Consider the following 71,929-nt stretch of genomic DNA (forward strand, 5'->3'; position numbering starts at 1 on the left):
AAATATTGCTATGTAGTATTTTAGTATTTGTGTCACTAAAATAGAGTACCTTTATTTTTGTAACACTGAGTATTTTTTTTCATGTGTGTAAGTACCGTGTGACTACAGTGGTATTGCATGAGCTTCGCATGTCTCCTTACCTCTAGAGAGCCTGGCTTCTAGACACTGCCTACACCTCACTACTAGGGGATACCTGGTATAAAGTGATAATACCATAGGTACTCACCACACACCAGGCCAGCTCCCTACAAGCAGTTTGTGGATATGTCAGGTATCTAATGACCGGTTTCTTGTGTCCAGTCTGTTTTTCCCAGGTCTGTTGCACCGTACATGGAATCTCTTCCATTTGTTGCAGTAACACTGGCTTATTGTTGGTCAGTTTGCTTCCTTTAGAGTCTCCATCGCCAATATGAGGTGCCCGAATTGTAAGTCATCAGGTGCCACGCTGCCCGGCTGAGGGTGCCTGGTTCCAGGTCCCACATTTGCCCCTCCTGTATCGTTAAGAGGTTTTTGTATGCTGGGAGTGGGATGTACTGCCCTTGGGATACTCCCATGAGATCTGAAAACTATCTGCACAATCCACTGAGGGGCTATCAGGATTGGGTTGATCTGTTCCTGTCTACAATTTTGAATTCCCTTTGTTATCACTGTCACATGCAGAGCTACGTCCAGGCTATGCCGGCCACACACAGGGCAGATATCAGGCATGTGTTCGCAAGTGTCTTGCCCTCCTGCTGTACTGCATCTTCTCTCATGTTTTATCAGCGCATCCACTTCGTCCCACTGCTGCTGGGCATACCTGGTTAGTAAAGCTGGAGTTCACTCCCTGCATTGCGGCTGACCTTTCCATGTTCCTCCCCATCATGCCAATTCTCCTGCTCTTCTTGTCGGGAGGTGGCTCTGTGGCCGTTCTGGCTCTTTTCTGTGCTGTAGCCACAATGAGCGAGACTTCTGGCATCTTTCCCGAGGCAAGGTGGGGGCCTTGATGAGAACCAGTACTTCTCTGCCCTTGGGGTTTACTACCTTAGCTGCAGCTGGCTCTTTTTAAAAGGATCTCTGCCCTGGTCTAGCATGCTTAGGGGGTACTGGCAGAAAGTGGTTTCTCTTCTGCTCTGGTAACAGTGTCTCCAGGGGGGGGGGAACATGCTTCCTCCAGTTGCACTCCGTAGCTGTCTGCAGCCTCTACTGTGTTGCATGCACTGATGTCATTTGGTGTGATGGATAAGTCTCGCCTTCTTCACCTGGTGAGTCTGCATGGATGTCTTGCCAGTCAGCTGTTTCGCTTAGGTGCAAGAAGCCTTCTGGTTTTAATTCTGAGGAACTTTAACTCTTCCTGCAGCTCTGGGGTAGCGGGGGCAGTGGGCTGTTCCAGCACCTCCGTTACCTCTACTTACACCTGCCCTTTCAGTGGGGTTCTGTAACCATGCAGGAGTAAGTCCATTTCCCCTTTTTAATTAGGGCTTTGAGACACTTTTTTTTTTTTTTTTTGTCTCTACCCCAAGCAATTTTCTTTCTTTGTTGAGCTCTGCTTCGACGCCGACAAACCTTTTGGTGTCTATGTCAGGTGCTTCAATGTTGATACAGTGTTTGACACCATCTTGTCTCCAATCTTTGCGGCCGGCATTAAGCTGACTTTTGCAGTCTCCCTCTCACACCTTTCTCAAAAGCCAGTTTTGAGGGTTGGCCTCTATCAATGTTCCTGGTCTTGGACCTGTGTAGCCTTGAGTTTCACATCTCCCTCTAGCATTGAAGATCTTGGCGCCATTGCTGGTTTCTTCAAGTCCAAGGTCTTTGGCCAAACTGTTTCATGGCTCGGAGGAGTAACTTTTGGTCTCTGTTCCTCCCTTGTTACTTTCCTGTGCCTCTTGTTGGTTTGCCTCTCCACAATATTCTTAAGCTCCAGCTCTTTTCCTTTGGCCTTCTCCATTTACAGGACGCCTTCATAGACCAAGACGTTAAGGAGACTTTTCCAGACCCCGACCAATAGATGATGCACTAATGCACAGTATGTGAATCCAGAAAAGACTTGAGCTGCAAAAACCACTGTCACGCAGGAGGGCCAGAAGCGTGCAGCAGATTGTACCAGCATCTTGTGCATGGATTAACCTCTAAAGGGGTGTGAGGATTACTTTCACGTGCTGCGTGTACAAACCAGCGTGACATAGTCAGAGTCAATTTGTTCTGGATTTAGGAAACAAGGGGGCATATTTATACTCCGTTTGCGCCGAATTTGCGTCGCTTTTTCGACGCAAATTCGACGAAAACTAACTCCATATTTATACTTTGGCGTTAGACGCGTCTAGCGCCAAGTTCATGGAGTTAGCGTCATTTTTTGGCGTGAACACCTTCCTTGCGTTAATGAGATGCAAGGTAGGCGTTCCCGTCTAAAAAAAATGACTCCCAGGCATGTGCGTGGTATTTATACTCCTGGGCAAAAATGACGCCCGGGAGTGGGCGGGGCAAAAAACCCTGCATTTGCGCCTGAATTTAACGCCTGGGTCAGGGCAGGTGTTAAGGGACCTGTGGGCTCAGAATGAGCCCAGAGGTGCCCTCCCCTGCCCCCAGGGACACCCCCTGCCACCCTTGCCCACCCCAGGAGGACACCCAAGGATGGAGGGACCCACCCCAGGGACATTAAGGTAAGTATTTTTTTTTTTTTTTGTGGCATAGGGGGGCCTGATTTGTGCCCCCCTACATGCCACTATGCCCAATGACCATGCCCAGCGGACAGAAGTCCCCTGGGCATGGCCATTGGGCAAGGGGGCATGACTCCTGTCTTTGCTAAGACAGGAGTCATGTTAATGGGGGATGGGCGTCGTAAAATAAATGGCGCAAATCGGGTTAAGGCGATTTTTTGGACTCAACCTGACTTGCCCCATTTTGAGACGCCCATACGCCATTTTCCCCTACGCCGGCGCTGCCTGGTGTACGTGGTTTTTTTTCACGCACACCAGGCAGCGCCGGTCGGCTAACGCCATTCTATAAATACGGCGCCCGCATGGCGCTTCAGAATGGCGTTAGACGGCGCTAATTTTTTTACGCTAAACTGCGTTAGCGCAGTTTAGCGTCAAAAAGTATAAATACGGGCCAAGGTCTTTATTGCTTTCCTGAAATTTCATGGCCACCTACTGGCCTTATTCTTAGGGGACATGTTTTCGAAGGCCAGAGCTGCCACCAAGGTAGAATCTTTGTGAAGAGGAACCATTCTGAATCTCACTGTAGGACCACTGGTCTAAGGAGCTGAAAATTGAAGAGTGCAAAAGGAAAAATAAAGTAATACCTCAACCACTGTCTCACCTTCTAGGTACCAAACAGCTGTATCCATTCCTCCCAGCTCACCCTTACAGCTGCCCCAAGAGCCAGAAAAGTGCAGCTCCTTCTCCTACCTAGCAGCCTGAACATTGAACACGCTACCTCTCAAGCTCAGGCAGACAGCATCACTGAAGCAGTTCAGGAAGGACCTCAAAACCTGGCTCTTCGACTGAGCTGCACGCCTACATGCAACGCCTTGAGACCTTATGGGTGATTAGCCGCTCTCTACAAATCTGTGATTGATTGACTGCTGCTTTGATTAGTCACGCCTCTGCATATATCCATTCAAGGTGAACGCCTACCATATCTGTGAAGGTACCAGTACCACACCCCTTCTCAGTTTTCTTTGTTTAGTGAAGAATATGTACCAAAGAAAGAAAGTCTCATCCATAGCAGCAAGTGGGTGAGTGCCAAGGGTGGGCAGAGAGTAGTGTAAGAGACAAGCCTGATGGCACGTCGCATTGGGCTCTCTTACACTTTTAGCCCCACTTCAAGGACAATTAGTCATTCAGCACCATAAATATTCTGATATTCAGCCCACGTGTTGCATAGCTGCCAAAGTTTCAGATTGCTTATGAGTAATGCTATGTGCGTTTAACCACTGACTCCATTTTGATCCCCGCTTCAGTTGCCGTCACAGCAGCCCAGGGTTTTTCCACATACGTGTTTTTGCTTTTCTCACCAGAACAGGGTTATACCGTGCTGGAACATATTACGGGGGGATGCATATGAGATACAAGTGTACAAGGCTGAGAATGTTCTCATCAGAGGAAGGTAAGCTCTGTCTCTGGAATGCGCAATGGGGCCTGGCCATGTCTTTTGCGTGTTTGACACAGACCAAGTACAGACGGCATTTGATTTCATAACAGAAGGGGGGGTGTTCTAGAAAGCTCTCCTAGCTAGAGGTATAAAAGACGGGGAGACTTGGTGCTAAGATAGGAACTCACCTGTGGAGTGGACGCGCTGCCCAGGAGACTTGATCCCATGTATTCTCCTGCCTTGGCTATTTCAGGATTTTTCAGTCGTTGTGCTGGCAAGGATGATGCATTTAAAACCCATGGTGATGCATTTAAACTTTTAATCACACACATATATATATATATATATATATATATATATATATATATATATATATATATGGAAAATGTCACTTACCCAGTGTACATCTGTTTGTGGAATGAGACGCTGCAGATTCACATGCTTTGCACATCCCGCCATCTAGTGTTGGGCTCGGAGTGTTACAAGTTGTTTTTCTTTGAAGAAGTCTTTCGAGTCACGAGATCGAGGGACTCCTCCCCTTTCGGCTCCATTGCGCATGGGCGTTGACTCCATCTTAGATTGTTTTCCCCGCAGAGGGTGAGGTAGGAGTTGTTTATCATAGTAATAGTGCCTATGCAATGGAGTAAACATGTATGTACATAATGTAGTTTAAAGTGATATATTTACAAATTTACAAATGTTCAAGATCAACTTCGAAACGGCTACAGGCTCCCGGGGAGGCGGGTGGGCGCATGTGAATCTGCAGCGACTAATGCCACAAACAGATGTACACTGGGTAAGTGACATTTTCCGTTCGATGGCATGTGTAGCTGCAGATACACATGCTGTGCATAGACTAGTAAGCAGTTATCTCCCCAAAAGCGGTGGCTCAGCCTGTAGGAGTTGAAGTTGTTTGAAACAAAGTTCGTAATACTGCTTGTCCTACTGTGGCTTGTTGTGTTAACACATCCACGCAGTAGTGCTTGGTAAACGTATGAGGTGCAGACCATGTGGCTGCCTTACATATTTCAGTCATTGGAATGTTTCCTAGAAAGGCCATGGTAGCACCTTTCTTTCTGGTTGATTGTGCCTTTGGTGTAATAGGCAGTTCTCTTTTTGCTTTGAGATAACCGGTTTGAATGCATTTAACTATCCATCTAGCAATGCCTTGTTTGGAAATTGGATTTCCTGCATGAGGTTTTTGGAAAGCAACCAATAATAGTTTTGTTTTCCGAATTTGTTTTGTTCCGTCAATGTAGTACATTAACGCTCTTTTGATGTCTAATGTATGTAGTGCTCTCTCAGCTACAGAATCTGGCTGTGGGAAGAACACTGGTAGTTCTACCGTTTGATTCAAGTGGAACGGTGATATGACTTTTGGTAAAAATGTTGGATTTGTCCGTAGAACTACTTTATGCTTGTGTATTTGAATAAATGGTTCTTGTATGGTAAATGCTTGGATTTCACTGACTCTTCTCAGTGATATGATGGCAATTAGAAATGCAACTTTCCATGTTAAATATTGCATTTCACATGCGTGCATGGGCTCAAAAGGTGGCCCCATGAGTCATGTTAAGACAATGTTGAGGTTCCATGAAGGAACTGGTGGTGTTCTTGGTGGTATAATTCTTTTTAGGCCTTCCATAAAGGCTTTTATGACTGGTATCCTATACAGTGAAGTTGAGTGGGTAATTTGCAGGTAAGCTGAAATTGCGGTAAGATGTATCTTAATGGATGAATAAGCTAGTTTGGACCTTTGCAAATGTAGCAAGTAGCTTACGATGTCCTTAGCAGATGCATGTAAGGGTTGAATTTGATTATTTATGGCAATAATAAACAAACCTTTTCCACCTATTTGCATAGCAATGTCTAGTGGTTGGTTTTCTAGCTTGTTTTAGGACTTCCATACATTCCTGTGTAAGGTCTAAGTGTCCGTACTCTAAGACTTCAGGAGCCAAATTGCTAGATTCAGCGATGCTGGATTGGGGTGTCTGATCTGTTGATTGTGTTGAGTTAACAGATCTGGTCCATTTGGTAGTTTGATATGAGACACTACTGAGAGGTCTAGTAGTGTTGTGTACCAAGGTTGTCTTGCCCAAGTTGGTGCTATGAGTATGAGTTTGAGTTTGTTTTGACTCAACTTGTTTACTAGATATGGAAGGAGTGGGAGAGGGGTAAAAGCTAATTCAAATATCCCTGACCAACTCATCCATAACGCATTGCCCAGAGACTGATCTTGTGGGTACCTGGATGCGAAGTTTTGGCATTTTGCGTTTTCTTTTGTTGCAAACAGGTCTATTTGTGGTGTTCCCCAATTTTGGAAGTAAGTGTGTAGTACTTGGTGGTGAATCTCCCATTCGTGGATCTGTTGGTGATCCCGAGAGAGATTGTCTGCTAATTGATTCTGTATCCCTGGAATGAACTGTGCTATTAGGCGAATGTGGTTGTGTATCGCCCAATGCCATATTTTCTGTGTCAGGAGACACAACTGTGTTGAGTGTGTTCCTCCCTGTTTGTTTAGGTAATACATTGTTGTCGTGTTGTCTGTTTTGACAAGAATGTGTTTATGGCTTATTATTGGTTGAAATGCTTTTAACGCTAGAAATACTGCCAATAGTTCTAAGTGATTTATGTGAAACTGTTTTTGCCGAGAGTCCCATTGTCCCTGAATGCTGTGTTGATTGAGGTGTGCTCCCCACCCTATCATGGAGGCATCTGTAGTTATTACGTATTGAGGCACTGGGTCTTGAAAAGGCCGCCCTTGGTTTAAATTTATATTGTTCCACCATTGAAGCGAGGTGTCTGTTTGGCGGTGTATCAACACCAGATCTAGAAGTTGACCCTGTGCCTGTGACCATTGTGATGCTAGGCACTGTTGTAAGGGCCGCATGTGCAATCTTGCGTTTGGGACAATGGCTATGCATGAGGACATCATGCCTAGTAGTTTCATTACTATTTTGACTTGTATTCTTTGGTTTGGATACATGACCTGTATTACATTGTGAAATGCTTGTATTATTTGTGGACTTGGAGTGGCAATCCCTTTTGCTGTGTTGATTGTTGCTCCTAAGTATTGCTGTGTCTGACACGGCTGAAGGTGTGACTTTGTGTAGTTGATTGAGAAACCTAGTTTGTGTAGGGTTTCTATGACGTACTTTGTGTGTTGTAAACACCGTTCTAGTGTGTTGGTTTTGATTTACCAATCGTCTAGGTACGGGAACACATGTATTTGCTGCCTTCTGATATGCGCAGCTACTACTGCCAGGCATTTTGTAAAGACTCTTGGTGCAGTAGTTATTCCGAATGGCAACACCTTGAATTGGTAATGTACCCCTTGGAATACAAATCTTAGGTACTTCCTGTGTGAAGGATGTATTGGTATATGGAAATATGCATCCTTTAGATCCAGTGTTGTCATGTAGTCTTGTTGTTTGAGCAGTGGGATTACGTCTTGTAATGTCACCATGTGAAAGTGGTCTGATTTGATGTAGGTATTTAATGTTCTGAGATCTAATATAGGTCTCAGTGTTTTGTCCTTTTTGGGTATGAGAAAGTAGAGAGTAAACTCCTGTTCCTTTCTGTTGAATTGGTACTAATTCTATTGCTCCTTTTTGTAGCAATGCCTGGACCTCTAGTCCTAGAAGATCCATGTGTTGTTTTGACATAGTGTGTTTTCGGTGGAACGTTTGGAGGGAATCTGAGAAATTCTATGCATTAACCATGCTGGATAATTGCCAGTACCCAAGCGTCTGTTGTTATTTCCTCCCGATGTTTGTAAAAATTGCTTAGTCTCCCCCCCCACAGGTGTTATGTGTTGGGGATTTGTGACGTGGAAGTCACTGCTTGTTTTGAGGATCTTTGGGGCTTTGGAACTTCCCTCTATTCTTTTGGAATTGTCCCCCTCTATATTGTCCCCGAAAACTTCCCTGCTGATATGGACTTTTTATAAGTGGGCCTTGTTTGTGAGGTTGTGGGTTCTGTAGCTTGTCCTCGAAACACCCCACTAAACTGTATTTTGCTAAATGTGCCACTGCTCTGTGGGGAGTAGAGTGCGCCCATGGCTTTGGCCATATCAGTGTCTTTTTTAAGTTTTTCTATAGCAGTGTCCACCTCCGGCCCAAACAACTGCTGTCCATTAAAAGGCATATTCAGCACGGCTTGTATTTCCGGCTTGAATCCTGACGTACGCAACCATGCGTGTCTCCTTATTGTTACTGCAGTATTTATTGTCCTTGCAGCTGTATCTGCTGCATCCATTGCTGACCGTATCTGATTATTTGAGATACTTTGTTCTTCCTCCACCACTTGTTGTGCCCTTTTTTGGAACTCTTTGGGTAAGTGTTCTATGAAATGCTGCATTTCGTCCCAATGAGCCCTATCATATCTTGCCAGAAGTGCTTGTGAGTTGGCAATGCGCTTTTGGTTTGCTGCTTGTGCTGCAACCCTTTTCCCTGCAGCATCAAATTTGCGACTCCTTGTCTGGAGGTGGTGCATCTCCCGAGGTGTGAGTTTGCTCTCTTGCGAGCTGCCCCCACAACTACTGAGTCTGGTGTTAATTGCTGCGTGATATACACAGGGTCTGTAGGCGGCGGCTTGTACTTTTTCTCCACCCTTGGAGTTATGGCCCTGCCCTTCACAGGCTCCTGAAACACCTGTTTGGAGTGTTTTAGCATTCCAGGTAGCATAGGTAAGCTCTGGTATTGGCTATGAGTGGAGGATAGTGTATTAAACAAAAAGTCATCCTCAATCGGTTCTGCATGCAAGGTGACATTATGAAAAACCGCTGCCCTTGAGACCACCTGCGTGTAGGATGTACTGTCCTCAGGTGGTGACGGTCTCGCTGGGTAACAGTCTGGGCTGTTATCCGATACTGGCGCATCATAAAGGTCCCCCCATGCGTCAGGATCGTCCTGACTCATTGCAGTATGCGTTGGGGATTGCATCAGTGGTGGAGTGACTACCGGTGATGTGTGCATTGATGGTGGCAGAGTTGTCTGTCTTGCCACCTTTGCCTGTGGCTGCTTGTCCTTTTCTTGAAAGGCAAGTCTTCTTTTCATCTTAATTGGGGGAAGAGTGCTTATCTTCCCTGTGTCCTTTTGAATGTGGAGCCTCCTTTGAGTGTAGTCTGGCTCCATTGATTCTAGTTCTTGTCCGAACTTATGTCCTTGCATTTGGGAGGACAATCCCTGTTCCTCTGTGTAGGAACCTGATTTCGGTTCCGAGGCTGGATGTTTCGGAATGGAAACCTTTTTCGGTAGCCTTTTTCGGCTCCGACGACACTTTCTTTATTTTCGGCGTCGTGATCTCTCGGTGCTGAACTTGCTCGGAGCCGCTGTCTCTGGCTCAAGATTGCTGTGTGCCGGTATCTCGACCAGAGTCGGATGACTTCGACACAAGCGTGCCCTTTTTCGGTGCCGATGATCGGTCACCTATTTTACGGGTTAAGCATTGGCCTGTTGGCGGTGGCATCCCCTGGGCTTTTGTGGTCTTCTTGTGAGTTTTGTGTGTCAACGTCTTACTCACGGCTTTAGGCGTTTCTTCGGGATCAAGCTCGTCTGAGTCCGACTCCTGGATGGAGAAGCTTTCCTCTTCCTCCTCCAAATGCCTTTGTCCTGTCGGCGCCAACGCCATTTGCAGTCTTCTCGCTCTTCGGTCTCTTAATGTCTTCCTCGACCGAAACGCTCGACAGGCTTCACAAGTATCTTCTTTGTGTTCTGGAGACAAACACAAGTTACAGACCAGGTGCTGATCTGTATACGGATACTTGTTGTGACATTTTGGGCAGAAGCGGAATGGGGTCCGTTCCATCAGCCTTGAAGAGACACGTGGCCGGGCCGACCAGGCCCCGACGGGGAATCGAAAAAAACCCCAAAGGGCCGCCGGAGCTCTTCAAAGGTCCGTGTCGATCTGTAGTAACTAACCCGATACCGAACGCAAACAATACCATCAAATTTTCCGAGATTCTAACTAACCTTCCGAACCGAAACACGGAGCGAAAGGAAACACGTCCGAACCCGATGGCGGAAAAAAAAAAAAAAAACAATCTAAGATGAGTAGACGCCCATGCGCAATGGAGTCCCTCGATCTCGTGACTCGAAAGACTTCTTCGAAGAAAAACAACTTGTAACACTCCGAGCCCAACACTAGGTGGCGGGATGTGCAAAGCATGTGTATCATATATATATGGAAAATGTCCCTTACCCAGTGTACATATGTTCGTGATATGTTCTGCTGCAGAGTCAGATGTTGTGCATACATCTGCCATCTAGTGTTGGGCTCGAGTGTTACAAGTTGTTTTTCTTCAAAGAAGTGTTTGAGTCACAGGATCGAGTGACTCCTCCTCTTCGGCTCCATTCCACATGGGCATCGACTCCATGTTAGATTGTTTTCCCGCAGAGGGTAAGGTAGGAATGATAGAGTATAATGTATGTGGTGTTGACCAATTAGCTGCTTTACATATTTCAGCCATTGGTATATTTCCCAAGAAGGCCATTGTACCACCTTTCTTCCTTGTGGAATGTGCTTTAGGAACAACTAAGAGTTGTCTTTGAGCTTTAAGATAACATGTTTGGATGCATTTTACTACCCATCTTGCTAAACCTTGTTTTGAAATGGGGTTACTAGTATGAGGTTTTTGAAAAGCTACAAATAGTGGTTTAGTTTTTCTGAATGGTTTTGTTTTATCTATGTAGTACATGAGAGCTCTTTTATTATTTAATGTATGCAGGGCTCTTTCTGCCGCAGAATCTGGCTGTGGGAAGAAGAGTGGCAGTTCCACTGTTTGATATGAAACAGTGATACTACTTTAGGAAGAAATTTAGGGTTAGTTTGTAGTACGACTTTGTTTGTGTACCTGTATGAATGGTTCTTCAATTGTGAAAGCTTGAATTTCAATAACTTCGCAATGATGTAATTTCAACTAGAAAGGCAACTTTCCATGTTAAGAATTGCATTTGACGTGAGTGCATAGGTTCAAATGGTGGGCCTATAAGTTGCGTAAGCACTATGGTTAAATTCCACGAAGGAACTGGAGGTGTTCTGGGTGGAATGATGCGTTTTAAGCCTTCCATGAAGGCTTTGAACGGGTACTCTAAATAAAGACGTGCACTGTATTTTGCAAATATGCAGAAATTGCAGTGAGATGTATTTTTACGGAAGAGAATGCTAGATTTGATTTTTGCAAATAACATACAATATCTTGTACTGATGCTGAAATAGGGGCAATTTGTTTAGACTGACACTAATATACAAATCTTTTCCATCTGTTGGCACAGCACTGTCTGGTAGTGGGTTTTCTTGCCTGCTTAATTACTTCCATACATTCAGTTGGTAGTTGTAAATACCCAAATTCTATGATCTCAGGAGCCAAATCGCTAGATGGAGTGTGCTGGGATTTGGGTGCCAGATCTGCCTTTTGTTTTGGGTCAACAGATCTGGTCTGTTTGGGAGTTTGGTACTACTGACAGGTCTAGTAATGTGTGCCAGGGTTGAAGTGCCCACGTTGGCGCTATGAGTATCAGATTGAGCGTGTTTTGACGCAATTTGTTGACTAGAAATTAAATGAGCGGGAGAGGGGGATAAAAGCGTAAGCAAATATCCCTGACCAATTCATCCAGAGCATTGCCCTTGGATAGGGGATGTGGGTATCCGGATGCGGAGTTTTGGCATTCTTCGTTTTCGCTGGTGGCGAACAAATCTATGTCTGGTGTTCCCCATTGATGGAAGTATTTTTTAAGTACTTGAGGGTGAATCTCCCACTGGTGTGTCTGTTGATGATTTCTGCTGAGAACATCTGCTAATTGGTTGTGTATCCCTGGAATCTACTGTGCTACCAGGTGAATTTGGTTGTGTATTGCCCATTTCCAAAGTTTTTGAGTTAGGAGGGCGAGTTGGGACGAATGTGTCCCTCCTTGTTTGTTTAGTTATTACATGATGGTCATGTTATCTGTTTTGATCAGGACATTTTTGTGAATAAGAAGAGGCTGAAAAGCTTTGAGTGCTAGGAAGACAGCTAACAGCTCTAAGTGATTTATGTGTAGCTGTTTGTGTTGTGAATCCCATTGTCCTTGAATGTTGTGATTGTTGAGGTGAGCTCCCCAGCCAATCATTGATGCATCTGTTGTAACTATGGTCTGAGGAACAGGGTCTTGAAATGGCCGCCCTTTGTTTAGATTTGTGGAATTCCACCACTGAAGGGACATGCATGTTTGGCGGTCTATCAACTCTAGATCTGGAAGATGACCCTGTGCTTGTGACCATTGTTGTGCAAGGACCTGTTGCAATGGCTTCATGTTTAGTCTTGCATATGGAACAACTGCAACACATGATGCCATCATACCCAAGAGTCTCATGACAAATTTGAGTGTATTGTTGACCTGTCTGTATTTGTGCTAATATTGTGGAATGCTTGTATTCTCTGCGTATTTGGACTTGCAAGCGCTTTTTAAGTATTTAGTATTACCCCTTAGCATTTGCACAGGCTGTAGTTGTGACTTTTGGTAGTTTATTGAGAACCCTAGCGTGTGCAGGGTTTGTATTACATAACACGCATGGTTTTGACACTGCGTATGACTGTTTGATATTATTAGCCAATTGCCTAGAAATGGAAAGTCGTGTAAGTGCTGTCTTCTTAGGCTGCGACTACCGCTAGGCACTTTGTGAATACCCCTGGAGCTGTTGTTATTCCAAAGGGTAACACTTTGAACTGATAGTGCTTTCCTTGAATGACAAACCGGAGATATTTTCTGTGCGCAGGATGGATGGGTATGTGAAAATACGCATCTTTGAGGTCTAATGTGGCCATGAAATCGTGTTGCTGACGTAGTGGGATAACATCCTGTAGTGTTACCATGTGAAAGTGTTCTGACAGGATGTAAAGATTGAGGGTTCTGAGATCTAATATTGGCCTTATCGGTCCATCCTTTTTGAGAATGAGGAAATACAGTGAGTAAACTCCTGTCCCTACTTGATTTTGTGGCACGGCTTCTATTGCTTGAGTCCCCCACAGGGGAGGTGTGGATTGGAAAGGAATGGCAAAAGTCACTGTTTACCTTGAGAGGCTTGTTTTGATGTCTGATATTTTCCCCTGCCTCTGGGGTACTGGCCTCTATAACCTCTGAAGCTACCTCTTTGATATTGTGGTTGGTAGGGTGGTTTTGGCAGTGATGTGGATAGCTCTGTAGTCTTGGGCCAAAATCCACCTCTAAACTGTGGTTTCCAAAAAGATCCCCTGTATTGTGTGGTGTATAGCGCAATGGCCTTTGTGGCGTCTGAGCCTTTACACAATTTTTCAACTGCAGTGTCCACCTCTGGGCCGAAAAGTTGTTTTTTATTGAACAGCATATTCAACACCGCTTGTTGAATTTCAGGTTTGAACCCGGAGGACCTGAGCCATGCATGCCTCCCGATTGGGACAGCAGTGTTGACGCTCCTGGCAGCTTTGTCTGCTGAGACTAGGGCAGGCCTAATTTGGTTATTGGAGATGGCTTGCCCTTCCTCTACTATCTGCTGTGCCCTCTTTTGATGTTCCTTAGGGAAATTCTATCTTGCATCTCATCCCAATGGGCTCTGTCGTATCTAGCCAACAACTCCTGTGAGTTGGCTATTCTCCATTGGTTGGCTGCCCGGGATGCAACTCTTCCCTGCAGCATCAAACTCCTGCTCTCTGTCTGCACCTGACGACTGCGAGTTTGCCCTCTTCCTGGCAGCGCTTACTACTACTGAGTCTGGAGGGAGTTGCTGAGTTATATACACAGGATCGGAGGGATGTGGCTTGTATTTCATCTCTACCCTGGGAGTTCTTATTCTCGCTTTGACAGGCTCGCTAAAAATTTGATCAGCATGTTTTAGCATGTTTGGGAGCATAGGGAGCGACTGGTATGTTGTGTGCGTGGAGGAGAGTGTATTAAATAAAAAATCGTCCAACGGTTGGTTCAGTGTGCATGGTGACACTATGGTATGTTGCAGCCCTGGCTAATACTTGGTTGTACCCTGTACTATTTTCAGGTGGTGAAGGCTTTGAGGGATGATAGTCTGGGTCGTTATCGGGAATGGGGTTTGGATCATAAAGATCCCATGGATTTATATTGTCCTGCTGTGAATCAAATGAATGTGATGGTGACTGCATAGGTGTAGGGCTGGTAGGAGGAGAGAAGTGGAGAGTGAGGAGGAGGAGACAATTGAGGAGGTGGAGGTCTCTCCTTTGTTTTTGGCACTTTAGCTGGAGGCTGTGTAGTGTCCAATTCCTCCTGAAAGGCTAATTTCCTCTTTGGTTTTGGAGGAGGTGCAGTCAAAATTCTGCCAGTTTCTTTGCAGATATGAATCCTGGCTTGCCTTTTATCCATTTGTTCTATGATAGGCTGCATTTGTGAGTCCTCCTCAGTAGATTTTTGGCTTTCTCTAAGTACTTTTGAAAGTCCATGCTCCTCAGTGTAAGCCAGTTTTTTCGGCTCCGAAACTGGCTTTTTCGGGATCAAAAAAAGATGAGTCGAAGATGGTCTCGGTTCTGAAAAAAATTGATATTTCGACTCGGAAGAGCAGTGTTTGCTTGGTTCGGAAATGGAGCTTTGACTCGAGTCTCATGGCTTCGGAGGAGTAGCCTTTTTCGGTGCCAAACTTGTGGGTTGGTCACCGAATGTCTTTTTTTGGGTCGAGCCATGGCCTTCAGGCAGTGGCGTCCCCAAGGTCTTATGTTTTGGCTTGGATGGGACAGGGGCAGTCGTACTCATGTGCTGCCCTGCCGTGACTGGTCTGTCCTCCTCCGATTTCTGCTCGGAGTCGGATCCTCGAACGGAGACAGCAGTCTGCATGATCTCTTCCTCTTCGACGTTGAGATGTTAGGTGCTTTTGGTTGCCATCTCGAGTCTCCGTGCTCTTCTGTCTGTGAGCATCTTCTTGGATCTCAAGTATCTGCAGGCCTCGCAATTTTCTTCCCGATGGTCTGGGGAAAGGCAGAGATAACAGACGAGATGTTGGTCTGTATAAGGGAATTTAGCGGGCGCCCGAAGGGCGAGTAAAGATGTTTGATCCGACGGTACCGAAGTGTTGATAGAAGGTGTAACACGATCAAAACAATACCAATGAGAAATAAAGAGTTTTGAAGCTTTTCCGAATTGAACACATCCAAACTCAGAAAATTAAACAATATTAACAGATTAGGTCTCCAGCTTTCAGTAATGACTCAGTGTGGGGTAACCAGATACCAGTAATGATTCAGTGGAGGTCCCTGGGTTCAAGTAACGATAAAGTGGGGGTCCACAGAAGTGAAAAGGTTGGGAACTGCTGGCTTACAGCTTTCAATTGCTCAGTCAGTGTGGTGCTAAATAACAGCGCTGCAGTTGCTGAAGAGGCGCTATAAATGCGCAACAATGCATTTCAGTAGGGTGATGCAGACCATCACACTGAAATGCGTTAGCGTAACCCCTGCACGTCCTACCGCCCACAAGGGTCTTGAAATCCAACCAGAAACTCAGTTACGACGACACAAAGCCTTTTTACAAAATGAACCAGTTTTTACTGATTATATAAAAAAATTCATACAAAATATTTGGATTACAAAACAGGTAGAAAAGTGTACAAACAGTTGAGATGATCACAAAACTTCAAGCTTTTCCAGCACGGATAGATCAAGATATTATTATTGTTTGGCTTTTTATTGCAGGTTAAGGCACGGGGGTTGTGAGGTGATCCCACCCTCCTTTGCTGGTGCAGTCCTAGGCACCCCAATATTGTGGTCCATCAAACCTCTACACCCACACTCCCCCGCCGGCGTAATCCCTGAGACTCATGGGGGCAGCGCCTGCGGTTTGCAGCAAGCAGTCAGGAGTACCTTATTGCACGGCCATGCGCTGCGTCAGGGTCAGGCATGTCCTAGTCCTGGGGGTGGGCCAAGCTGCTGGAGTGTCGAGATTAAAATTCACAATGAATGGCTAACTGAACTTACATCAGCCTCAGAGGTAAGGAGGGGGCCTATTCCAACCCCCTCCCAAACTAGGAATAAAGTTACAAGACTCATCATTGGGTGAAAGGGGCAGATCTACGTAAATCTAGGACCCTCCACTGGGTACAAGGACGAAATCTATCAGAGCACGTCTCCAGGACCCTTCAGTGGGTGCAAGGAGCAGACCCATCAGAGCACAGCTCCAGGACCCTTCAGCAGGTGCAAGGAGCAGACCATCAGAGCACAGCTCCAGGACCCTTCAGCGGGTGTAAAGGGCAGACCCATCAGAGCACAGCTCCAGGACCCTTCAGTGGGTGCCAGGGGCAGACCCATCTGAGCACAGCTCCAGGACCCTTCAGTGGGTGCAAGGAGCAGACCCATCAGAGCACAGCTCCAGGACCCTTCAGTGGGTGCCAGGGGCAGACCCATCAGAGCACAGCTCCAGGACCCTTCAGTGGGTGCAAGGAGCAGACCCATCAGAGCACAGCTCCAGGACCCTTCAGTGGGTGCCAGGGGCAGACCCATCTGAGCACAGCTCCAGGACCCTTCAGCAGGTGCAAGGGGCAGACCCATCAGAGCACAGCTCCAGGACCCTTCAGCGGGTGCAAGGGGCAGACCCATCAGAGCACAGCTCCAGGACCCTTCAGCGGGTGTAAAGGGCAGACCCATCAGAGCACAGCTCCAGGACCCTTCAGCGCGTGCAAGGGGCAGACCCATCAGAGCACAGCTCCAGCACCCTTCAGCGGGTGCAAGGGGCAGACCCGTCAGAGCACAGCTCCAGCACCCTTCAGCGCGTGTAAAGGGCAGACCCATCTGAGCACAGCTCCAGGACCCTTCAGCGGGTGTAAAGGGCAGACCCATCTGAGCACAGCTCCAGGACCCTTCAGCGGGTGCCAGGGGCAGACCCATCTGAGCACAGCTCCAGGACCCTTCAGCGGGTGCCAGGGGCAGACCCATCAGAGCACAGCTCCAGGACCCTTCAGCGGGTGCAAGGGGCAGACCCATCAGAGCACAGCTCCAGGACCCTTCAGTGGGTGCCAGGGGCAGACCCATCAGAGCACAGCTCCAGGACCCTTCAGTGGGTGCAAGGAGCAGACCCATCAGAGCACAGCTCCAGGACCCTTCAGTGGGTGCAAGGAGCAGACCCATCAGAGCACAGCTCCAGGACCCTTCAGCAGGTGCAAGGGGCAGACCCATCAGAGCACAGCTCCAGGACCCTTCAGCGGGTGCAAGGGGCAGACCCATCAGAGCACAGCTCCAGGACCCTTCAGCGGGTGTAAAGGGCAGACCCATCAGAGCACAGCTCCAGGACCCTTCAGCGCGTGCAAGGGGCAGACCCATCAGAGCACAGCTCCAGCACCCTTCAGCGGGTGCAAGGGGCAGACCCATCAGAGCACAGCTCCAGCACCCTTCAGCGCGTGCAAGGGGTAGACCCATCAGAGCACAGCTCCAGGACCCTTCAGCGGGTGTAAAGGGCAGACCCATCTGAGCACAGCTCCAGGACCCTTCAGCGGGTGCCAGGGGCAGACCCATCTGAGCACAGCTCCAGGACCCTTCAGCGGGTGCCAGGGGCAGACCCATCAGAGCACAGCTCCAGGACCCTTCAGCGGGTGCAAGGGGCAGACCCATCTGTGCAAGGGGCAGACCCATCTGAGCATAGCTCCAGGACCCTTCAGCGGGTGCAAGGGGCAGACCCATCTGAGCACAGCTCCAGGACCCTTCAGCGGGTGCAAGGGGCAGACCCATCTGAGCACAGCTCCAGGACCCTTCAGCGGGTGCAAGGGGCAGACCCATCTGAGCACAGCTCCAGGACCCTTCAGCGGGTGCCAGGGGCAGACCCATCTGTGCAAGGGGCAGACCCATCTGAGCATAGCTCCAGGACCCTTCAGCGGGTGCAAGGGGCAGACCCATCTGAGCACAGCTCCAGGACCCTTCAGCGGGTGCAAGGGGCAGACCCATCAGAGCACAGCTCCAGGACCCTTCAGCGGGTGCCAGGGGCAGACCCATCAGAGCACAGCTCCAGGACCCTTCAGCGGGTGCAAGGGGCAGACCCATCTGTGCAAGGGGCAGACCCATCTGAGCACAGCTCCAGGACCCTTCAGCAGGTGCAAGGGGCAGACCCATCTGAGCACAGCTCCAGGACCCTTCAGCGGGTGCAAGGGGCAGACCCATCAGAGCACAGCTCCAGGACCCTTCAGCGGGTGCAAGGGGCAGACCCATCAGAGCACAGCTCCAGGACCCTTCAGCGGGTGTAAAGGGCAGACCCATCAGAGCAAGGGGCAGACCCATCTGAGCACAGCTCCAGGACCCTTCAGCGGGTGCAAGGGGCAGACCCATCAGAGCACAGCTCCAGGACCCTTCAGCGGGTGCAAGGGGCAGACCCATCAGAGCACAGCTCCAGGACCCTTCAGCAGGTGCAAGGGGCAGACCCATCTGTGCAAGGGGCAGACCCATCTGAGCACAGCTCCAGGACCCTTCAGCGGGTGCAAGGGGCAGACCCATCAGAGCACAGCTCCAGGACCCTTCAGCGGGTGCCAGGGGCAGACCCATCTGTGCAAGGGGCAGACCCATCAGAGCACAGCTCCAGGACCCTTCAGCGGGTGTAAAGGGCAGACCCATCAGAGCACAGCTCCAGGACCCTTCAGCGGGTGCAAGGGGCAGACCCATCAGAGCACAGCTCCAGGACCCTTCAGCGGGTGCAAGGGGCAGACCCATCAGAGAAAGGGGCAGACCCATCTGAGCACAGCTCCAGGACCCTTCAGCGGGTGCAAGGGGCAGACCCATCTGAGCACAGCTCCAGGACCCTTCAGCGGGTGCAAGGGGCAGACCCATCAGAGCACAGCTCCAGGACCCTTCAGCGGGTGTAAAGGGCAGACCCATCAGAGCAAGGGGCAGACCCATCTGAGCACAGCTCCAGGACCCTTCAGCGGGTGCAAGGGGCAGACCCATCTGAGCACAGCTCCAGGACCCTTCAGCGCGTGCAAGGGGCAGACCCATCAGAGCACAGCTCCAGGACCCTTCAGTGGGTGCCAGGGGCAGACCATCAGAGCACAGCTCCAGGACCCTTCAGTGGGTGCCAGGGGCAGACCCATCAGAGCACAGCTCCAGGACCCTTCAGCGCGTGCAAGGGGCAGACCGGTCACCATAACCAGGTCACAACTTACCTCCCCTAACCAGAACAGCAGAGAGGCAGCCAGCCCTCACGTGCCAGTGACGTCAGCAAGGCCCCGGCTCCCTCACATGTGACATGGCAGCCACCAGCCTGAGACGCTTTGGCTTAAAGTTCACTTAGAATAAAATTGACGCTTGAAACAGTTGTGGAGAAAGAACCCTTAGGGGGTTGCCCTGAGGAATGTCCACGTTTTGGTCTGCTGAAAGGAGGGGTGCCCAACTATGCCCAAGGCCTTCCGTGGCACAAAGGAGCCACCCACCAGGGTGCGTCACCTGTCATGGGGGGTTGGGGGAGACACAGAATAAACTCCTGTAGGAGTCCTGAAAGCTGAGGAGTGGAGCAGACATCAAGTCGGAAGTGTCTAGTTTGTAAGTACAAGACACCCCCTCTCCCCCCCCCCCCACCCCCACCCCACCTTAAGGGACGTTAGAAGAGAGGTAAACTCAGTCTGGGGTCAATTGAATGGTATATTGCAGAGGGTTACAGGGTGCTGCAGATTTACAAGGGACGGGCAGAATTGGGGGGGGGGGGCAGATTAGGCGGGTATGTTTAGTGTTTGGTCCTTGAAGTTCTTGTGGAAGTGCAATGGAATAGGGGGGGGGGGGAGGGGGACAGCCCGCACAGGGGAGGGGTAGCAAGTAGTTCATGGCCCCTGTGTTGCCCCAGCATTGAGGAGACTTATTTCATTGTAGGGACCCCCAGGTGGTCCCATGGTACCTGCAGCATCCCCAGGCGAGGGGTAATTTCAGTCTAAGGCCACTAGAGGCCGTGATCAGTCAAGAGCGCCTGCAGGCGCCACCCGTGGCAGGGCAAGTCCACACTTTCATCCTTGGCTTTGCACTAGTGTTTTCTCCGGACTGTAAACTAGATTGTGCACGCGCCGCACACCCTGAGCACGTGTAAGGCAGTGAAGAACTCGTACCAGCAGGTAATCAGGGAGAGCCACCCCATACCTGCCCCCCAGGGGGCGCTCAAGCACAACTCACAGTTCAGACCCGCACAAGAAAATGAAAAACAGCATCCCTTGTAAGTAGCGTCACTTGGTCCCTTTGTCAGAGCTCCGAACATTCCCACGGAGCTCCTTCCATTCACTACCTCCAACCACAAAATAAAAACAAGATAAAATAGAAACTATCACAAAATGACTTCTATGTACAAAAACAAATGCTAGAGACACGCTGGCGCCCTCCGCAGAGGGCGACCCATGGCCAGTGGTTGTAGTCACGATAAATATTCCAGCTGGTTCAGGAATGAAACGAAGAATTCCAGTCAGAGATGAGTCGTGTTCACGCTAGAAACCTGAGGGGGAGAAGAAACACAGCTTCAAACAGTGTTCAGAAAACACAGGACCCACCCGAACCCCTGGAGGCGGTCTGCCAAGGGGCAATGCACTGGAAAGCGACAAGACTTCCGATGTCCGTCCTACAGGGCACCCAGAGAGGCACAGCAAGGAATGGGCACAGGGCACCCAGGAGAGAGGCACAGCATGGACTGGGCGCAGGGCACACCAGCAGAGAGGCACAGCATGGAATGGGAGCAGGGCACCCAGAGAGGCACAGCAAGGAATGGGCGCAGGGCACCCAGGAGAGAGGCACAGCATGGAATGGGCGCAGGGCACACCAGCAGAGGCACAGCAAGGAATGGCCGCAGGGCACACCAGCAGAGGCACAGCAAGGAATGGGCGCAGGGCACACCAGCAGAGGCACAGCAAGGAATGGGCGCAGGGCACACCAGCAGAGGCACAGCAAGGAATGGGCGCAGGGCACACCAGCAGAGGCACAGCAAGGAATGGGCGCAGGGCACACCAGCAGAGAGGCACAGCATGGAATTGGCGCAGGGCACACCAGCAGAGAGGCACAGCATGGGCACCCCAGCAGAGAGGCACATCATGGAATGGGCACAGAACCTCAGCAGAGAGGCACAGCATGGGCACCCCAGCAGAGAGGCACAACAAGGAATGGGCACAGAGCACCCAGAGAGGCACAGCATGGAATGGGCACAGGGCACCCCAGCAGAGAAGCACAGCATGGAATGGGCACAGGGCACCCCAGCAGAGAGGTACAGCATGGAACGGGCACAGGGCACCCCAGCAGAGAGGTACAGCATGGAACGGGCACAGGGCACCCCAGCAGAGAGGTACAGCAAGGAATGGGCGCAGGGCACTCCACCAGAGGGGCACAGCAAGCTATTTCCAGTTCGGACACAATAAAACTACAGCCCCTGGTTCCCAAACTGTGTGCGGCGCCCCTGGATGGTTTTGATAGCGCACCAGCAAGCCACTGCTTCTATATCAAGTACCATTCCAAGATGGCCACCTAGTGCTACGTTTATACTATACCAAGTACCATTCCAAGATGGCCACCTAGTGCTACGTTTATACTATACCAAGTACCATTCCAAGATGGCCACCTAGTGCTACATTTCATTTTTGCAAGCACAGGGCAGCAATGTTTAGGCAGTGGCAGGTTTACTTGCATTTTTTAGTTCTCCTTGCATGCTCTTGTTTTTTTGAGTTTGTGTGGGTTTAATTCTGGACAGTGAGTGGGTTAATGTGTGAATGAGTCCGTGGCAGAATGACAAAGTGCACGTATGCTTCTATGTATATGGTATCTGTATTCCGCAAACCCAGGCTGAAGGCGTCAGCAGAGGCTGGGGTGCTCGGAGAGCAGCACGAACCCTGCAAGTACCTCAGAGGAGCTCTTCTGAGGTCGGTGAATGCAGGAAGTCCTTCCTACGTCACAGCAGCGCGGGGTGGTCCTGATGCTGCGAGATGTTGCTCCACCAGAGTGGGGGCTTGTCTGCCGGACAAGAGGGGCGCTGGGCGTCACAGCTTTGTAAATTATACTTTAGAAAATGATATATTTACTACCTAAACTCAGAAATAACTGCAGAGGAATTCTCACCCAATGCCACTGCAACGGGCGCTATGAAGCTGCGGGGAAAACTTGCTGAAAATTGCGTCATCGCCCCAGTGCTTAATTTGTACTTGTTGTTTCCGGTGCTGAGCACCGGCAGTTATTTGTGAGGGACGAGGCTTAATCTTCTGCCTCAAGCATTTGCTGCGAGCAAAAGACACATATGGGAAAGACGGAAGAAGGAACAACTAAAAAGCGTCACAATGGGAGAAAGCAGAAAGTTGCAGGATGAGCTCAAGGGGCAGGGGTGGCCGTAAATGCTTCCATTTTCTTACGATAATGGCATTACTCCTAGTCCTACTCCCTCGCCTTCCTTTTAACCAATGAGGCCTCCCGCCTCCCCTCTAGACCCTCCCTTCCCCTTTCAAAACCCCCCCCCCCACCCTTATCCCCTCCTGTACAAAAACCAAGCCCAAGCTGCAACTCGGACAGTCCGTACCGGGAGGGTGGGAGGGAACGGAAAAGGAAGGCGAGGGAGTAGGACTAGGAGTAATGCCATTATCGTAAGAAAATGGAAGCATTACCTCCCGTCCCTCCCTCGCCTTCCTTTTAACCAATGAGACATAGCAAGAAAACACACAGGAGACGGACATCGAGTTGCAAGACCTTTATTTAATATCCTGCACCAAGAACATCCCAAACATTATCTCATAGAGGATAAGACCCGGTGACCTAACACCGACTCCAAACTACCCAAGTCCGACAGCCTATAATGACGCACAAACGTCGAAGGAGAAGCCCAAGTGGCGGCCCTGCAAATTTCCACCACGGAAGTCCCCTGAAGCTCCGCCACCGTAGCCGCCATGCCTCTGGTAGATCTCCCCTGAATCCCTTGAGGAGGAACCACCTCTTTCAAGGAATAGGCCAACAGAATTAAAGATCGAACCCACCGACTCAAGGAAGCCGTGGAAGGCTTTTCACCTTTGCGAGCCGGACCAAAATTAACAAACAGTGAATCCCCTTTACGAAAAGGAGCCACCACCCGCAGATACTCCAACAAAACCCTGCGTACATCCAACGAATGCAAACGGACCTCCTCCCTTGAGGAGGGATTCGGACAAAATGAAGGAAGGATGACCTCCTGCCGGGAATGGAACGAAGAATTGACTTTTGGAATAAAGGAAGGTACCGGAACCAGAACCACCCGATCGTGAAAAATCTTACAAAAAGGAAAGGAACAAGCCAATGCCCCCAATTCCCCCAACCGACGAGCCGAAGTAATGGCTACCAAAAAGAATGTCTTCAAAGATAGATGGCGCAAATCACAGTCCCCCAAAGGTTCAAAAGGGGGCTCCGTCAACACATCCAAAACCAAGGACAGATCCCATGAAGGAAAAGAACGTACCGGGCGAGGAAATAAATGAACAAGCCCTTGAAAAAATCTCGGCATCAAGCGCCCTTCATCCTGAAGATTACGCCATGGTCCTCTGAATGCCTGAATAGCCGCCCACTGCACCCGAAGAGATGCCACTGACAACCCTAAATGAGCACCGTCCTGCAGGAACTGCATCACCTCAAAGATAGAAGCGCAGGTAGGATCTAACTCACGACTTAAGCACCATGACGAAAACACCTTCCACTGTCTACCATAAGAAAGCAAAGTGGAACGTCTCCTCGAAGCCAGCAATGTAGAACTCAAAGCTACCGGCACCCCCAGACCTGTCAATCCCCGTCGTTCAACTTCCAGGCCGTCAAGTGTAACCTTCTCAATGACCCCAATGGGAGGCAGGGAAACTCCAGGGGAGACGGACAAAGAGGCAGAGGCCACATCCTCCCGTCCGCCATCAGCCTCAACAAGGGGAACCAATTCGCCCTCGGCCAAAGTGGCGCAATTAGGACAACCCTGGACCCCAGATCCCTCACACGTAACAGAAACGCCCTGAGTAGTTGAAAAGGAGGGAACGCATACAAAAGGCCCTGCGGCCAAGGACATGACATCCCGTCCACCTCCCATGCTTGGGGACATCGAAACCGGGAGCAGAAGCGATCCACTTTCGCATTCCCTACTGACGCAAACACATCCAGCACTGGAAGACCCCAAAGCCGAACCAGATGCTGAAACAGAGACTTCCGGAGAGAGAAAAGTTGAGAGGAAGGAATCACTCTGCTCAGCAGATCCGCCCGAACATTCACCACCCCCCGAATGTACGTAGCCCTGAGAGAAGGAACCCACTCCTGAGCCCACACAAAAATCTCCCTGACTAGATTGACCAGAGCCCTTGACCTGGTCCCTCCTTGCCGATTGACATAAGCCTTGGCCACTAAGTTGTCTGTGCGAACCAGAACCGCCGAACCCCTCAGGGAATCCTGAAAATGGACCGGAGCCAGGAATACTGCCCGCAATTCGCGCCAATTCGACGACCGACTCGCCTCCCGAGGGGACCAAAACCCCTGAATCTGAGCCGACCCCATCCATGCCCCCCAACCGGAGAGGCTGGCATCCGTCGTCACCACCACGGGTCTCAGAGGCGATAAAGAAACCCCTATCCTCAGGTGGTCTGCATCCAACCACCATTGCAACTCTCTGTGAATCAATCCGGACCCTGGAACCCTGTCCTTCAGAGAACCGGACCCTGGTGTCCACCTTCTCAAGAACCATGTCATCAAGCACAGGAGATGGAAACGTGCCCAAGGAACCAGAAATATCACCGACGCCAAATGACCCTGCAGACGCAACCATAGAAGAGCTCGGGGAGCAGACCGCAACAATACCTTCTTTACCAAAGCCTGTAGGACACCCAACCGTTTTTCTGACACAGTCACCATCCCAAGAAGAGTCTGAAACCGAGCTCCCAGAAAAACCAGATCCTGGGACGGCACTAAGTCTGACTTCTCCCAATTGATTAAAAACCCGTGGTTTTGCAGGACCCCCAGAACATGGACCACCTGCTTCTGCAAAAGGTCTCGTGATTGGGCATGAATCAAAATGTCGTCTAGATAAGGATGCAGAAATACCCCTTCTGAATGAAGCAAAGCCACTAGAGGAGCCAGCACCTTTGTGAAAATTCGAGGAGAAGTTTTTAGACCGAAAGGCAGAACGCAAAACTGATAATGGTCCTGACCCACAGCAAACCTCAGGAACTTTTGAGAGGATCTTGCCACCGGTACGTGTAGGTAAGCGTCCTGCAGATCCAGTGACACCAGAAAGTCCCCGTGTCTGACAAATGGAAAAATAGTCTGAATGGACAGCATGCGGAAATGCACTGTCCTGATCCAGGTATTCACCTCCTTTAGATTGAGCACCGGCCGAAATCCCCCTGAAACTTTCTGCACAAGAAACAAGACCGAATAAGTGCCCTGACCCCGTTCGTCTAGCGGAACGTGGGAAATGGCCCCCTTGACCAGTAAGTCCCGCACTCCGTCCAATAATGCTCTTCTCCGTGACCCCTCTGAAGGCAGAGGTGTGGGACGTACCCCTGAATCTGGAGGAACCACCACAAAATCTATGACAACCATTGGCCACAATGTCTAGTACCCAATGATCGTTTACACTGTCCTTCCAAGCCGAAAGAAAGTGACTCAGCCTTCCCCCAACCGGCCCTCTGCCAGGCCCACAGTGATTGTCAGGACCCCTTCTTGAAACCACCCCGGGTCGCAGGAGCAGACTTCTTAGGTGAAAAACGCGGCTGAAAACGCCGTTTCCTAAATGAAAAGGATTTAGCATCCCTAGTAGGAGAAGATCTGGAATGTTTCTTCCACCCTTTACCCGAAGAAGAACCCCCTTTATAAGGTAAGGCATGCTTCCGTTCCTTAAAAGCCTTGGAAAGCATGGATGGCAATTGTTCTCCAAACAAGGTACGACCTTCAAACGGCAGTCTCAACAAGGCCGCCTTTTCCCCTGGATCAGCCTTCCAGGAACGCAACCAGAGGGACCTACGAGCCCCAATCAAAGACCCAGATGCCAGAGCCGAAGTACGGACCACATCCGAAGACACATCAGCCAACAATCTGGCCTGCTGCTCCATACCAGCCAGGAGCTCCGAACATTCCGCCCCTTCCTGTACAGCCACCGCCAGATTATCAAAGTCTTGAACCAATGACTGTGACGCATAAGCAGAATAAATCCCTGCCCTCAGCGCCAGATTCTCCGCAGCAAAAGCCCTCTTAAGACCCGAATCCACTTTACGGTCAGTGGCATCCGTAGGCACACAATCCTCCGGATTGACTGCCGTTTTGCCAATCAGAGTAGCCAAAATAGAGTCCAGGCGTACTGAAGGAGGCAAAACCTCCTCACCCTCAAGTAAGTAAAGTTTCTGAAGGAATCGTGGAACCTGAGCCTTATCCACATCCTTCCACTCACGAAACACCATATCCCTCACAGGTCCCTGAAAAGGCATGGCAAACTTTGAAGGTGTCTTATATTGAGGAAATAAATGAGAATCCGAGTTTGCAGGTTGAAACACTGGGAAACCCAAATTGTCCCGAACATGTGCCATCACTTCCCACATATCTTCTCTGGAAACATATTTCCCCCCAGATGACGTCGATGGGGCCTCATCCTCACTCTCCGATGAGGATTTCCTAGCTGCTACCGATGAGTGCGCACATTTAGACTGACCAGTCCTGGCCACGCCTGCTTGTAGTGCCCTGGTCACCGCCACCTCAATCATATCCTGAACCTCCTCTCTGGACATGAGGGGAGTACCCCTGCCAGGTACCTGTGAGTTCTCAGGAGTAGTAATGCTAGCCTCACCCCCCTCCTCCTCCGAGGAAGAAGAGACAATCCTACGTCTCTTTGCTGGAACTTTAGGCATGGTAAACAAATAATCACTGACTTGAACCCCAAAAAACTACCCTCTATATAGGCACCTGGTCCTCCCCCCAATCAGGGCTCCACCAATCCCTAAAGAGGTCACTCAAATACATAAAAACCACGGGCCGAACGCCCGTCCTACCTGAGAGCATCTCAGAATTGAAGTCCCTCGGTTCCCCGCGGCTCCGCGGCGCTGAAACCCGGAAATCAACGTCCCAGCCACAGAGGGCCGGCTGACCCCGTCAGCCGGCCTCCAGGACACGCCTCTCGAGCAACCATGCTGCTCGTTCAAGACGCGCCCCAGCCGTAGCACTCCTCGCGGAGCTCCGCGTCCCGAGGAGTGCCTCCATCGACGACCTCCAGGCCCCGCCGTGCAGGTAAGAAAGGGAAAGAAAACCGTCTAGCGTGGGCTAGACAAAAGAACAGGAGGGGATAAGGGTGGGGGGGGGTTTTTGAAAGGGGAAGGGAGGGTCTAGAGGGGAGGCGGGAGGCCTCATTGGTTAAAAGGAAGGCGAGGGAGGGACGGGAGGTAATGGATTGAAGAGGCCCGAGATGGCTTCAGGATTACGCTGCCTCAGTATTCAGCGCTGGCAGATTTAATTACGGCAGCCTCGTGTTTAGGAGGAGGGCTTTGAGCACCGGCACCACGTCATTTACAAATTAAGCACTGCATCGCCTTAGGTTCGCGTGAGGTCAGACTGAAGGTGTGGTTCATCCACAGCCAAGTGCAGAGCCGTTCCTGCAGCAAGGATGGGCTGGAGCCGGGACTCCGACCTCCCGACTGCTTATGCGACAAGAGCACCTCTCCCTCCACCTGGGCGGTGCTCCGAGGTAGGCACTGAGCGCCATGCTGCAGCCCTCAGTGGTTTCTTCCCTCCAGCAGCAGGGAGCTGAATCCACTCTGGCACAATCCGCACTTGGCGTATCTGACAACAGGACAAGCCTCAAACTATGCTGAGGTGCTGGACTCCAACCAGAGGTAAACGGAACCAGTGTTAGTATGAGAGGCAAGGTTATATCCTGCGGGGGCCGGACACATGCTTGTTCGTACCCCCCCCCCGTCTCTCCCGGAGGGAGATGGTCATATGGGGTCGCAGGACATTCAGTTTTCTTTGCACGGTTCCAATATCTACCATCCCTCCAGCTAGGTGTAGATTGCGTAAGGTACTTATATTCTAATGATGCTGCACTCTACACACGGATGATGCATTATTTTCAGATTATACCCTCTGTCTGGGCCATCGTCACCTGGCCCTCCCCTCTACACCCCCCTCCTAGGACGAGATAAAGATGACTAGGTATTAGGTATGGAGCACACTCGTAACCGGACGGTCTTTCCGCCCAGCAGTGACATTTTGAGCGACTTATGAATGTTTATCTACGTTTTTTAACTAATGCTTATTACCTATATATGTTTAGATATCCAGTTAAATTTAGACCACTGGAGCTCGTTGCTGCCCCGATGGGGCCCATCCTTTAGTAGGAGGAGGGTAAGGAAGGTCCCTCTTAATTTTGAGGATTTCGGTTTTTTTTTGCGTTACTCACCACGGATCGCTGCACTTCGAGGGGGTCGAGTCACCAGTGGCTTTTGTACTTCCTCACTCCTTCACACAGCGCACGCAGTTTATTTTACAGTTTTGCTTTATGCTTTTCCATTTTTTTTCCTCCAGGTTTCTGTGAGACTCCGAAAATTAGGTGGACGGATGAGTATTAGGTAGGTTTTTGGTCCCGACGAATCGCACTAGATCCTTGTTGACTATAGAAGCGAGAAACAGGTTGACCTAACTTTGTGGCAGTTTAGGGGTCCCCGTACTTGCACGTACTACATTTCCAGATTATAGGGACTGTGGTCAGACATTTTCACCCGCTTAGGGTAGATTAGTCTTTATTCTAATTTTTCCCCTACACATTTTTATTTTAATCATGACAGAGGTTTAATCGCAAATTATATTGTTTTGTTGCTTTTTACTCTAGTCATTTTTAAACAGCATGTCTTTGTACCAATCCACATTTACCAACCGGCATTTGTCTACATTGAAAGATCTCCGGCAAAGAGCCCCCCATGGGGGACCCGTCGGGCATTGCAGTGCCGGCCTGATGAGGAGCAAAGCCCTATGATGAAGCATCACACCTTCTGGTGAGTGAAGGCTCTTGTTCCTATGTGATTAGACTCACCGCAACCGTCTGATTTCTTTTTTCCTTTCTTCTTTCCCTTGTTTTTTTGCTGTGCACTATTGGAATAGAATTTTTTATCCCTGAGTGGAAGAGTGTATACTTTGCGTTACGATTTGGATGGGAGTTCTATACACAGGACCAATTTTTCCTTTTTCCTTCTTTTTTAAAACCTCCCGTAAACCCAGCTCTCCCTTTGTTTTTTGCATATCCTCCAGGGGCCTGTGTATCCCCAAGATCACCAGTGCTTCAAGAGTTCACTTCAGGGGAAACAAAAGCTTCTATCTCTACCAAGCTTTGCGGAAGAGGGGATACGCAGATATAGGTGTACAAACTAATAATGCCAAGTTCTTTCAGCACGCAGCAAAAGTGCACTACAAAGGTTTACAGCTCGAGCTCCAGGGTGCCAAGTTAAGCAACGTAAGAAAGTGAAGCACGACATTTGGAATAAGGGGGGGGTACTCTCCCTTCAAATGTCTTTTACCAACTAGGAGTGGAACAGTGGTATCTGATGTTCGTGTTAACGCCACGAGAACTTGGAGACTCCCTGGCTCAGACCAGCGATCATTAGTTGTTTTTTATTTTAAAGTACTCTAGGATAGTGCCCCTTCACATTTATTCTATTAAATTGGCAATGTTTAAATATGTCTAGACTTATTCAAACACTGCAGCTAAGTCCTGTTACTATTTTAAAATGAAATGAAATGCATGATGTCAAACATACTATGCTGGTCAGCAGGCCTTACTAAGGTGGAAAAGTATCCACTGTGTAATTACTGGGGTGGGGGTTATGAAGAGTATTTGGAGTCCCCCTCCAATTGTCACACACTCCCAGCTTGGATTTAAATGACGAACCGTGTGGGTGATGCTCCATCACTAAGAGGTTCACTCCTGTCATTTTTTTAACTTAAAACAAAGCCCTGTTATCAGCATGCTGCTTCTTTTGGCCATAGCCTGATGCCCCCCAGTTTGAAGACCCCTGATCTGAAAGGACCTTGGGGGATGAAGGCGTTTGTCAGGGAGCTGCACCCCCCCCCCCCCACTTCACCCTCCAGCCCCATCCTTACCAGACTTCTCACACGTGGTGCCCTCCTTCTCCTGGGCGAAGTTGAGCCGGTTCTGCTCCGCCGCCATGCCATTGGACTCCGGGCTGCTGCTGCGCGTCAGCTGCGCGGTGTCCGCCGACTGGTTGAGCTGGAAGGCCAGGTCCAGCTGCTCCTGCGCCATCTTCAGGTGCTTGCGCAGACGCTGCAGCTCGCTGTGCGCAGGGAGGTCCTGCATGGCGAAGTGCTCGCCGGGCCCGCTGCCCATGCTCTCGCCAAAGACCAGCTTGCCGTTGGGCACCTTCCCCTTCTTCAGCACCGACTGGTAACGAGGGGGGGCACTAGGTGCATTGCCAGGGTACTGCTGCTTTCTGCGTCCAAGGGAATCGCGAATGCCTCCCACCCCCAGGTGGAAGAGCTCGCAGAGGTTCAGCAGCAAGCAGAGGCCGCTCACCACATACATGATGATGAGGAAGATGGTCTTCTCAGTGGGGCGCGAGACAAAGCAGTCCACTGTGTGCGGGCAAGGGCTGCGCGTGCAGACGTACGAGGGGATCACCTCGAATCCATACAGAACGTACTGGCCGAAGAGGAAGCCCACCTCCAGGGCGGAGCGGAACAGCAGCTGCAGCACGTAGACCCTCATCAAGCCATCCTGCTTGATGCGCCGGCGCCCATCGTGTTTCTTGCCCTTCTCCTCGGCCGCCTTCTTCTCCTTCTCAGGCTCGATCTCCTCGAAGATCATGGGGTCCTCCTCGCCATTATCCTCAGCCTCCTCGTAGTCACGCACCGCACCACGGTGCACCACGGGCATGCGCTGGGTCTTCTTGGACCGCACATCGTCTCCAGGCACTCGAGCTATGCGGTGCATGGCGAACCCCAAGTACATGATGGAGGGGGTGGTGATCATGATGATCTGGAAGACCCAGAATCGCACGTGCGAGAGGGGTGCAAAGGCGTCGTAGCAAACGTTCTCGCACCCAGGCTGGTGCGTGTTACACACAAATTTACTCTGTTCATCATAGTAGATGGACTCGCCACCCACAGCGGTCAGCACAATGCGGAAGATGATCAGGACGGTCAGCCAGACCTTGCCCACGAAGGTAGAGTGATTGTTGATCTCCTCCAAGAGGCGGGTGAGGAAGCTCCAACTCATGGTGGACCGGCAGCGTTCTCAACCTGGAGGGAGAGAGACAGGTGTTAGCAGGCGCGCACAGGTGAGCGTTCAAGTAAGAAGAGCAAATATGCGCAGCGAAGACGAGGACAGATTTGATGCGCACAGGTGAAGGAAGAGCCTCAAGTGTGTGTGGAGGGGGTGGGGACAAAGACAGATGTGATTAGGCTACACAGGGGAGCAGGTCAAGGAACAGCTGCAAGCATGCACGGAACAGCTGCAAGCATGCATGGAACAGCTGCAAGCATGCACGGAACAGCTGCAAGCATGCACGGAACAGCTGCAAGCATGCATGGGAGGCAAGGACAACAGGTGCGCTCAGGCATGCATTGGCAAGAGCGTAAAGTCAGAGGCACAAGTGTGCATGGAGGGGGCAACAACAGAGGCCAGTGAGATAAGGAGTGCACAAGGGAGAGCATCAACTACCAGTCAGTCTTCACACTCACATTTTTATGTAAGGTCAAAGTTGTGTAGCGTCTTAACTCGCTTCACACATTCAAACACACCTCCCACACACTCCAATCAGGTTTCTGCCAGTGCCACAGCAGAGAAACCGTGATTCCCCGAACAGTCAATGTCTCCCATAGAACCCTCGACTCCGGTAACTCTCATGCAACGACAACAACCAGCTGGACTACTTCATACCCAACTATGCGTGGGACGGGGAGGCACAGTCCTCAGCTGGTTCCCCTCGTACCTAACCAACCATTCCCAAATTGTGAAAATGGGCAACGCATTCGAGGCCAGTCACCATACATCAGAGGGCCTCGGTCCTTTCCCCAACCCTCTAACCTGCACCTAGAGCCACTATGTGAGATTCCCAAAAACTCTACAATTCTCTTCCACCTCTGCACGGACAACACTTAAATCTCAATCCCAGAAGGCACTGTCCTGCTTTCAAACACACTCTTAAAGATTGAAAACAATGTCTAACCACCATCGAAACAACCCAACTAAAACAGAATTTCTTTGGATTTTGCCTCAAAGTGAAAACTCCAGTACAGGAATAGATGGCTACCCGTCCCGCCATAGACGGCCTCCTCGCCACTGTCCCGAGTGCCAGATCACTCACCCGCGACAATTTTCACAGCAAGTTGCAGCCACGGGCAAACACACACAACACCAGCTTAGACAGCTTTGGGGCATCAGACAACTGATCCCAGAACAAGACCTCAGAGCAGTGGTGCAGTCTCTCCCTCTGCCGAGACTGCATCATGGAACTGCCCTTCTCAGCCATTCCCAAAGTTCACCTAGGCCCACTGAGAGCAACACTACATGCGGCAGCCGCTTCGAGGTCTCAAGAAGGTGGAGCACATTTCCCCCATCCTGCTAACTCCCCAATGGTTCCCCATTGCACACTGGGCGCTGCATTCCTCCCAAACCCTGCTCCTGGAAGCCCCCCCCTCCAGCTGAGAACGACATGTGAAAAGGACCTCACGCTCCTCCTGTTGGACAGACACCTTGGTTAATCCTCATCGACCACACTGAAGGGCTCTCGGCACAGGATCTCAACCACCTCCACCAAGTGACCCCTCTGTCCAAGTTGGTGGTTCAACTGCGGACGACTTTGACCAACTGCTGTAGTCTTCTCATGTGGTAACTCTTGCACCGATGTAAGCCACCTACTGGTGTGAACGCCCAAGAGGAATTACTGCAATTGGAACTCCCTGTAACCCAAGCATCCTGCTACTGTTGGAAAGCGCCCGATGCCTTCGGGCCATGACCGACCTACATAGAACTGCAGAGATAAAGAAGTAGAATAAGACACACAGGTGTGCACGGAGAGGGCGAGGAGAAAGACGTGATTGGGGGTGCACAGGTGAAGGAAGACGCACAGTTGTGCATGGAGGAGGCGAGCACAAGATCAGGTGGCATCAGGCGTGCACTGGTGAGAGCGTAAAGAGACGCAAGTGTGCACGGAGAGGGTAGAGACGAAGACCGGTGTGCACTCAAGGTAACAGGAGCAAGTGTGCACAGAGGGAGGGGACAAAGACCAGTGTGCACTCAAGGTAACAGCAGCAACCGTGAACAGAGGGCGGAGACGAAGACCGGTGTGCACTCAAGGTAACAGCAGCAAGTGTGCACAGAGGGAGGGGACAAAGACCGGTGTGCACTCAAGGTAACAGCAGCAACCGTGAACAGAGGGCAGAGACGAAGACCGGTGTGCACTCAAGGTAACAGCAGCAAGTGTGCACAGAAAGGGCAGAGACGAAGACCGGTGTGCACTCAAGGTAACAGCAGCAAGTGTGCACAGAGGGAGGGGACAAAGACCGGTGTGCACTCAAGGTAACAGCAGCAACCGTGAACAGAGGGCGGAGACGAAGACCGGTGTGCACTCAAGGTAACAGCAGCAAGTGTGCACAGAAAGGGCAGAGACGAAGACCGGTGTGCACTCAAGGTAACAGCAGCAAGTGTGCACAGAAAGGGCAGAGACGAAGACCGGTGTGCACTCAAGGTAACAGGAGCAAGCGTGCACGGCGAGGGCACTCGAGCTAACAGGAGCAAGTGTGCATTGAGGCAGCAAGGCATAGGCATCAGGAGGGCACTAGCAGAGTGGACAGGGAGAGATGTATGTGTGCAAAGGGGCACATGTATGCTTAATGCAGCGCAAACTCAAGATCACACATTAAAGAACTGCAGCACAGAGAAAAACAAAAAAAAAATGTGCAACAACTTTCTTTGTAGTTATATTTAGTCCCCACTTTCAAGATGGTATGAAATTTCACGCGCAAAAAAAAAAAAAAAAAAAAAAAACACGTTTGACAGTTCAAAGCAATACCAGGAAAACTTGCAGGGACGGAACCACAGTCACCTTCTAATGAGTCAGTTTATCTATTCTACACATCAGTCACCCTGACAGGTCCTCTATACCTCTGTGTATCTATTCCACACATCAGCCGCCATGACAGGCCCTCTACACCTCGGTGTATCTATTCCACGCATCAGCCACCCTGAGAGGCCCTCTATACCTCTGTGTATCTATTCCACACATCAGCCGCCCTGGCAGGCCCTCTATACCTCTGTGTATCTATTCCACACATCAGCCGCCCTGGCAGGCCCTCTATACCTCTGTGTATCTATTCCACACATCAGCCGCCCTGGCAGGCCCTCTATACCTCTGTGCATCTAGTCCACACATCAGCCACCCTGAAAGGTCCTCTATACCTCTGTGTATCTATTCCACACATCAGCCGCCCGACAGGTCCTCTATACCTCTGTGTATCTATTCCACACATCAGTCACCCTGACAGGCCCTCTATACCTCTGTGTATCACCACCCTGACAGGCCCTCTATACCTCTGTGTATCTATTCCACACATCAGCCACCCTGACAGGCCCTCTGTGCATCTAGTCCACACATCAGCCACCCTGAAAGGTCCTCTATACCTCTGTGTTCTAGTGCCCAGGGGCAGGGTGATCCTCATGTGAGGGGCCCGTGAGCTCCTGAACCGGGTAAAGGAGCCGGGCAGGGACTGTGCCAGTGAGGAGAGGTGGGAGAACAACCAGTGCCAAGGCCCGCAGCAGACAATAGCACAGAACAGGATACCCGGGTAATGCCACCTGGGCAGCACGACCCACTGCACCGGCAGAGGCGGTAACAGCTCCCTAGGAGTGTCCTTGCTGGGACAGGCAGGGGTGCCCCCGTCTCACCAGCAGCCCCTTACAGAGACAGACCGTAAACCGCTCCAGGGCGAGGGTACCCAACAGGCCTGTGCACAAGCCCTCCAGACAGCTCCAGAGTAGGGCAGGGTGTGGGTGCACAATTAAACCGCTCCAGGGTGAGGGTACCCAACAGGCCTGTGCACAAGCCCTCCAGCCTGCTCCACAGTAGGGTAGGGTGTGGGTGTGGGTGCACCCTTAAACCGCTCCAGGGCGAGGGTACCCAACGGGCCTGTGCACAAGCCCTCCAGCCTGCTCCATAGTAGGGCAGGGTGTGGGTGCGTCCTTAAACCACTCTGGGATGAGGGTACCCAACGGGCCTGTGCACAAGCCCTCCAGACAGCTCCGGAGTAGGGCAGGGTGTGGTGCACCCTTAAACCACTCTGGGATGAGGGTACCGAACAGGCATGTGCACAAGCCCTCCAGCCTGCTCCACAGTAGGGTAGGGTGTGGGTGCACCCTTAAACCGCTCTGGGATGAGGGTACCCCACAGATCCTGTGCACAAGGCCCCCAGACTGTTCTAGAAAGGAGTAAAGTGTGGGTGCACCCTTAAACCGCTTCAGGATAAGGGTACAGCGGAGACTGTCAAGCTCTCGACTGCTGTGGAATGTGGGCTCACCTGACCCCTAGACCACAATGGGACGGGGGTACAGCCGGGTGTGGGTGCACCCTTAAACCACTCGAAGACCAGGGTAAGCTGAAGCTGGTGCACTGACCCCCCCAGGGCGCAACCAAGATCTGGACCCCACCATCCGCACTGTGGAAGGGGGGACGCGGGCAGCAGAGAGGGGTCCTGCGCCCACTCCAGGCAGCACTCGCTTGTTGAGAGTCCAAGAAAGTCCTAGAGCCCCGCATCCCAAGTGCCCCTCAACCACCAACTGTGGGAGTGTAAACGACCACCAGCTTCCAGGGCACCCCACATGGAGCTCATCCTGGCCTCCTGCACAAACTAAGTCCCCTCTGCCACACCTCCCTGGCAGACTCCCCACGCTCACCCTGGACCAGTGCTCTCCAAACTTTAAAATGCCACGCACCCCCAGTTGAAAAACAGAAATTACTGCCCCCACCTCAGAATTTTTCACAATTATTTTATAAAGATGGCAATGTTTAAATATGTGTAGACCTATTTAAACATTGCAGTTAAGTACTGTGCCCCCCTACACCCCAGGCCAGTTGCCATGCCCAACACCTGCCCCACCCCAGTACTCGGTGCTGATGGGGCTGAGGCGCGGCTCGAGGCACACCCAGCCGGCCCAGGCGCTGCCAAGGAGGGCCGGAGTGACATCAGAAGCAGAGATTCCTGGCACTGGTCCGTGTGTTCCAGGATGTGGAGAAGGGCAGGGGGGGCCTTACAGGATGCAACAGAGGCACAACACACAGGGGCAGAGATCGGGCTCCCACAGAAGGGCTGTGGAGAGCAACCACAGATCAGAGGGTACTGGCGAGCGCCGGGGGCAGGTTAGTGGGGCCAAGTTTACCCAAAGACGGAGCATTCACTGGTTTGCTAATAACGATGGGCTGAGAAAAAGGGCAGGGTCCCAAAATACATTTTTTCCCGTTAAATCATATCTATGGGAAGTTTAATATTTGTGAACAGGACTACAGTCCGACCCGCTGAAAGAATTGACACCGAATTTGGCAGCAAACTAGATCTTGTTCCAGAATTGTTTACCCGGTTACGTGGCGCAAACCTGTTTAATAGTTTCAAAGTACTCAGTCACCCACCTTACTCCTTCAGGGCACTAACAAAGGTGCGCACAGTGGGGAGGAGGCGCGCAAAGGACGGGGTACTAACCTACACTATTTATACATTAGTTCGTTAAAAATAAAAATTCATTGAAAAACCCAAAGGTTAGAGGGACATTATAGTTAGGTTCACATTTTAACCACATAAACCCACAGAAATTCAGCAGTTATAGGTTTATTTACCTGATAAAACTATAACTCGTGCCATTTAGTAACTTCAGGCCACGAGCCACTGATAACTGCAGAATCTGGTTTTCTGTGGCTGCGGATAGAAGTATTCACCAGAGTTTTACTTCACAATAACCAACAGCGATATAACCACACAGTAAACTCACACACGGCCCCGCGGAACTCGTGATGAGAGTACGAAGCGCTGCGGAGCCATCCTGGTGGCAGAAGGCGCTATAAAAGGGCGGAGGCTATGCTGTAAGAGGGGAGATGCTCACCTAAGGCGCGCGCCCACCCCTCTGACAAGAGCAGAAGCGCCAAGACACCGCAGCGCCATTTCAAGGCGCTACAAAACCCACGGCCCCCTGCTCAACAAAGTATCAAATATGCTGTCCGGCTCACAAAACGGTCCCCAGCACACAGCCCCCCATCCAGAGCTGAACACCCCTCCCAGACCCCCGCCCAGAGCACAGCTTAAAGCGCTGTCCTTCCACCCCCCTCCCGCCCAGGCCCCCGGGGGCGCCCCTCCCCGAGGTATCGGGTATCCCCTCCGCACAAGCGCCCTTTGTGCGCCGGGCAGCTCCGCGCAGTGTGGGGGCAGGGGCTCCCCTCCCCCTGGAGGGGCCGGGGTACCACCGAATATTACCTCTAGCACAGGGTCTCCCCAGGCCCCCCACTCACAGGGCTGCAGGCGCAGCCTTGGACCCGTGCATCCCACCCCACCCACACTGGGGTACCACCAAGTAACACCCCTGGCACATGGCCTCACCAGGCCCCCACTCAGGGCTGCAGGGTTCTTTAGAAGCAGTCCTGGACCCGTGCATCCCACCCCACCCTGGGGTACGGAGGGGCTTGGGTACCACCGAATATTACCTCTAGCACAGGGTCTCCCCAGGCCCCCCACTCACAGGGCTGCAGGCGCAGCCTTGGACCCGTGCATCCCACCCCACCATGGGGTACAGAGGGGCCGGAGTACCACCGAATAATACCTCTAGCACAGGGTCTCCCAAGGCCCCCACTCAGGTCAGGGCTGCAGGGTTCTGTAGGCGCTGCCTTGGACCTGTGCACACACAGGATGGCAGCGCCGAGAGGGGGCCGGGGGCCTGGTGCACACGGTGCCAGGCAGGGACCTACAACCACAGCATGCGGGGACAACGAGGCTGCCTGGAAGGACGGCAGTGTGTTCCGAGCGCATGCGTTCCTGCTTGTAATATGGTGGTACCAGCGACTAGTGGCGTGACTTTCTTATTACAAACGCGTACAGCCCAAGTTATTACTCTGAATCCTGCACTAGGACAGGAGATTGTGGCCTCACCATTCCTATAAAGCCACAAAAACATCAGAAGGCTGGAGAGGGTTCAGAAACGTGTTTAGGTAGGGAGCTCACACTCCTAGTAACTAAAGGAGGTGGAGTATTCCAAGGCCTCACGCCTGCGCTCTATCCCACCCTTCACCAGTTTTCAATAGGCTTAACCCGCCTACTTCCACGGGCATCACTGGCACGAGCTGTCACTGAGTGGTACCCTGAAAGCGCTATGAAGGAACGGTGACACCCTCAAGGTAGGGGCTCTCTGAAGGAACCGCACCTTAAGTGGCACCCTGAAGACAGCGCCCCAGTGCATGGCACCCGCAAGGCATGACGGCACCCTGAAGGGGCAGCGCCTCAGTGCATGGCACCTCACTGCATGGCACCCGTAAGGCACAGCACCTCTAAGTCCTGAACCAACCTGTGGAGGTACACACCAGCTTCGGGGGTAGGGAGCCCAGATCGCTGGGGTGGCCATGTGGCTCCCACTCCCGGCTGCCCTGTTACACCCCTTGGCAGATTGGTGTTTGGGGAGGGGGCGGAACCTTGAGCATGAGGACAAGGGATGGTGAAGTCAGGGGAGCCCCCCACCCCCTTGGGATACAGGTGAGATACGGTTCACCTGTGTGGTCCAAAGGAGGGGATCCTGTCACATTGATTTATGGTTGATGACTAAATCTTATTAAAATTAATTTTTATAAATGGTTTTATAAATGTTTTTGGAGATTGTTTTCCAGGTGAATTATTACTGTCTGTTTTTATGAAGTAATTGGTAAAAGTTATAAATAAAAATCCTTCCAACAAATACGTTTGTGTCGGTCTGCGTGTGGCAGGTGTTGGGGTGAGGGCTCTCTGGGGGGCTCCGAGTTCTAACTTCCAGGGACCACCATGAGAAGTTACAGCACAGACCAGCAGCCGCAGGAGTAGCAGTCACTGGCTTCCCCTTCCTTGAAGATAGAAACTGGAGGTTTAGGACAAGACGAGCCATTTTATGCGGATTCCCTCACCCTCGGGGGTTCTCGCTTAGTCCTACACTTTTTAATCTTTATATCAGTCCTTTAGCGGAAATCATTCACTCGTATTGGAGGGATCGTTCAATCTTCTGGTTTCTCAATCACTTAGTGTGCGGATGGTACCCTGGTCACCATCTCCCTCGTTCAGGACACAACAGGGATGAGTCCGAGCCTTGCCTGAAGGAGGCACGAAGTGGAGGGCACTTCGGTCTGAAACTCACGGTGACAATAAGGAGGTGCTGGGGGTCTGCAACGCAGCTGCTGGGCATCAGTTTGTTGGCAAGAATCTTTCATTATTCAGCAACAGTCAATGTCCATAATTAAGAACCTGCTTCCGGCTGGAGAAGAATCTCACCTTTGAGACCGAGCTCGTAAAATTAGTGTCCTCATGTGATGCTGAACCCCTAGAAAGATATTAGCCCCCACCGCCCCCCACCCCCCTGTTCACCGTCCTCTGGAAGGTGAGTGCTGCAGTCATGGATTCTTTCCTGTGTAGGTGATGGAAGCTCCCTTCACCTCCGTTGTTCGCTATATGTGTTGAAAAGACTTCAGGTGATCCAGGTCATAGCAGGCAGGCTGTTCTAGAAAGACACCGAGGCCTCGATGCCGCTACTTAAAAGGTACTGAGGCATCAACCTGTATCTGGGTTTCTTGCTGCTCTCCACTCGATCCCAGTCACACATAATTCAATTTAAGTCACTATGGATTAATCGTAGAGCACTTCATCAGAAAGGCTCTCACATACCTTGTTGTGGTGACCACGCTGCTCTGAGCCCAGCAGATAGCCCAGACCACCCCCCCCCCAATGTCAGCAGAAGTACCAAGAGAGCACCAAGTCAAGAGTGGAGTGCATCCTTCTCTGTTCTAGTGGAGAAGCTGGAACAACATGCCCATTAGACTGAGGAAGACAGACATGGAAGATCTTTTAGGAAATTAGTAAAAACTCGGCTCTCTTTGGGTAACTAGGACTTTAGAGACCTGATGAATTTTCAGTGCTGGGAGGACCCTGAAGCGTAGTCATGCGCTATACAAGAATGACTGAACTAAAGGCCTGATATCCATGGTTACCACACAACATCTTGCTACAGCTAGGGTCACCATCCGCGTCATCAGCTCCTCACTTCCAATGACCACCACCTGAAGGTCAGACATCCATGGTCATCATGCGACACGTCAGACTCCAGCCAGGACCAACTCCTCGCTTCCACTGACCACCTCCTGAGGGTCTGACACCCATGGCTCCCCAGTGCCCCAGGGCACACCTTGGGGTAAGAAGCCACATAGCAGTGCCTCCTTTTCACTGTGCCATAGCGGTTAAACGAGTGTTCATTCCCAAGTCGCTATGGGCCATATGTACGAAAGCTTTTTCCCGTAGACACAGAATGGGTAAAATCCTTTGGTACACCTGGCCCTATGTTTCTTGTTGCGGGTCTTTCAGGGCCTGTCCATAGTACATTCTTATACAGACATCTCTTTTGGTACGAAATTCCATCGTAAACCCTGCACTGAAAGGTGGAGCATGGGGTCTTCAAGCGAGCAGGAGGTGACCCGGGGATTACGGGTGCTAGTAAGGAAAGTCCACACTCCTGGGCCCAGTGCCAGGGGGACGAGCCCTTGTAGGCCCTGCTGCTGACCCGCTCTGGGCTCTAACAAGAGGTGGGGGCAGGGGCAAGAGGAGTCAGTCCTCCTACCTCCCTTACTATATGCAGCACACACACTGCAAGAGGGTGCAGGGGTAAGGTAACTGCCTGGAATCTCCCTTTCCAGTGTCGATGTGGAACGTGACAGGTGTTTAAAAATTGCCCTCACCCACTTATTAGTGGCAGGCTCCACCATAGGGCACACTACAATGCTCACGTGCACACCAACACCATGACCGGGGCGTTTTTGTTCTAAGTGGGAGCCCTATAGTCACACTTACGTCAAGGGAGTAAATGCCATCTGACTGACAGTCTAGTACTGATGCTACGGGTGCCTGATTAAACCAGACACCCCCATACTTACTGCTCACGACATTCATCCTTCCAAGCACCTCTCAGCCGGAGGCACCTCCCCCTCCACCCTCAAGATGGGCAGGTGGGCACAACAAGGGCAGGAACAGGGCGAGTGGGTACAGGACGCAGAAGACGCATGATCATTTGTAAAGCACCGATACCTCCATGGGTCATGTTCACTATATATATATATATATACACACACACACACACAAACATAAAAATCTTTGTAGATAAATGACATTATAAGTGCAGACTGACAGGTCACGGCAAGAGAGCGGTCCAGGACAGGGAGCACTGGAAACTGGAGCCGGCTAGTAAGTGGTGTTAGGGACACTGACCGAGGTGTAAAGGGAGCTGGGAAGGTGCCTAGAGAGGGTGGCAGCATGCCAAGCACTGAAAAGGGTGGGACTAGCGGCTTGGTACTTTGGTGCCTGGCAGCAAGGGGCACGTCTTGTAATTTGTTTGCTTTCAAGTCTCAGAAACTGAGTGAGCCAAAGACATTTTCCTTGTGAAAAATGTGGTCCTTAGTGAACTATTCCAAGAGCCTTGGCCTGAAGCCCGGGTACTTGCCTCGGTCCTGCTCTGGAGTGCCTCTGTGAGGAGTCCAAGACCTCACACAGCCTCTGGAGCCCAGCGGATCCTCAAGAAACATTCCCTGCTGCAACAACTTGCTGCAGCCAGAGCGGATCACAAAACTCTGAGCATTACGCAACATTTCCAGAGCTCCCTGCGAAATTCCCAGAGCGCCACCTGCTGCAGCCAGGGCTCCCCAAAACATTCCTTTCTGATGGTGCAACCAGAGCTCCCCACAAAATTCCCAGAGCTCTACATGCTACAACCAGAGCTCCCACAACATTCCCAGAGCACCCCTCAACATGGCCAGATCTCCCCACAACATTCCCAGAGCACCACCTGCTGCAGCCAGAGCTCCCCGAAATATTCCCAGAGTTCCATCTGGTGGTGCAACCAGAGCTCCACACAAAACATTCCCAGAGCTCCATCTGATGGTGGAACCAGAGCTCCACCTGCTGCAGCCAACAATGCCAGAGCCTTATTTGTATCCCCAAAGATGACAGACGCACCAGAGCTCAAGTCTCGCTTAGGGGAGAGGAGAGCAAGACAGAGCATGTGGGATATGCAACCTGAGGAAGAGAGCAAGTGTGGGAGATGGGTATATGGAGGGGCACAGCTGGAAAACACATCCCCCTCAGGGAGATGGGTATGTGGAGGAGCACAGCTGGAAAACACATCCCCCTGGTGCAGAAAATACTGCAAACACTGTAGAATACAACAGGATGCAACAGACCAAGGGGCAACACAAACCATATACTAAGAAAGTGGAATGCAAACCACGAATGGACCCCTAGGCTAGTGTAGTGTGTAGAGGGTCGCTGGGAGTGTAAAAAAAAAACTAAGGGTGTACAAGATACCCAAACCCAAGACCCTGGAAAGTAAGAGTAAAGTACTACTATTTCCCCAGAAACACACTAAACTCGTGATAGAGGATTTTGCAAAGACCACAACAGACTACAAAGCACTGAAGACGATTCCTGGACCTGAGGCCCTGCAAAGCAAGGGGACCAAGTCCAAAATTCACGCAAGTGTCCAGGGGGGCAGAAGCCCACTAAACCCCAGATGAAGGTGCAAAATGGCTGCCTCTGGATGGAAGAAGCTGAAGGTTCTGCAAGAACGAAAGGTGCTAGGAACTTCTCCTTCATGCAGATGATGCCCCAGAGTGCTGGAAGATTCAGAGTTGTTTCTTTAGCAAAAGACCGCAAACAAGACTTGCTAGCTGCAAGAGTCACCGTGAAGTAATAGGGTGCTGGCCGGGCCCAGGAAGGACCAGGATCCACTTGGGAGAGGAGACAGAGGGGACCCTCAGCAACATAGAGAGCCCACGCACAAGAAGGTAGCATGCGCAGAAGTTCTTGAACACGGGTTCAAGAAGTCTGAACACAGCGGTTGTCTTAACACTGCAAAAAAAGGACCCACGAAGCCGGAGATCAACTCAGGGAGTTGAGCAATATAGGACACAGTGCTGGGGGCTCGGCTGTGCACCAAGGTCCGTGGAAATGTGCACAGAAGCCCTAGCAGCTGCAGTTCACGCAGAGTACAGGATTACTGTCTGGAGAGGGGAGGCAAGGAGTTACCTCCTCCAAATTTGGACAGTTGGACCACTGGACAGTCTGGGTCACTTGGGTCCACCACCTGGTTCCAGGGGCCACGTTCGTCAGGATGAGAGGGGCCCCATAGTAACGGTGATGCTGAAGTTTGGTGCCTGCTGAAGCAGGGGGAAGATTCCGTCGACCCACAGGAGATTTCTTCTTGGCTTCCAGTGCAGGATGAAGGCAGGCAGCCCCCAAAGCATGCAGCACCAGGAAACAGTGGAGAAAGCCGGCAGTATTAGGCGCTACAATGTTGTCGGTAGTTTTCTTGCTACTCTGTTGCAGTTTTGCAGGCGTCCTGGAGCAGTCAGAGGTCAATCCTTGGCAGAAGTGGAAGAGGGAAGAGAACTCTGGCGAGCTCTTGCATTTGTTATCTGAGGAAAAGCCCACAGGAGAGACCCTAAATAGCCCTCAGAGGAGGATTGGCCACCTAGTCAGGTAAGCACCTATCAGGAGGGGTCTCTGACGTCACCTGCTGGCACTGGCCACTCAGAGGCCTCCATTGTGTCCTCACACCTCTGCATCCAAGATGGCAGAGGTCTGGGACACACTGGAGGAGCTCTGGGCACCACATCTGGGGTGGTGATGGACAGGGGAGTGGTCACTCCCCTTTCCTTTGTCCAGTTTCACGCCAGAGCAGGAGGGGGGTCTGCCCAGACCCCAGGAGGGCAGAAACCTGTCTACGGGTTGGGAGCAGCGGTAGCTGCATAGAAAACCCCAGAGAGCTGGTTTGGCAGTACCCGGGGTCCATGCTGGAGCCCCGGGGATGCATGGGATTGGCACCCCAATACCAGATTTCGCATGGGGGTGACAATTCCATGATCTTAGACATGTTACATGGCCATATTCGGAGTTACCATTGTGAAGCTACACATAGGTATTGACCTATATGTAGTGCGCACGTGTAATGGTGTCCCCACACTCACAAAGTCCGGGGAAATTGCCCTGAACTATGTGGGGGCACCTTGGCTAGTGCCAGGGTGCCCACACACTTAGTAACTTTGCACCTTACCTTCACTAAGTGAGGGTTAGACATATAGGTGATTTATAAGTTACTTAAGTGCAGTGTAAAATGGCTGTGAAATAATGTGGACATTATTTCACTCAGGCTGCAGTGTCAGTCCTGTGTAATATTGGTCTGAGCTCCCTATGGGTGGCAAAAGAAATGCTGCAGCCCATAGGGATCTCCAATACCCTGGGTACCTAGGTACCATATACTAGGTAATTACAAGGGTGTTCCAGTCAGAATTGGTGAAATGGTTACTAGCCTATAGTGACAATTTTAAAGGCAGAGAGAGCATAAACACTGAGGTTCTGGTTAGCAGAGCCTCAGTGACACAGTTAGTCACTACACAGGTACACACATTCAGGCCACAAACTAGGAGCACTGGGGTCCTGGCTAGCAGGATCCCAGTGAGAGAGGCAAAAACAAACTTACATACATGTAAAAATGGGGGTAACATGCCAGTCAAGATGGTACTTTCCTACACCCGGGAGATGTGTATGGGAAGGAGCACAGCTGGAACGCCCCTTCCCGCCTTGGAGATGGTTAAGAGGGAGGCAGAGCTGGCAAACAGATGCACCCCGTGGAATCATAAATAGAAATAATAGTTTCCTAAACACCAGTAGCGGAAGGATACAGATCACCTAATCAAAAGGATTGTGAAGAGGCTCTGCTCCAGCACAGCTAACCAATGGTAAGCAGTGGGCGGGCCCTGGAGACAAATATAACTTTTTGGTATGAAAAGGCTTTGCCCACAAACAACTAAATGTTGTCTGGTATGCGGGATCTAAAGCCATCAGGCCCTCACAGGGGGCACTGCCCGGAAAACCTTCAGCCCTGACCAATAACCCGGAGAGGGCACTAAACTGACCAGCAGAGCCTCCGGCACAAGGCTACAATGCCCTGTTATCAAGCGCCTAAAAGCAGTCAGATGTATGCGGTACATAAAGGATTCTTGTGGGATTTTTTATTGTGGAAATGGGGGGTAATTTTCATCAAACAGGAGCAAAAAATTAAACTGGTTGCACCAGTCGGAAAAAGAATCGAGAAGACTTTTCACGGGGAGGAGGCACTGGTTCTCCAATACTCATAGCAGGCCTTCGACTCCTACTGCAAGTGTGCACAGTCTGCAGCCTGGCACACACCCGCCGGGCACCGCAGGGCATCAGAACAAAAACAGACATGCCCAACTCCTGTCATCTGGGCTGGAGGGGTGCTTGTGCCCAACACCAGGTACCAACCGGTGCATCGCTGGATGGAGGGGGCACTAAACACTTATATTATAGATATAGAGACCACCTGATCGTCCGATGTGGGCCCCTTCTCCCCACCCCGCAATGGTGTACCCCAAAAAACGGGGTACACCATTGTCATGCCCCAGGTGACCTTTCACCCGGAGCCACAGGTGTGTCTGATGGGCAGGTCACAACCCATCTCATCACAGCAGCGAGTACCTCCTGATGCCAGCGGGGCACGAGCCCAGGGGGCACTCACAACATCTCATGGACTGGTAGCAATTGTCTCCCATCCCAGCACCTCCCTACAAGCAGCAGGTTCCAATAGGAAAACAAAGAGTATTTTTAGCTGGAAAGGACCAGAAATTATTAGACACGAACCCAGGAGCTGGAGTGCGCGGTGACTTTCAGTATTAAACTGGTCCCACGGACTATCAGGGCGTTTCATCGTCCCCCGCCCCCTGTGCTGAGCGGACCCTAACACATTGAGGGGGGCGGGGTTAGTAACGCTGGAGACCTTGCACTTAGCACGGTACCCTCCGGTGCAGCGCGCGCACACTCTTGGCACAGGGGCCCCCTGAGCAGCGCGCGCACACTCTTGGCACAGGGGCCCCCTGAGCAGCGCGCGCACACTCTTGGCACAGGGGCCCCCTGAGAAGCGCGCGCACACTCTTGGCACAGGGGCCCCCGTAGCAGCGCGCGCACACTCTTGGCACAGGGGCCCCCGTAGCAGCGCGCACACTCTTGGCACAGGGGCCCCCTGAGCAGCGCGCGCACACTCTTGGCACAGGGGCCCCCTGAGCAGCGCGCGCACACTCTTGGCACAGGGGCCCCCTGAGCAGCGCGCGCACACTCTTGGCACATGGGCCCCCTGAGCAGCGCGCGCACACTCTTGGCACAGGGGCCCCCTGAGCAGCGCGCGCACACTCTTGGCACAGGGGCCCCCTGAGCAGCGCGCGCACACTCTTGGCACAGGGGCCCCCTGAGCAGCGCGCGCACACTCTTGGCACAGGGGCCTCGCGCACACAACACAAACACGTGGCACAAGAGCTTCGTGGACAGTACAGACACTTGGCCCAGGGGCCCCGTGAACACCAGGCATCGAGACACACACACTCTTGGCACAGGGGCCTCGTGAACACAACACAGACACGTGGCACTGGGGCCTCGTGAACACCAGGCACAAACACTCTTGGCACAGGGGCCTCCTGAGCAACGCGCACACAGGCCTCGTGAACAGTGTAACAGACACACTCTTGGCACAGGGCTCTCCTGAACAGTACACAGACACACACACACACTCTTGGCACAGGGCTCTCGTGAACAGTACACAGACACTCTTGGCACAGGGCTCTCGAGAACAGTACACAGACACACACACACACACACACACTCTTGGCACAGGGCTCTCGTGAACAGTACACAGACACTCTTGGCACAGGGCTCTCGTGAACAGTACACAGACACTCTTGGCACAGGGCTCTCGTGAACAGTACACAGACACACACACACTCTTGGCACAGGGCTCTCGTGAACAGTACACAGACACACACACACTCTTGGCACAGGGCTCTCGTGAACAGTACACAGACACACACACACTCTTGGCACAGGGCTCTCGTGAACAGTACACAGACACACACACTCTTGGCACAGGGCTCTCGTGAACACTACACAGACACTCTTGGCACAGGGCTCTCGTGAACAGTACACAGACACACACACACTCTTGGCACAGGGCTCCCGTGAACAGTACACAGACACACACACACTCTTGGCACAGGGCTCTCGTGAACAGTACACAGACACACACACTCTTGGCACAGGGCTCTCGTGAACAGTACACAGACACACACACTCTTGGCACAGGGCTCTCGTGAACAGTACACAGACACACACACACTCTTGGCACAGGGCTCTCGTGAACAGTACACAGACACACACACTCTTGGCACAGGGCTCTCGTGAACAGTACACAGACACACACACACTCTTGGCACAGGGCTCTCGTGAACAGTACACAGACACACACACACTCTTGGCACAGGGCTCTCGTGAACAGTACACAGACACACACACTCTTGGCACAGGGCTCTCGTGAACAGTACACAGACACTCTTGGCACAGGGGCCTCGTGAACAGTACACAGACACACACACACTCTTGGCACAGGGGCCTCGTGAACAGTACACAGACACACACACACACACTCTTGGCACAGGGCTCTCGTGAACAGTACACAGACACACACACACTCTTGGCACAGGGCTCTCGTGAACAGTACACAGACACACACACACTCTTGGCACAGGGGCCTCGTGAACAGTACACAGACACACACACACTCTTGGCACAGGGCTCTCGTGAACAGTACACAGACACACACACTCTTGGCACAGGGCTCTCGTGAACAGTACACAGACACACACACACTCTTGGCACAGGGGCCTCGTGAACAGTACACAGACACACACACTCTTGGCACAGGGCTCTCGTGAACAGTACACAGACACACACACACTCTTGGCACAGGGCTCTCGTGAACAGTACACAGACACACACTCTTGCCACAGGGCTCTCGTGAACAGTACACAGACACACACACACTCTTGGCACAGGGCTCTCGTGAACAGTACACAGACACACACACTCTTGGCACAGGGCTCTCGTGAACACTACACAGACACTCTTGGCACAGGGCTCTCGTGAACAGTACACAGACACTCTTGGCACAGGGCTCTCGTGAACAGTACACAGACACTCTTGGCACAGGGGCCTCGTGAACAGTACACAGACACACACACACACTCTTGGCACAGGGGCCTCGTGAACAGTACACAGACACACACACACACTCTTGGCACAGGGCTCTCGTGAACAGTACACAGACACTCTTGGCACAGGGGCCTTGTGAACAGTACACAGACACACACACACTCTTGGCACAGGGGCCTCGTGAACAGTACACAGACACACACACACTCTTGCCACAGGGCTCTCGTGAACAGTACACAGACACACACACACTTGCCACAGGGCTCTCGTGAACAGTACACAGACACACACACACTCTTGGCACAGGGGCCTCGTGAACTGCGCACACACTTTGTACACAAGGCTTTTGCGCACACACCCATCCACATCGCTGGTTATATTTTCACTTCGTTTAAATAAGTGCGTCGTCACCAATGATACTCAAAGAAACCCCCACTCAAACGAGGGCACAACTATTGTGCACCTCCCAGGTGACCTTTCACCCAGGGCCAGGGTGATGTGGGTTCCTATTACACGTGTAAAACCAGTGTATGAAATAAAACGCAGGCGAGGGTTTGTACAGTCGCATCCTTAAGACGTGTACTCCATGGTGCTCATATGGGAATAAAACGAGGGTACGTGAAAGGAAACAATTGCCTAGGATCACACAATTTGGGGAAGCCGGGATTAACCGCTGCTTGTTTCACACTGCGTAATTCAGCAACTAAATGTATGTGCTTTGCTTTATCCGCACCCACCTTATCGGATACCATTATACCCCACCCCCCCCCCCCCCTCACCCACCAAACTTATTTGCGAGTACTTTTAGCAATCTGTAGTAAACGCATCAAGCGCTGCGAGGGGCGCCTAATCCCCAGGGAGCGTGGCAGCTACTGGGCAGGGCGGGGTGGGGTGGGTAAACACCGGGGGTGGCATCTCACGTGCCCCTGTGTGCGCCCCCTCGGAGGGGGTCAGAAGCGGATTGCGGCAAAAGGGTGCAGAGCATGGCGGGTGGGGGTGGAAGTCACGTGGCATCTGCCCCGGGCGGGGGCAAGAGCGGGCGCCACACAACCCGCAGAAGCAACGTCACCGACGTCAAATCCCCACATCCCGCCTAAATGCAGACACCAAAACAAAGGAATAACAGCCCCCATCAGCATCACTGGGAGGGTCTCCCTCGGACCCCACAGGACAGATAGTAACACTCCCCCCACCCCCTCAGCATCACTAGAAGGGTCTCCCTCGGACCCCACAGGACAGATAATAACACTCCCCCCATCTCCTCAGCATCACTAGAAGGGTCTCCCTCGGACCCCACAGGACAGATAGTAACACTCCCCCCACCCCCTCAGCATCACTAGAAGGGTCTCCCTCGGACCCCACAGGACAGATAGTAACATCCCCCCTCTCAGCATCACTTGAAGGGTCTCCCTCGGACCCCACAGGACAGATAGTAACACTCCCCCCACCTCCTCAGCATCACTAGAAGGGTCTCCATCGGACCCCACATGACAGCTAGTAACACCCCCCCTCCCAGCATCACTAGAAGGGTCTCCCTCGGACCCCACAGGACAGATAGTAACACTCCCCCCACCCCCTCAGCGTCACCGGGAGGGTCTCCCTCGGACCCCACAGGACAGATAGTAACACTCCCCCCACCCCCTCAGCATCACTAGAAGGGTCTCCCTCGGACCCCACAGGACAGTAACACCCCCCCCAACAGCATCACTTGAAGGGTCTCCCTCGGACCCCACAGGACAGATAGTAACACTCCCCCCACCCCCTCAGCATCACTAGAAGGGTCTCCCTCGGACCCCACAGGACAGATAGTAACATCCCCCCTCTCAGCATCACTTGAAGGGTCTCCCTCGGACCCCACAGGACAGATAGTAACACTCCCCCCACCTCCTCAGCATCACTAGAAGGGTCTCCATCGGACCCCACAGGACAGCTAGTAACACCCCCCCTCCCAGCATCACTAGAAGGGTCTCCCTCGGACCCCACAGGACAGATAGTAAAACTCCCCCCACCCCCTCAGCATCACTTGAAGGGTCTCCCTCGGACCCCACAGGACAGATAGTAACACTCCCCCCACCCCCTCAGCGTCATCGGGAGGGTCTCCCTCGGACCCCACAGGACAGATAGTAACACTCCCCCCACCCCCTCAGCGTCACCGGGAGGGTCTCCCTCGGACCCCACAGGACAGATAGTAACACTCCCCCCACCCCCTCAGCATCACTAGAAGGGTCTCCCTCGGACCCCACAGGACAGTAACACCCCCCCCAACAGCATCACTTGAAGGGTCTCCCTCGGACCCCACAGGACAGATAGTAACACTCCCCCCACCCCCTCAGCATCACTAGAAGGGTCTCCCTCGGACCCCACAGGACAGATAGTAACATCCCCCCTCTCAGCATCACTAGAAGGGTCTCCCTCGGACCCCACAGGACAGATAGTAACACTCCCCCCACCCCCTCAGCATCACTAGAAGGGTCTCCCTCGGACCCCACAGGACAGATAGTAACATCCCCCCTCTCAGCATCACTAGAAGGGTCTCCCTCGGACCCCACAGGACAGATAGTAACACTCCCCCCACCCCCTCAGCATCACTAGAAGGGTCTCCCTCGGACCCCACAGGACAGATAATAACACTCCCCCCATCTCCTCAGCATCACTAGGAGGGTCTCCCTCGGACCCCACAGGACAGATAGTAACACTCCCCCCACCCCCTCAGCATCACTAGAAGGGTCTCCCTCGGACCCCACAGGACAGATAGTAACATTCCCCCTCTCAGCATCACTAGAAGGGTCTCCCTAGGACCACCCAATGCCCCACGGGACAGATAAGGACCGAACAGGAACCCGCCCCTTCCTATCACAAGTGGACACAGCACCACCCAAGGGAGTCCAGCAGACGACCCTGGCCACCCTCGAACACCCACACCGACCACAACACAAACCCAAGCCAGGCACTCACAGACCACCAAAGCCAGGCACTCACGGACCTACAGACCCGAGCCAGGCACCTCCAGGCTCCCCACAGACCCGCGCCAGGCACCTCCAGGCTCCCCCATGGGTCTGTGGAGCGAGGCCTGGCATTAGCGGACCAACCTCCGTTACCGCGCTTCAGCAGCCAACGTGGCGCCCAAACTGAAGGGCAGAGGCGTGTCTGGGCAAGAGGGAGCCCTCACCGACCACCCCGAGAGGCCCTGCCTGGCCCACTCCAAGAGGGAGCCCCTCACCTACCACCCCGAGAGGCCCTGCCTGGCCCACTCCAAGAGGGAGCCCCTCACCTACCACCCCGAGAGGCCCTGCCTGGCCCACTCCAAGAGGGAGCCCCTCACCTACCACCCCGAGAGGCCCTGCCTGGCCACTCCAAGAGGGAGCCCCTCACCGACCACCCGGAGACTGCCTAGTCCACCCCAAGAGGGAGCCCTCACCGACCACCCCTAGACTTCCTGGCCCACTCCAAGAGGGAGCCCTCACTGACCACCCGGAGACTGCCTAGTCCACCCCAAGAGGAAGCCCCTCACCTACAACCCAGAGGGGCCCTGCCTGGCCCACTCCAAGAGGGAGCCCCTCAGCGACCACCCCGAGACCCTGCCTGGCCCACTCCAAGACGGAGCACCTCACCGACCACCAAAGACAGCCACCCAGGAAATTCCGGCCCCGTGAGGGCTATCCCGCCAAGAGGGAACACCCTGAAGTAATCACCCAAGGAGGTCAGGGTGCACCCCAAAAGGCAACTCAGCGACCGCCCCAAGAAGCTTCACCGCACTAAGAGAACCACCAGCGGGGCTCACATGACCTCTAACACCCCCAGAGTATCAGTCCAGCCACCGGCCCCTCCGAGAGACTTCCCTCCCTCCAGGACATCCCAAGGCTCCCGGCACCGAGACAGGGCCAGGCACACATTCACAACTGGGGCCGGAGAAATGTGGGGGTCCACAGAGGTGCGAGGGGCCCAGAGGGGTGTGGGCAAAAGTGAGTGAGGGAGAGAGGTGCGCAGACCTAGAAAAGTTAAAGGACAGAGAGACACGAGGCCAAAAACATGCGCTTGACCCCGAGAGAGGAGGGCCACGTGGCCCCGGGGCCACCGGCAGATATGGGGCCCAGAGACGTGAACAGATGATGGGCCCAGGCAGACCAGGGGCCCAGAGACTCAGGGGCCCAGGACCCCGTGCGGATGATGGGCCCAGCAGACCAGGGGCATAGACTCTGGGGGGCTGGGCCCGTGCAGATGATGGACCCGGGCACATTAGGGGCCCCGGGAGATCAGGGGCCCAGGCGGTCCAGGGATGAGGCACTCACCAGGGTCCAGCTCCCAGTGTCTCCTCCACGCTATAGTCCGGTGGGTGCTGTGCGTGCGGCGCTCAGTGTCCTCCGAGAGTTCAGGGTGTCTGTCTGGCAGCAAACAAAGACCAGTGCCAGCATGTGAGGCTGGGGGGGGGGGGCGAGGGGACGCCCCCGTGACGCGGCCCAGCTGGGGCCAGCCGCCAGCCAATGAGAACCAAGAGGAACATCCGAATTTTCCCTCCTCTTCTGCCGCCCGTCCCTCCCCCACCGGCTCCCCCGCCCCTCCCCGGAGGGACCTTTGCCTGAAATCAGACACCCGGAAACTTTCTCCAAGTCTGCAAAGTTTGGAAAAAATAATATACAGCTCATCTTAGGAGGAGGGGAGAGGGTACGTAACAGAGAGTGAGAGAGAGAGATGGAATCCGAGACAGACACCCAAAGAGACACAAAATCAGACACCCCGGACACGGAGCCTGCCGCGGAAACTTTATCCAAGTCTACAAAGTTTGGAAATAATAATATACAGCTCATCTTAGGAGGAGGGGAGAGGGTACGTAACACAGAGAGAGAGATATGGAACCCGAGACAGACAGACATCCAAAGAGACACAAAATCAGACACCACGGGCACGGAGCCTGCCGCGGAAACTTTATCCAAGTACACAAAGTTTGGAAAAAATAATATACAGCTCATCTTAGGAGGAGGGGAGAGGGTACGTAACACAGAGAGAGAGAGAGATGGAACCCGAGACAGACAGACACCCTAAGAGACACAAAATCAGACCCCGGACACGGAGCCTGCCGCGGAAACTTTATCCAAGTCTACAAATTTTGGAAAAAATAAAATACAGCTTATTTTAGGAGGAGGGGTGAGAGTACGTAACAGAGAGAGATGGAACATGACAGACATCCAAAGAGATACATTGTCCGACACCACGTGCACGGCGCCTGCCGCGGAAACTTTCTCCAACTCTGCAAAGTTTGGAAAAAATAAAATACAGCTCATCTTCAGAAGAAAAGAGACACACAGAGGTACAATAACAGAGACACGAGGAACTAGGGATAGACAGACAGCTAAAAAGAGATACAGAATAAGACACCCCGGACACTGCGCCTGCCGCTCAGACTTTCTCCAAGTGTGGGAGTTTGGCATGAGGTGCATACAAGATGCATGTCGTCGTAGGGGGCAGAGAGAGACACGAACCAGTGCAGGGACGGCAGGTGAAGCCGAAGACAGACATCCAAAGAGATACAGTGTCAGACACCCGGGTTACAGCGCCTGCTCCTGAAACCTTTGTTTAGTTATTTATTTATGCCTATTTATATAGCGCAGACATTACTCGAAGGTGCCGGAGCGATTTGCTAGAGGACTATTTTCTTACGTGGAACTTGCAGAAGGTTTAAGATGAACAGAGACTGACTACTGTGAAGAGTTCCACAGGTGGGGTGTCACGTGCTAGGTCATTACATGACATTGGATGCACGAGAGGCTGTACAGCCCTCAGAGGGTTGCGGTGGCCGAGGTGTCTGCGCCAGGAGTTGATTGCGGGGTCTTTGTTAGACGTGCCTGGAGAAGGGGGCCCCAGGGTAGCACTGGAAGTCGCCAGCGAGGTGGTTGTGCGTAGATCTGTTGGGAATGAGCTCCAGCTTCCGGCTGGGCTTCCTGCGAAGGATTGTGCCATCAGTCCTTCCTTGTGAGAGGACGGGGTTCGGGGCGCATTGCTTTGGGGTTCCACTTTGGTCTGGGGTCCCTCGGTAGCCTGCGTGTGTGCGCCAGGGGACAGGTGGGTGCGCGCAGTGCTTTATGGGCGATGCTGGCAGACCTGGGCATGGGCCTGGCTCCATCTGGCGACCACCGGAGAGTGACCAGCCTGGGGCGATGAGCTCAGTGGCCTCCAAGGCGAACCGGCTGCCGAGTGGAGGATGGATTCCAGGGGTGAGATGGGCTCTGGGGGAGACCAGCGAGCAGAGACCTACAAGAGTCCAGTCTGGAGGGCACCAGTGTGGGCAAAAGAGTCAAGATCTTCTGGGGTGAAGAGTGGACCCCCCTCAGAAGACAAGGTGCTGGGTTGAGGAGGTAGGTTCAGCCTCTCCTTGCGTAGGTGCCCCCCAGAGACCACGCACTGTCGCCAGTGGTCGCTTACTGTGAGGATGTTGTGTGAGCCCACCCAGGGGCGCAGCGACACTGTTGACTTCGGAAGGGAGATGAGGAGAATTCAGTGTTAGAAGGGTTAAACTTTAGGCGACGAGACGCCATGCAGTCCTGAGAGAGTCTAACCAGGTGTGAGATGTTTTATGAGGAGACCCTTAGACGCAGCTGGGTGCTGTCTGCCTAGCGATAGGAGACCCCAAGGTGCCCAATGTGGGTCGGCTGAATAGGGTTGGGCTCAGAAGGGACCCCTAGGGGACCCCTGGCTCAACAGCAGTCGGTGAGGAGAGATAATCCTCAATGTTTTACTCTCCGTGCCTGCCCTTGAGGAAGGAAGCTGGCCTTCTAGGCGCCTTGCCATCACGCGGTTCAGGAGCTTGCGGTGGTCGCCGCTCCAAGGCTGATGATAGGTTGAGAAGAGGCAGTGCGGGCTGGCATCAGTCCAGAGTTTGAAGAGCATCAGAAACCACCTGTAATAGGGCAGTTTCTGGGCCGAAGCCCTGATTGAAACCAGATTAGAGTTCGTTCAGGAGGTCGTTTTTTATGTGGTTCTCCACGTCACATCTTTCACCGATTTTCAAGACGAAAAGCAGGTTGGAGATCGGGCAATAGTAGTTGAGGTCATTAGTATCTGCGGAGGGTTTTCATTTTAAGAGAGTTGTCCTTTTCTGAGGCAGTCCAGAGGCTCCATGGCTGAGACAGAGAGTCACCAGTTTTGTCCAGGGGGGAGCATGTGAGGGTAAAGCTCTCTGGCCGTGTCACCTGGGATTGTGTCTACCAAGTGGTTCGAGGGTTGTGTTACTGAGATATTCTTGAGTAAGTCTTCCCCTGCAATGGTATTAAACAGTTGCCAAGTCTCTATGGGTTTCCACACTGGGGGGATGGATGTCACAATGTAGAAGATGTTGAAGTTTAGAGTCAAAGAACTGTAGCAACTCCTCTGCGTTTGAGGGGTGGTCTTCACTTTTGATGGATGTGGGCCATGAGGGGTTGTTCGTGGTTTCTACCACTTGAAGAGTTGCTTTGGTTGGTTCTTGGCTAAGTCCCACAGGGACCTGAAGTGGTTGAATTTCTCCCAAAAGAAGGGCTTTTGAATAGGGGCCTAGCATTGCTGATGCAGGCGAGGCTAGTGCTTGAGGGCGGCATCTAGATTTCTTTTCTTAGATTCTTAGAGCTCTTCTTTCCTCATAAAGGGCCTCCTTGAACCTCGGCACTCATGGATTAGGACGTCTCTTTCTGCTTTGGAGTGGAGCTGTAAAGTCAGGCTCATCAGAGGGGCATGTAAAGCTGCGGGGGTAAAGTCATTCACAGTTGTGGTGGGGCCACTGGTGGGTGGCATCTTCTGAAGAGAGTTGCTAAGAGTATTGTCGCCTGTGTCCCGGAGTCTTCAAACCAGGTACTTGCTCATTTCTGTTGACTCTCAACCGTGGTGTGAGAGAGTCGTTGGGAGAAGGGGATAAGGGAGTGATCGGGCCAGTCTACCGGGATTGGATCATTCACTGAGAGCTTCTCGTCTCTGGAGATTATTGGGTCTGATATGGGACCTTAAGTGTGTATTGGTTTTGGGTATGTTGGATCATATCATTGTTGAGGAGAGAGGAGGCTAAGTGGTCACTGCAGAGTTTTCTGTGGTTACCCCCGTGAAGGGTGAAAAATCACTTTGTTGCTATGGGTGGTTTGGCCAGTTAAGAGGTCATTGCATTCCTCACAAAGGCCGTGTTATCTCCTGGCAGGTGGTTGAACGCATTCATTTTGCAGGGAGAGTTGTGTTGCACGCATAGGGCTAGACCGAGGCATTGAAACGCGGAGAAGGGGCCATTTGGAATCTCCTTTCATAGCAGTGAATCTCGGTAGAGGAGTGTGATGGCGCCCCAACTCTGCCTACTTGGTCCTTTCTGATGCTGGAGGAGGTAGAGCATCAAAGGTGTGGTGGGATGTGTTTCTGAACAGGTCTCAGTCAGGATTAAGAGGTCAAGGTTGTATTGAGAGATGGTGTTGGTGAACTCCAGTTTGTGCTCCACACAGCACCAAAGTAGTGAAGCGTGGCTCGTAGGGAAGGGACAAGGGAAGTCAGGGCTTGTGATTATAACGGAGATGTTGTTCCTGATAGCAGGCGTCTGCATTGGACGGCTGGTGCTTGAATCAGTTGAGCGAGGAGATTGGGATTCTGTTCTGGTTGGAGTTGTCTAGGTCGTAGTAGGAGGAAAGGGGGCAGAAGGGGTTGGGGTTAGCGGGGTGCTGTAGATCGCAAGTAGGTCAAGAATGTTAGCTTGGAAGAGGGTAGTTGTGAATCTTGTGGGGTGAGGTAAACAACTACTCCTCGGTATTGAGTGCCAGGAATAGTGAGTCTGTGTGCCCTCAGTTGGGGAAGGTCTAGGGGAGAAGATGGTCTGGAGTTTGGCTGCAATATAGTCTCATCGAGCTCAGAAAGTTTCAAGCTGAGGAGTTCTACTTTGAGCTGTGGGCTTTGGGTTCCGGGAGTCACGTTATAGAAGGGGAAGGAGTTTGGAGGGTGGGCGGGAGGGAGTCTGGTGTGAGCTGTTGGTGTGTGAGAGGACATTACGTTGGGCGGGTGAGCAAGGCTGAGAGGAGTGTAAGGTGCACACTGTGAGGTGATGTGTGTCGTGCGGTCTCGGTGGGGTTGTGGGAGGTGGTGTTAGTGGGGCTGGTTGCCCGCTGCTGTGTGTTGATGTCATGTGAGGGAAAGGAGTGAAGTTTGCGATAGAGGGAGATGTGCAGCCAGAGATTGAGGGGATGCGTGCATGGCCAGGACTAGGTACATATAGGAGAGGTTGATTGTTCCACTCAGTTGGTGAAGGAAGTGACTGAAAATGCACTAGGTTCCTGCTAACTATGTTCCCAGTGCCAGTGTTCTTTCCCTAAAACTGTACAATTGTTCCCCAATTGGCCATACCTTTGCCCCCATGTAAGTCCCTAGTAGATGGTACCCATGGTACCTAGGGCATGGGAGCCAAAGGGTCCTCCAGGGTAGCAGCACAAATTGTGCCACCCTCTGGGACCCCTCACCAAGCACATGTAGTCTGCCATTGCAGGGTGTGTGTCTTGGTGCAGCTAAAAATAAAAACATGACATGGCACACCGCCTCTGCAGAATTTCCCCGAACACTGCATGCAAGATATGTAACTCACCCCTACCGCAGGCCTCAAAGCCCTAAGGCAGTGTGCATTAAATTACATGTGAGGACATGTCCACGTAAGCAGCTATGCCCCTGCTATGTCTTTGTCGATTTTTAGATTTAGTGAGTGAGCACGGAAGCCATTTCGAAGTACATGTGCTGGACACTGGTCAGTACGAGTTCCCCAGCTACATGATGGCTTCACTGAAAATAGGGATGTTTGGTATCAAACATCTCGTATTAATATTAATAAACCCTCACTGATGCCAGTGATAGATTTATTAACAAATACACTCAGAGGGCACCTTAAAGGTGCCCCTTGGGAACCTACCAATTACCCATGTGGGGACTGACCAGCTTTAGCCAGACTGTCACCTCCAGACATGAGGTTGACATCCCAGGGTGAGGGCCTGTGCTATAGGGCAGTCAATCACAAAGCCTGCTCTGGGAGAGTTGTTTTACATACTCCACCCAACAGGATGGCCTGTAAATCTGCATTCCAAAGCAGGGGCTTCGAAGAGGCCCACCGCTGTTGGTACGCAGGTCTGGCTTAACTCACAGGAGACATGCTGACCCCCAACCAGGGCCCATTTGGCACCTTGACAGATGGGAAATTCGGAATTCAAGGGGATATGTCTACCCCTCAGGTCAGTCTCACCTCTAAGGTGCGCTGCCTGGTATGGACACATTTTAGAAATCTGTCATTTTGTTGTTGACAGATTTAGGAACTCTGGGACAGTGCTATGCCCCCTTCCCACAGAAGAGACCCCAGAGGTAAGTGGCCCATTAGCTATCAATAAATCAATCAAGTCATATTTGTAAAGCGCAGCTTGTCACCAGTGACGGTATCCAGGCACTTGCTGCTGGTGTTAGTCGATGAGCTGCCGGTGTTCATCAAAGAGCCAGGTCTTGAGCCCTTTCCTGTGGGTGGTCAGCAAGGTGCGGTGCGGAGGGTGAGAGGTGGGGAGTTCAAGACTTTGGCGGTCAGGTGGGAGAAGGAGCGTCCTCCTGAGCGGCAGCAATGTATGCAGGGTACTTGTCTGAGGGCGTGATGCGTGGAGCAGAGGTTCTTGGGAGGTCAGTAGAAAAGCAGGTGGTGGTTTAGGTAGGCGGGTCCCTGTTTGTAGAGGGCCTTGTAGGTGTGGGTCTGGAGTTTGAAATGCCATCTTTCCTTTACCAGGAACCAGTGTAGGTCCTTAGGGTACTAAGAGATGTGGGTTCTCTTGGGCAAGTTGAGGATCAGTTTAGCGGCTGTGTTCTGGATCGGCTGGAGTCTTTGCATGAGGTTGGAGGTGGTGCCTGTGTAGAGTGCGTTACCGTAGTCCAGTTGGCTTGTGATGAGGGCTTGCGGGACGGTCTTGCTGGTGCAGATGGGGAGCCTTTTGAAGACTTTTTGAAGCTTGTAAAAAAAGGCTGAGGTGATTTAATGGAGAGTTCACTGTTGAGGATGATGCCGAGGTTGCGTGCGTGGCCATTCGGCGTAGGGGTGGGTCCAAGTTCATATGACAACCAGGAATCATTCCAGATGGCCGTGTGTCTGCCAAACATCAGGACCTCAGTCTTGTCCGTATTGAGCTTCAGGAAGTTGTCCCTCATCCAGGCAGATACGTTCTTCATGCAATTGTGGAAGTTGGTCTTCATCGTGGTGGGTCCGCTGAGAGTGAGAGGACGAGCTGTGGGTCATCAGCATAGAAGATGTTATTGATGTTGTGTGCTCTTACGATGTCTGCGAGTGGTGTCACGTAGACAATGAAAAGGGTTGGGTTGAGGGATGAGTCTTGGGGGATGCCACGGATCGTGTGTTTGGTTCGCAACGAGCTGGCCTAATTGGTCAATGAGTGTGTGGTGGGAGACTGTGTCGAAAGCTGTGGAGAGGTTGAGCAGGATCAGAGCGGCTTATTCTCCTCTGTCGAGTAGTCTGCGGATGTCATCCGTTGCGGCGATCAGAGCTGTCTCGGTGCTGTGGTTGGCTCTGAAGCCTGATTGGGATGGGTCCAGTAAGTTGTTTCTCTCCAGGTGCTCAGTGAGATCGAGGTTGATGGCCTTCTCAAGGACTTTGGCAGGAAACAAGAGCAAAGAGACTGGATGGTAGTTTTGGAGCTCACTGGGGTCTGCAGAGGGTTTTATGAGAAGGGGTCTGATTCCTGCGTAGTTCCAGGCTTCAGGAAAGGTAGCTTTGGTTACCGAGACATTGAGGATTGTGGTGAGCTGGCAGTTGATACGGTCTCTTCCAAGGTTGAAAGGTCAGTGGGTGCCCCAGAGTGGATGGAGTTCATAAGAGTGGTTGTTTTCGGTGTGCTGAGTTGCTCTCATGCGGTGAGTGGGTGGTCTGTGGTGGTGGTTGTTGGGGGTGCTGGGGAGGTCATAGGGTTGGGGATCAAAGTTTCTATAGATTGTTTCTATCTTGTTGTGGAAGTGGTCGGCAAGGGTATCGCAGAGTTCCTGTGAGGACGTGTGAGAAAGTAGCCTCTTTCTAGCCTTGTTACCCCCACTTTTGGCCTGTTTGTGAGTATATGTCAGGGTGTTTTCACTGTCTCACTTGGATCCTGCTAGCCAGGGCCCAGTGCTCATAGTGAAGACCCTATGTTTTCAGTATGTTTGTTATGTGTCACTGGGACCCTGCTAGCCAGGACCCCAGTGCTCATAAGTTTGTGGCCTATATGTATGTGTTCCCTGTGTGATGCCTAACTGTCTCTGCTAACCAGAACCTCAGTGGTTATGCTCTCTCTTTGCTTTCCAAATTGTCACTAACAGGCTAGTGACCAATTTCACCAATTCACATTGGCATACTGGAACACCCTTATAATTCCCTAGTATATCGTACTGAGGTACCCAGGGTATTGGGGTTCCAGGAGATCCCTATGGGCTGCAGCATTTCTTTTGCCACCCATAGGAGGATCTGACATTACTTACACAGGCCTGCCACTGCAGCCTGAGTGAAATAACGTCCACGTTATTTCACAGCCATTTACCACTGCACTTAAGTAACTTATAAGTCACCTATATGTCTAACCTTTACCTGGTAAAGGTTGGGTGCTAAGTTACTTAGTGTGTGGGCACCCTGGCACTAGCCAAGGTGCCCCAACATCATTTAGGGCAAATTCCCCGGACTTTGTGAGTGCGGGGACACCATTACACGCGTGCACTATACATAGGTCACTACCTATGTATAGCGTCACAATGGTAACTCCGAACATGGCCATGTAACATGTCTAAGATCATGGAATTGTCACCCCCAATGCCATTCTGGCATTGGGGAGACATTCCATGATCCCCCGAGTCTCTAGCACAGGCCCGGGTACTGCCAAACTACCTTTCCCGGGGTTTCACTGCAGCTGCTGCTGCTGCCAACCCCTCAGACAGGTTTCTGCCCTCCTGGGGTCCAGCCAGGCTTGGCCCAGGAAGGCAGAACAAAGGACTTCCTCAGAGAGAGGGTGTTACACCCTCTCCCTTTGGAAAAAGGTGTCAGGGCTGGGGAGGAGTAGCCTCCCCCAGCCTCTGGAAATGCTTTGATGGGCACAGATGGTGCCCATCTCTGCATAAGCCAGTCTACACCGGTTCAGGGGTCCCCCAGCCCTGCTCTGGTGCGAAACTGGACAAAGGAAAGGGGAGTGACTACTCCCCTGACCTGCACCTCCCAGGGGAGGTGCCCAGAGCTCCTCCAGTGTGCTCCAGACCTCTGCCATCTTGGAAACAGAGGTGCTGCTGGCACACTGGACTGCTCTGGGTGGCCAGTGCCAGCAGGTGACGTCAGAGACTCCTGATAGGCTCTTACCTGTGTTGCTAGCCTATCCTCCTTCCTAGGTAGCCAAACCTCCTTTTCTGGCTATTTAGGGTCTCTGCTTTGGGGAATTCTTTAGATAACAAATGCAAGAGCTCATCAGAGTTCCTCTGCATCTCTCTCTTCACCTTCTGCCATGGAATCGACTGCTGACTGCTCAGGAAGCCTGCAAAACCGCAACAAAGTAGCAAAGACGACTACAGCAACCTTGTATCGCTGATCCTGCCGCCTTCTCGACTGTTTTCCTGGTGGTGCATGCTGTGGGGGTAGTCTGCCTCCTCTCTGCACTAGAAGCTCCGAAGAAATCTCCCGTGGGTCGACGGAATCTTCCCCCTGCAACCGCAGGCAACAAAAGACTGCATCACCAGTCCTCTGGGTCCCCTCTCAGCACGACGAGCGTGGTCCCTGGAACTCAGCAACTCTGTCCAAGTGACTCCCACAGTCCAGTGACTCTTCAGTCCAAGTTTGGTGGAGGTAAGTCCTTGCCTCCCCACGCTAGACTGCATTGCTGGGTACCGCGTGATTTGCAGCTGCTCCGGCTCCTGTGCACTCTTCCAGGATTTCCTTTGTGCACAGCCAAGCCTGGGTCCCCGACATTCTAACCTGCAGTGCACAACCTCCTGAGTTGTCCTCCGGCGTCGTGGGATCTTCTTTTGTGACTTCGGGTGAGCTCCGGTTCACTCCTCTTCGTAGTGCCTGTTCCGGCACTTCTGCGGGTGCTGCCTGCTTCTGTGAGGGCTCCTTGTCTTGCTGGGCGCCCCCTCTGTCTCCTCACGCAATTGGCGACATCCTGGTCCCTCCTGGGCCACAGCAGCATCCAAAAACCCTAACCGCGACCCTTGCAGCTAGCAAGGCTTGTTTGTGGTCTTTCTGCGTGGGAACACCTCTGCAAGCTTCGTCACAACGTGGGACATCCATCTTCCAAAGGGGAAGTTCCTAGTCCTCTTCGCTCTTGCAGAATCCACAGCTTCTACCATCCGGTGGCAGCTTCTTTGCACCCTCAGCTGGCATTTCCTGGGCATCTGCCCAATCTCGACTTTGTCGCGATTCTTGGACTTGGTCCCCTTGTTCTACAGGTACACTCGTCCGGAAATCCACTTTGGTTACATTGCTGGTGTTGTTCTTCCTTGCAGAATTCCCCTATCACGACTTCTGTGCTCTCTGGGGAACTGAGGTGCACTTTACACCTACTTTTCAGGGTCTTGGGGTGGGCTATTTTTCTAACCCTCACTGTTTTCTTACAGTCCCAGCGACCCTCTACAAGCTCACATAGGTTTGGGGTACATTTGTGGTTCGCATTCCACTTTTGGAGTATATGGTTTGTGTTGCCCCTATACCTATGTGCTCTCATTGCAATCTATTGTGACTGTACATTGCTTGCATTGCTTTCTATTGCTGTTACTGCATATTTTTGGTATTGTGTACATATATCTTGTGTATATTTGCTATCCTTATACTGAGGGTACTCACTGAGATACTTTTGGAATATTGTCATAAAAATAAAGTACCTTTATTTTTAGTATATCTGTGTATTGTGTTTTCTTTTGATATTGTGCATATGACACTAGTGGTACTGTAGGAGCTTCACTCGTCTCCTAGTTCAGCCTAAGCTGCTCTGCTAAGCTACCATTATCTATCACCCTAAGCTGCTAGACACCCTATACACTAATAAGGGATAACTGGGCCTGGTGCAAGGTGTAAGTACCCCTTGGTACCCACTACAAGCCAGGCCAGCCTCCTACAGGACGGTGATGACGTTTTCGGTGGCTGATGGGCAGGTGAATCCTCTGATGATGGTGAAGAGTTCCTTGGTATGGTTGGTGCTGGTTTCGATGAGGCGGGTCAGGGCCTCTTTTTTCGCAGCTTTGATCTGGAGCTGGTAGTCATTGAGGCTGATTAGAAGGTCGCTTTCTCAGTGTGTGGTTCCTGCTTGTGCACCTTCTTCTTACTAGTTGTTTGCACCTGCGTTTAGCCATGCTGAGTTCCAGGGTGTACTAGCCAGCTTGTTTGGTGGGTCTGTGTGGTTTGGGTGGTTTGGTTAGAGCGACTAGGTCTGCGGTGTTGGTGAGCCAGTCATTGAAACTCTGAACTGCTTGCTCCAGGTTGAAGGTGTTGTTGGGCCATGCCGCGCTGAGGGCATCGGGCCATTGTTGCTGGGTGGCCTTGGTCCAGCTGTGATAGGGGGCGTTGTGGTGGTTATGGACGGTGTGGGAGGGACTGGTGAGGGTGAAGTGTCCTATGGAGTGGTCCAGCCAGGTGAGTTCCGAGGTGTGGCTGTATGTTATTCTGTTGCTAGACGTGAAGATGGGGGTCCAGCATGTGTCCAGCTTTGTGCATGAGGTCTGTGACCAGCTGCTTGAGGCTACTACCCTACACTCACCAAAATGCCCCAAAAATGCAGTATTTAGGGGAGTCCCTGGCACCAGAAAATCAGATTCCTACTGACCTGAGAAGAAGGATACAGAAGAGCCGCAAAAGCAAAGGAAGAAGGAACTGACGTGAAACCAGCCCTGCCAGCCTGTCTTCTGCTCCTGCTGAATTGCGCCAAAGTCAACTCATCCTGCAGCTTTAGTGCCTCCAAAGTTTGGGAGGACAGCCTGCCTTCAACAAAGACCCAGGAACTCCCGTTGGAGCAGCGGAACTGCTGCTCTGCATTTCTGCAGGCACCCCAAGACAAACTGTGAGAACTCCAGACCACCAAAAACCCGACACCTGAAAGCCCCACTGCACCCATGCCAGACAGCCCGAGTTGAAGTGGACCGATGGTGCCAGCGTGGTCCGCCAGCCCTCCAGAGATTGAGCACACCATGGACCTGCCCACTGTGGACCCCCAAGACCTCACCTGCCGCCTCAGCAAGCAGGGTGCCTAAATCTCAAGTGCTCCAGAGGAGAAAACCCAACACCTCAAAGCACTTCTGCACCAGTCCACCCTGGCCCGTGGAGAAGAAGACCCAAAGTGTCTTCACGTCACTGGACATCTCAAGAGCAGAACCCCCTGGTTGGTTCCTTATGACTGGAACCCCAGTCCTCACCACCAGCATCTTTTCGACTGGACCGTTCTCCTTTGAGTAACATTGGGTACCCAACGCCATATTACACCTCTGCACCCAGCCCGCAGCGCCATCCATTGTGGTCCTGCTGGTGTGGACCTGTGCCCAGTACTTACCTAAAGTCCAGGAGACTGGCCTCATAAGTTGCTGTACCATACCTGAATGCAGTATTGTTCTCATTATAGGATAATATTGCAGTTTCTGACAAATGCACAAAGTGTGGACTTCTCAAAGCTGCAAAGATTCTCCTTGCAAAGACCAACTTACCTGATCATAATGATTCTGGTGCCAAAACATATATAAAGATACTGGTTATTTTTGTAAATTCGTGTGTATCTCTTTCTTGAGCAGTGTGTCTCACATATTGCCTGTGTGCGTATTTGCAGATGTCTCACACTCCTTTCTAATAAGCCTAAGGCTGTTCGACCACACTACCCCCTAAAAGGGCGCCTTGGGATTGCTAGAGCAAGCCCTTGTCCACTAGTAAGGGGAACCCCCGAACTCATTTCACAATATGTCTCATTTTGACATCTCATACAAAGAGCCAGCTTCCTACAGTGGGTGACAATAAGAAAATATTTGGGTGTGCCTGTAAATGTGTGGATTTGGTATCAGATGAGGCGGTGTGTAATGTTTCACATCAGAAGAATTGTAGCCAGTGTGGATGAGGGGTGATGTTCACTGGGGAGAGAAGACTAACCTGCAATCAATTAGTGATGAGTGTGGGAGTGAGTAATGCAGGAGGTGAATGGAGTGTTACTTGAGGTTGTCATTGTGAAGAAGGGATGTTCTGTGTGTGTTTGTGTGTGTATGCAAGGTGAGTGGGGGTGTGGTCTGACATGGAAAGGTGTAGTATGGTAGGATGGGTTGGTCTGTGTGTGATCTGGTAAGGTGGGGTTCTGCCAATGGGGTCTAGTTGGATGGGTTGCTAATTGTGGCAAGTTATGGGGAACTAAATGATTGGGTAAAATGAGGGACTAGGGGATGGGGTCATTTGGGGAGAGTGTAGTGGATGTTGATAGGTATGGTTAGGAGAGTAAGACCACCGTCTTCGTTATACATCCAAGGTCAACTCTGTCTCCTCCTCCTGCTTCATCCTACGCATGCTTCCAAAGAGCTTCAAAAAGACGCACAATCATTCAGGCCCTCATCTCCAGAAGACTGGACTATGGCAATGCTCTGTATGTAGGGACCACATCTCATCTCCACCAAAGACTACAGACCATACAGAATGCCGCAGCCAGACTCATCCTCGACCTCCCATGACAAACCCACATCCCTACTCCAGAGAACTCCATTGGCTCCCAGTAAAGAAGAGATGCCAGCTCAAGCAACTGACCCACGCTTACAAGGCCCAACGCAGCTGCAGACCCACCTCCATGAACTGCCACCTGAATTTTACCTGACATCTCCACTCTGCTTCCCTCTCGCTAACCTACATTACTTGCATCTGACGAAGTGGGAGTGAAGGATACTCTTTCTCCTACCTAGCAGCAAAGACATGGAATGAACTATCCCTACATCTCTGGACCCTCCCAACTCTTCCAGAGTTCCGAAAGTCATTGGAGACCTGGCTCTTCAGCTGAACCACTGGATCCTGCCAGTGCCTGGATACCCTCACAGGTGACAAGTTGCACTCTACAAGTTGACTGGTTGATTGATGCGTAGGAACGGCTATATCCAGAAACAACACCAGCTTGTAACTGGGAATCTAGTATTGCTCCAGAAATAATATCCAGCAGGAAGGAAAACAACTGGAGACCAGAAAATCCTTCCACATTGTCCAGGACAAGCAGCAAGGTGACGAGTAAGAACAAACAAGCAGAAACGGAAGAAAGCAGAGAACTGACGGAGTCCAGTGAATGAGCTATCAAGCAAGAACAGCTGTGATGCAGCTACTGAAATGGACTCCCCTTTTATAGTGTAAAACAGAATGTGACGTAATTGTGAGATGGTTCAGCCATAATGGATTGAGCAAGAAAATGGTGCAAGCATTCAAATAAAGTTAATCCAGCGTAATCAATTTGGTAACATAATACAGGTTATCCAAATCTAATATTTACTAAATGTCACTTTAATAGTCCTGGTCTTTAGAAAAAGCCCTCCTGCACTTGTACTAGCGAAGAGGAGGTAGTTGCCCCAGTATTCCTAGCGAGCTCAATTGAGCCGGCACACAGTGAAGAACAAAAATGGCTCTCAAGAATGCCATCACTTCAAGAGAGAATGAGGCAGAGATGCAGGCAGGAGCCCACGGAAGAGAGGAGCTGTGGGGACCATCTCCGACTGCAGCCTGCGGAAGAGAGGAGCATCGGGGTCCACGTCTGACCTCGGCATGATAAAGGGAAACCCTTAGAAGAACTGGTCGGTTGAGTTCTGAGTCTCTAACCCCACACCACCTCCTCGAAGAAGCCTTGGACTGCTCACCTTTTCTATCCTGATGTTCAGGTGCTCAACAGTAAGGGTAAGCCCCAGAACTTCAGTGGTAAAAGGCTCTGATTGCCACAGTGAGAGAGCAGTGACCCTTCACTGTCCTCAGACTCCTGAAAAACATCCCACAACAAGGCAACACCGTACTTGCTATGATGCTTCTTTTTGTTCAAGCATCTCAAACTCGACCGTCGCAGGACTTGGTTTACCACCAATAACACAAGGTTGTCAAACCTCTTGTTTTCCAATGACAAGACCATGTCTCCAAACCCAAATGCCACAACAGTCAAATCAAAGCAAATGGCTGACCCAACAAATGGGTACCTGAACTTTTCAAACAAGCATTGGCAAAGACAATGAATCTGGCCATGGCTAGCTGCTGCTATGGTTAATTTGTATGTATTATTTTATTGCAACCATATGATAGAAAACTGTTTACATATGCTCGCAAAAAATTAAATAAACAAAAATACGACCGAATTGACATAAAAACTTAAGAGAAAGGTGTGAGTGCTTGGTGTACTTACAGCAAGTGTAGAAACCGTTATTGGTTTTAATGCATATCACAGACACATATGATTCTTAGTGGCTGAAATAAAGAAGCACTTTTGGCTTTGAATCCCTGGAACTCAAAGACAGTCTAAACACACTGGTGGGAAAAATAATGATGGTAAAAAATAAAAAGTGCTGTGAGGTGGTAACCAACCCTGACACTAAAGTACCCATCCCTTCAGGCGGGTGTGCACATGTGATCAGGCAAACCCCTGCCACTCACAGTTCAAGAGAGCCAGGAGCTGAGGTGGGCTCTCCCACTGCCCCATGCTAGATGCTGAGGCGCCTGGAAGCAATATGAGAACAATTCTTTCAAAGATGAATGGATGAAGAAAAATGACCCCAAGACCTTCTATGTATGTATTTATTTGGATTAATGTTTTTTGGTCATATAAAGCTGGGGAAACACTGAAAGCTGTCTCTAGGTCAGACCCAAAGAAGTCTTCCCAAGGGACAGTTGGGCTATTCAGTTAAAAAGTAGTGTCGCGAAAGCAGTGAACATCCCAAGCTAGTATCTGGACAAAAACTGCCAGCCCCTATTCACCGACTGTCAGATTTTAAGACAACAGCTTCTGTCCCTTACCTGCCTGCCTGCTCTCAGTGGGCTCACCGCAGCCGCTGCAGCTCTGAACCCTGGGCCCACATCGCCTCATCCTCCAGATCAGAAGGCTTAGATGGTATCTTGAACGCAGGTCTGGTAGGGGGTCTCGACAACAATTGTTTACAATGTTTCATAGGGGCTGTGGATCAAGGAGGAGAAGCTCTGTAAGACTTCTACTTGTGACCCGGACTGGGGTCTAAAGTCTGCCAGTCTCCCAGCTGGGTGAGGGGGCGTTACCCAGGAGAATCCAAGACCACCTGCCCTTGAACCAGGAACACCAGTGCCTGCCCGCTTGCCAAGACTAATGTGCCCAGTAAGGAAGAGGAGAGTGCCTGGAGGGAGTGAGGACCAGTTGGGGATACTGGCAAGTGGATCCCTGTAGTGCAGTGTCAGTAAGCAGTTGCACCGATCAGGCCATCGTCCAGGCCATCGCCCCTGTGCAGACGCAAGTCGGCGACGCTGCATGCCAGAGAGTGGTGCCATGAAGTTGGTCGTTGCTGCACTGATTGGGCCATCACCTGTGTGCAGACTAATGTCGGCAACCCCGTATTGCCAGAGGGGGCCATCATGAAGAGTGCATTACAGCCATGCCAATCAATCCGGACCCCATTTGTGGAGTAAAGTTGGTGACCCCATATGCCACAGGGGGCTGCCGTGAACAGGGCATTACTGTTGTGTCGATTGGGTCACAGCCAGTGTGCTGAGTACAGTCAGTGACCCCGCATGAAATAGGGAGCTGCTATGTTGATGGAGTGGTACCCCGTGTGCGGATTGAAGACAGCTACCCTGTATGGCAGTGGGGGCCACTGTGAAGAGCAAGAGTTATTAAGTGGTTCTTCTGGTGCCCGAGAGGAGAGGAAAAACAACAAGTGATGGACGGAATGCTGAACATTGTCAAACATTCACCCCCAGTACAGTGATCTAGGCCTAAATCCATCGTTTTTTTGCTGCCCATGCCATTCCAGTTTGGACCCTGCCATATGCAAATTAGTCTTGAACCTGTTCCCCATGGGAACAGTCTAGCCCGAACTGCTAGGCCAGGTCTTCCCTGGACTGGAAACAAGCATCCTGGGACCGGTTTCGGGGTTTCACCCCTCATCAGCCAGGCTAGCTTAAATCCAGTGGCATGGGAAGCACGGGACCCGGCGACAAAGCAAAAACAACAAGTGATGGACGGAATGCTGAACATTGTCAAACATTCACCCCCAGTACAGTGATCTGGGCCTAAATCCATAGTTTTTTTGCTGCCCATGCCTTTCCAGTTTGGACCCTGCCATATGCAAATCAGTCTTGACCCTGTTCCCCATGGGAACAGTCCATCCCGAACTGCTAGGCCAGGTCTTCCCTGGACTGGAAACAAGCATCCTGGGACTGGTTTCGGGGTTTCACCCCTCATCAGCCAGGCTAGCTTGAATCCAGTGGCATGGGAAGCACGGGACCCACGTCTGGGCATACCCTTCCCACTTAGGGCGACAAAGCAAAAACAACAAGTGATGGACGGAATGCTGAACATTGTCAAACATTCACCCCCAGTACAGTGATCTGGGCCTAAATCCATTTTTTTTTTGCTGCCCATGCCATTCCAGTTTGGACCCTGCCATATGCAAATCAGTCTTGACCCTGTTCCCCAGGTACCGTGGTGACCTGCGAGTGCTCGAGCTCCAATTGAAGCATCAGAACTCAAACTATCATTTCCCTTGCTGTGAGCGGGCTCAGGGGAAGTTACTGAGTCATCATAGGGAGCTCTGTGGACAAACAGCTGTTGCCCCTGCAAAGCTTGGAGTGCAGCTCTCCTCTGGCACCTGCTGGAGACCCCTGATATTCAAGCATGGAGCGATCCAGGTCCTGCAATGGAGCAATCTCGATGGTAGCCGGTAAGAGTGATCAGAGAGCAGAAGGGCTCAGGGGAACTTGTTCTGTCTCATAGCGCCATGGGCACGGGAACAGTTTTGACTTTGAAACAGTCAGAGTGGAACCCATAAGGCTTGGACCTCTAGTGGGGCCTACCCCTAAAGTTGCTATTGTGAATGGGGAATAACGACTAACATTAGAGTGAGGGATACTAGGATACTAGGATACTGACCTCAGGAGGGCTGTGTGTATTATTTATGTATGCTATGTTTTGCAGTGTGTTGATATAAGTACTTAAAAAATAAAAATAAAGGTTAGCATTTGACTGGACAATCATTTATTGTTGCTACTGAATGTATTTTGAGTTCTGAGCCTGTGTTTACCCCCTGCATCTATCCCCCGCCCCTGCGAAGCCTTGCGCTACCACTAAGAGTCAAGTGCTGAAGGGGTTTTTGGCCCTATTGCTCAGGATCCACAGTAGATCGGGCCTAGGGACATTGGGAGTAAAATGCCTCAGCTCTCACGGTTGGGCACAGTAGCCCCGTCTTGCCCCAGGGCCATCTGAGAGGGCTTGTGACAAGGGGGAAGCTGAGAAGATGTGAAGTGTCACCCGGGTAGGAGATGATGGGTTACGCTTGCTTGGGGGGGGTAGGTTGGGGAAGTCACAGCACTCAGGAGAGTGTGAGTGTAATCCTTGGTACAGAGCAAACGAGATATAAAAGTAACACAAATATGGCAGGAGTTTTGGGACCCAACCAGATGATGTGCATGCAATGGAGGCTCACGGATTCAGCTGCCTCAGAAATGCAGTGAGCGTCATGTCCCGGACCGGCAGCCTTCTAATCAAGGGGTGAGTGTGTGTGAGTGCAAGACACCTCCTGGCCTCCCTCTACCAGAAGTAACCAGATGGGTACCTGTTAGACCCCTCCTCTTCCTGTCCCCTGCACCCGTACTGGCCACCATGGGATAAGCTGCAGCACATTGCTGGAAGACCCTTTGTGTATTCCTGGGGGCGCATGCGCAAGTGAGGTAAGGATGGAGGCAAGAAAATCTAAGAAGATTGAGTCAGGCGTAGAGTCAGGGCGGGTATACCCACTGCCACAAATTCCCCTTACTTATTTCCCCAACTGATGACTGGCAAATTAAGACCAAAGGTAGGAAGGGAGGGGGGTTCACTGAATGTTTTAAATGTACCTACCCCTGCAAGTGACACAGGGGAGCTTCAGCTGGTGCACCTGGAAATGGGGGAGTGTTGGCTGCTCAGCCGTCACGCAGGGCACAAGGAGACAGCGAGAGCAGAGACCAGTAGTGCCGCTGCTGGCAATAGGACAGCGCACAGTGTGCGAGATGAGAGGCGGGCTCGATAACGCCGCGCTCCAAATCTAGACTTTGGGCCTAATTTACTTGCTGGCGGACGAGAATGACGTATTTCACGGCTGCTGAAATATAAATCTCATGATGTCCTATGAGATTTATATTTTGGTGCAAGGGAAATCCCTCACCGTTGTGATGGAGTAACTCATCCGCTAAGGTTTAAATCAGGCCCTTTCTTTCTGATTTCCCCCAGCTAGACCCCAAACAATGTGGACTCGTAGCGCAGGTATTGTGCAGCATTATTTTAGGTAATGCGAGCTGACTAGCTAGAGACTGTGTGCCTCATTTACTATGTTTTGGTGCAGGGCAGCGCCACAAGTCTTTTTGCTGTGCCACCCTGCGTCAAAACAAAAGGGCAGGAATGCTGTGTAGCTATAAGATACAGCGCAGTCCTGTCCTTGTCCCCTGCGCTGGAGAACAACTTGCTA

General features: G+C 51.7%; 1 protein-coding gene across 1 annotated transcript; it reads right to left on the reverse strand.

Annotated features, from left to right (window-relative positions):
* Nucleotides 1-15,557: 15,557 nt before the first annotated feature.
* Nucleotides 15,558-52,751, reverse strand: LOC138286706 (gap junction gamma-1 protein-like). The gene is made up of 3 exons (XM_069227209.1): nt 52,597-52,751; nt 30,089-31,243; nt 15,558-20,480 (listed from the first exon to the last, which is right to left on the reverse strand). Exons 2-3 carry the CDS (start codon nt 31,218-31,220, stop codon nt 20,473-20,475), a joined length of 1,140 nt encoding a protein of 379 aa, XP_069083310.1. The 5' UTR covers nt 31,221-31,243; nt 52,597-52,751; the 3' UTR covers nt 15,558-20,472.
* Between the last annotated feature and the right edge of the window lie 19,178 nt (nt 52,752-71,929).

Source organism: Pleurodeles waltl, chromosome 3_2 (genome assembly GCF_031143425.1).
Source record: "Pleurodeles waltl isolate 20211129_DDA chromosome 3_2, aPleWal1.hap1.20221129, whole genome shotgun sequence".
In the NCBI taxonomy this organism is placed as follows: domain Eukaryota; kingdom Metazoa; phylum Chordata; class Amphibia; order Caudata; family Salamandridae; genus Pleurodeles; species Pleurodeles waltl.

Excerpts from the sequence above, each read along its gene's own strand:
- LOC138286706 (XM_069227209.1), bottom strand. The coding sequence starts at position 31,220 with ATGAGTTGGAGCTTCCTCACCCGCCTCTTGGAGGAGATCAACAATCAC.